Source organism: Sesamum indicum, linkage group LG1 (genome assembly GCF_026168435.1).
Source record: "Sesamum indicum cultivar Baizhima isolate 11 linkage group LG1, ASM2616843v1, whole genome shotgun sequence".
Lineage (NCBI taxonomy): Eukaryota > Viridiplantae > Streptophyta > Magnoliopsida > Lamiales > Pedaliaceae > Sesamum > Sesamum indicum.
Genome location: NC_142657.1, coordinates 673806 through 724325, shown reverse-complemented (window position 1 = coordinate 724325; position 50520 = coordinate 673806). Strand labels below are relative to the sequence as shown.

The window sequence follows — 50520 nt, the reverse complement described above, 5'->3', positions numbered from 1 at the left end:
TTTGAGATAAAAGGGTAATAATATTTGAATTACGAATATTTAAAAAAAATTAAATAATTGAGTATTATTCGACACTTTTATATCACCCTCATACACATGTTCGATATTTCAAAGACAAACTTGATTTTTTTTGTGAATAGATTGACTAAATCTGATTATTCATTCTCTAGCTTTGGAGGTGCGGTGTAATCCACTCGGCATTAATTAAAAGAAGGTAATTAAGACAATAAATTAGATTTAAATTTAAAAAAAAAAGTTGTAAATGGGTGGGAAAAAGGGGAACTAACTAGAATATGTTTTGGCCTATATTTAAAAAAAATAAATTAATATAGCTATTATATCATTAGATACATTTTAAAATGTTATGAAATTATTTAAATTTAAATTTGATATGAACTAAAAAGGTTATAATGGTATGCTAATTAGTAAAATAAAAAATAAAAAACAATAAAAATTGAGCCTCACAAAATATTTAGATATTTGTCGATTTAGTAATATTTTGATGTGACCATTGATACCACCTTTCTTGAGAAAAACTAAAAAGAATGAATAATTACACTGTTTTCTCATAGAGGTTGTTATAATGATATATAGATTTCATATGGTTTGAAAAATTATATCCAGTATTCTTATTTATTTTTGTCTAATAAAAAGATCCCTTTATTGACAAAATTCACCAAATTTATTAATATTAATTATCTATACCTTATTATTAAGGGAGATCACCTCTTTGGTGTCTCTCCATTTTCGATGTGCTCTTTTTTTTTTTAATAGTTACTTTATTTATTTTTATTCATCTTATACCTTTCCACTTCACCTATTATCTTTTGATATTTACTTTTCTTTTTATTTCTATGCATCTTTTATTGATACTATTTTTATTATAGATTTAATTTTAATTTATTATTTTCATATACTTTATTAAACATAAACATTTTAAAAATATTTTATTTTATATAATATTGTAAAATTTGAACATACAATGTATGTGCCACAAATACTAGTAGTAATAAAAAAAATTGAATGAAAATTCATATTTACCATCAAATTTGCTTATTACTTAAGTTAAATAAATATTTTTTGACCCAAAATAATCTTATAAGAATGAAGATATATCTCTTTTACATACATTATCGTGTGAAAATATATAAAGATAATTTGATCAAAAAAATATTTATTTAATATGCAATAAACGAGTAATAAGTTAATTGGAGGTAAATATAGATTTCACGTTCAATTTTTTTGTCATTATCAATAAATTCAGTTGATATTGAATGAATATTTTTATTAGACAGAAATAAATAAGGGTAATAAATATAATAAGAGTTTGCGTATAATTACAGCAACCTCGTAAAAAGGATAGACAAGTATCTAAAAAAAAAGTCAAAAGGGAATGGCAAGAGTGTAAATGTGCAAGGAAAAAGGGTTAATGTATAGGGTAGAGCCAACTTTTGCCTTTTACTCTTGATCTCAAACCTTCATTCTCCACTCCTTGACAGCCCCAACCAATAATCAATTCACATAATAAATACAAAAATGATAAGTGGGCCCAAAGCCCTTCTCCTCTTTAAAGAACTCCACTCCCTAAACTCCAAAATCCTCCTTTCCTTTTCCCATCAAATGACCAATCCCACCACAATTCTTCAACTTGCAACCACCACCACCACCTCCAAAAGGCTGAAGCGCCACCACCTCACGACGGAGGACGACCGCCATCAGTCTTTACTTCCCGGAATTCCTGACCATATAGCCCAACTCTGCCTTTCTCTCGTCCCCCCTTCCCTTCTCTACTCCGTTTGCCATTCTTGGCGCCGCCTCATTTATTCTCCTTCTTTCCCTCCTTTTCTCTCTCTCTACGCTCTCTTCTCACCTACTGATACTGAATCTCAACCCCATCTCTCAAACTCGGTTGAATTCTGCTCTTTTGATCCGATCTCGTGTAAATGGCAGCTTCTCCCTGCTCCGCCGGCTGACCCGCCGCTTCGGTTCCTCTTCCGGCACCCTTCCTTCATATCCCGGAAGCTACCTATCCAATCCGTCGCCGCTTCCGGCAACCTCGTCGTGCTCGCAGCCACCGACGATAACTTCCTGCCTGCCCTATCCCAACCCCTCGTTTTCAACTCGTTGTCTAAAAAATGGGCGCGCGGTCCCCCACTCCCCGCGCCGCGCCGGTGGTGCGCCGCCGGCACGACAAGGGGAGCTGTCTATGTCGCGAGCGGGATTGGGTCCCACTACAACACCGACGTCGCACGGTCGGTCGAGAAGTGGGACTTAACCAATCAGTGGCAACGCGGCTGGATTTGGGAGAAGATGGGAAAGCTTAAGGACGGGAAGTTCAGCCGTGATGCGATCGAGGCCGTTGGTTGGAGAGGGAAATTATGCATGGTGAACGTGAAAGGAGACGCGGCGAAGGAAGGGATAATCTACCACGTGGAAAAGGATTCGTGGGAGGAGATGCCGGAGGGGATGCTGGCGGGGTGGAGGGGTCCGGCGGCGGCGATGGAGGAGGAGACTATCTACGTGGTGGATGAGTCGAAAGGCTCGTTGAAAAAGTATGATCACGTGAAGGACGCGTGGGTGGAGATGGTGGAGAATGAGATGCTGAAAGGGGCGCAGCAGGTGGTGGCGGCCGGTGGGAGGGTGTGTGTTTTGTGTGCAGATGGTGCGAGAATCACGGTGGTGGATGTGGCGTCGCCGCCGCCGGCGAGACAGTGGGTGGTGCATGTTCCGTCCGGGTTCCAAGTTGTGGCGGTTCACATCTTGCCTAGATTAAGCCACTCCGATTTTCGGTCCAAGTAAACAGATTTTTCATCCATTTTTTTACTATAAACACAAATATATTATTATTCCATTAATTTGGATAAAATCCACATTTTGATTTTTTTCTTTTTGCTTTTTTATTTGATGTTGAAATACATAAATAATGAATGCTCATCTGAAAATTGTGTACGCGGAATGAATTTTTAATTTTGTTTTGGTTCATTTATTCAATTAAATAAATAAATCGATATATTTAGAAAGTGGGACGTATGTAAGGTGAAGAAATTCTGATGTTAGAGCTTGTTTCAATCCAATTAAAAGAATTAATGATAAATAGTGTATTTGTATTTACAATCATTTTTTTAATTTAATTTGTTATTTTTGTATTTTTAAAATTTATTTATTTTTATCTCTATTTTGTCGCTCAGTCAATTTCTCAATGAAAATATGGTGGAGACTTGGTTATACACATGGTTCAATCTTTAAGCACGACTGTTGTGAAACACAAACGTGTGTATTTTTTCAGACAAGTATGTTCAACATCCAAAATGAGAGTTACATGCTTAGATTGTGTTACAAAACACAACTGTATTTTTCAATGCGCAAATAGACAGGAAGCCAGGAACACGTTCTGGTTGTGTTTTCGTCTCAAAATCACAATCTTCCTACGAAGTTGCGGACCCTTTCACTTTAAAAATATGACTAATCTTATAAAGTAAAAAAAATACATCTAAATTCAGCCTCATTTTTCAGATTGAAACTAAAGTTTACGGATGTTAACATTAATAGATGAACTTAATGTATTAAAGTGATTTTCAAGGCAAATTCTAGGGAGCAACTATGTTACTTCTAAATGTAATTTACCTATAAAAAAGGGCGACCTTTTTTTTTTTTTTTTTCCCATGGATTTTGACGTCTAAAAATATCTCACATTTGTTTTTGTTTGATTCGATTTTTATTAATAAATTTTCAAGCTTAATTTTATTTATTTAATAATTTAAAATTATTTTGGTATTAACTTATTTACTTCCTAATACAAGTTAAGCGAAAATAGTTAATTGATATAATTATAACAATTAATATTTTCTTGCCGTATTTAACATAAGAAAGTATTTTTAATTTACTTTGCTATGATACCCAACAATTTAAAAGAAAACATAATTCGATTAATATTGAGGTTTCATGATTTAGTTCAAGGTCATGAGTTCGCGTCCTATCAAATGTGTAGGTGTTTGTCTTAAATTTATATTTATATAATTCTGAATTAAATTTTATTATTTAAAATTATATTATTATGTTTTATAAATTATACTTATTTTGTTGTACAATATATCAATAAACTGAACAGCAGCAACTCTGAACTATGTTTATTTGATTTAGATACTGTACAAAACTATTATTTCTACTAAAATAACTATTTCGTCAATTTATTTCAATAATACCATCTGCAAATTAATTACCAATAAACAAAAAATTAACCATTTCAATCTATTGTTAATAAAAAAATATTATCTTTAATTATCATAATAGTAATAAAAATTAAATATTTAACCATGGCATATGAAAAAACACTCTTATCCAAAGTCGTAAAGGGCTCCAATTTGAGCCAGAAAATTTATGGTTTGAACAAACTCTATAAAGTCAATTGGCTGATTCTACGAGAAAATTCGATAAATACCAAATCACAATATAAATTAAAATAATTAAATACAATAATCAATAATAGTTTCTAAAATATGTGGATGGTCTTTCTTTATTTATCGAAAAAATCTCGTATTTTTTTTTGTGGTGAATAAAAAATTTAAAAGAAAAAGCTGGAAATACATTAAAGATTAATTTAAAAATAGGGTATTATATGAAAAGAAGAAGGTGTCTGTATTGGTCATCTCTCTATGGAAGAAGAAAACAAAAGAAGTTGGAGAAATTAAGGTAAACGACAAAACAAAACTTTTTCTAAGTCAATTTAAACATTTCTCTCATTATCATCAAAAGTTATCTCACTAATGATACATAGTCATGATGTTGTTGTTGTACTTAAATAGTAAATAATATGAAAATTAACAGTATGGTTGCCGGCCTAAATATTTGTTTATGATTGGCTATGGGAACACACGCAATGATTTTGGTCATAATTCACTTTATTAATTGCTAAGGGGTACGATAAAAGAAGTCCAATCTCACAATCAATCCTTAATGAATACACAAAGTTTTTTCAGTGTTTGACTTATACTCCATTCACACATAAATTACTAGATTCGAAAGATTTATTAAATAATACATCAAATTTAATAAATTTTTATTTTTTTTTGAATTTACAAAAAATCGAAAAAAAGGAGTAACGCCTTGTAGTCCAGCACGGAAGGATGGTGCTTCAGAGTTGAGTCTGTGCAACACTCTTGGTTCTAGATAATAGATTCGTAGAGGCATTATGATACGGGTCTGTCAAGATTTGAGGTTTCAGCTTGTTGAAAGATAATTTTATCTTATGATGTATGTTCAGCTCACTAGACATCTCGTCACTTAATCGTTGAACCAAATGTTTGTAGTTGATCACATATTTTCGTTCGTTAAAAAACTCGGAATCAATGTGGACTCGGTTTAATTAATAAAATATGGTAAATTTTGTACCCAAAAAAAAAAATTCAAATTGTTTGAGGTCAATGAGTATTAACCTTGACTACAACGAGTATTGACCTCCAGCTTTCTTTGGCGATCAGACATTGAGGAAGACATTGAGGAAGGGGGGTTGCGACTCTTACTTTTACTTTTGCTCTGTCCTTGGTCGGCAACTTTTTCTTTGCCCCTGCCCCTTTTTCTTTTGTTGCTAGGCTCAACTGGGGCTTCGACGATCTCCACTTGAGTTTCCGGAGATTGATCGTTGATATGGATTTGTGAGGAAGTAGTATGAGTAGGAGACTCAGGAGCTGCTGGATTAATGGAAGAAGCAGCAGTAGCAGATCCAGAGGCGTCATGCGAGCTCTCTGGGGTGGTCGCTTGGGCTCGAGCTAGCTCGTGATGCACAGAAGGGGAAAAGGCACCCTTCTGAGCCCTCACTTTCTTACGAGCAAACATGATTTTAGAATCTGCAGGATAGAAAAACAGAGTTGGAATCCCATAAAATACTTATAACGAAGGGAAGGAAGAAAAATAATCACCTAAGGAACCCTTAGTAAGAATGGGTGCAGGGGAGAGGCCCGCGAGCTTCAGCACCTTCTCCTTCAACAGAGGCTTGGGAAGGTATCAAAATAAAGTTATGTAGTTAATGAGATCGCTCTCGAACCCCTCCCCGTATGTCTTTGGTTCAGGTTTAGACTCGCGCCAATTGAGGCAGAAATCCCATGATTGCCTAGGAGGAGATCGAATAAAAAAATACCTCTCGCGCTAAGGGCCAATATTAGACTTCAGGTCGTCTAAATATCGGCAATCCTTGCCAGTGGTTAGGTTGAACCAACCACTCTCCCCCAACCTCTTGGAGGTCGTGAAAGAATAGAGAGACCAGAAATTATCAAAAGAAGGATGAAGATCTAAGTGGTTCATAACTATCAAGAAGGGAAGAATAAGGCTGACAGAATTAGGAGAAAGCTGCATTGGACAAAGGTCTAACCTAACGAGAATGTTATTTACTTCGCGAGCTAAAGGAAAACGTAAACTTGCTTCTAAGTGCACTACATAGAAGGAGCAGAAACCCTCAGGAGGTTGATGCATCCTATCAGAAGAACGAGGAATAATAATCTCATAGTTATCAGGGATGTAATATTTTCAGTTTAGCTGTTGGATGGGCGTTTTAATAGTACTAGCGATCCCGACCCAGGGTTTTTTGCGCTTCATATCCAAATATTTTTGTTGGATAGGAATATCATCGAAACTAGTCGAATCTACCGTTTGCACGGCATCCGGGATGGGAAGATGGGGAAACATGCATAGGGGAATTGGGGTTGTGGGATGTTCCTACGACCTCCCAAAGGGAGGCTGCAGTTGACCCCGAAGCCGAGCTCGAGCCCGTATCAAACTCTGAACCAGCCCCTAAGCTAGAAGACATTGAAGAAAGCAGGAATAAAGGTAAAAATACCTGGAAGAAAAAGCCGAAGGAGAAGGAAACTCGCTGAGGAAGATCGAAAGCGACTAGACTAGAAAGTGCGGTCAAGAAGTTCAAATGCTGGACTATATATAGAGTGAGAAAGGAGACAACACGTCTTTTCATGAGCCATGAGATGATGACACGTCAGTAAAATCAACGGCAAGGATGAAGCGATCTGACAAGCACCTAATCGACTTCTCTTAGTATCATTAATGACATTAATAGAAGTAGGGGAATAATGATGAGTGTAATTACATCAACAAGGTCAAAAAGATCAAATTAACCTTATTTTTTAAAGAAATTTGCAGCAGAGGACAAGATCTGCGTATGAAAGCGCGGGTCGGGTCGGGACGAACCCGCTCGCTTTGATAGCCGTTAGATCACCTGACACCCGGACGCCCAAATGATGTCACGTGGCACGTTCATATGCGGTACCGTTGAACATATATGGCAAGTGTATTTATCACGGTTTTAATCTCACCAGCTCTCCTTAGATCGCATTTGCCCCACTTTTTCTAACTTAAGTATCAGAGGGCCTTAGTTGGGGGCCACCCAACAAGCCTAACGTGCGTTCTGTTTTCAGGATCCGCTTGTAGGAAGTTCGAAAAAAGGTTCAGTGACTCGATCTCAGGGTACCAAAGTTCGACGACCCAACTCGAATTGTGCGACCTACATCAAATATATTATATTTTAATCTTAGTCTTTAGATAATATTAAAATATGGTATTTTGATTTATATTATCTAAAAACAAGCTTAACCAATAATTTAATACGTTTAATGTCCACTACAACATTAAATAAATATACTAGTTATTTCTATATTTATTAAATAAATCAATCAATCAAGTAATTCATTTAAATTAAAATTAAAAATAGAAAAGAAAAAGTATGATTGAGTCAGGGATTACTTGAGAATGTATTGAGAACTCTTTCTCTACCTAACCCTCTCTCTCGCGCGCGAAGTGGAAGAAAAAATTGCAAAACTCTAGACCGTCGGCTTCACGTCCACGAATCCATTGGCACACGACATACCTTCGCTTCGACTCCACCATTAACAGGTAACTTTTCTTCTTTGTAATTTCTTTTTACAGTTTGTACAAAAAAAGTTCTTAGCAAGTTTTGCTTTTAAGTTGTTTGATGAAATGGCTGATTGAATTTTTGTTGACTTATTCGACGCTGATAGACTTTGTGTGAGATTAAGTTGATAGATTTGCTGGGGAATGATGCTTAACAACAAATAAGCTTCTCTGTAGAGCTATATGTGATATATAGTTGGCGACATCTTTTTTCTGTGCAACTGCTTCAATGTCATAGTTGAAGGAGCTCATCAGCTATCAGTTCTTTTTTAGTATCAAGTATATGCTGTAAAACTTTTACACTTGTACATCTTTATTATGCTTCAGTATATCTACTTTTGTTCTTTTAGAATTTCGTAGTGCGAACTTACTATCCGAAGCAGCTACAGTGCAGTGTGCTGTCTAATGTAAAAAAAGGTATAAGAAATCAGTTAATTGAGCTCAACCTCAACTCGTGTCAATCGAGATCAAACTCCAGCTCGAGCCTTTATTTCCTGAGCTCGCCAAACTCAGCTCGTTTGCACAACTTCATTGGCATGTTCATCACATTTGAAAACTCAACGGGGGATGGGTCTCAAGCTATGACCGTTACCACCCCTATCACATCTCATGATATGTCATCCGTATCTTGGAGATGGATGGAGTCTTATTTAGACAACATCATTCAACCCATTGGTTGGCTATACCCGGACGATAGAACTACATATAAATTAGAAAGGAAAATGCTACTGGCTTTGGAACCTCTCGATCAAGCAGCTTCTACTCTTTCCATTCAAGAAGGGGAGATAGCATCAATTCAATATGTTTTTACGAGAAAAAATACATTGAAAAGGATATAAAACAGTTCAAATTGAATCATAGATGATCAAAATTATCCAACTCACACTTGTGGGTAAAGTGAAGTGGATACCATTTTCCTTATATGGGCTTTGAATGAGGAGAGATAAGGTAGCCCAATAGCTTGGGCTGTACTTGGAGAATGACCCCACTTGAACAAAGACCCAGTACCCTAATACTCCAACTCTAAATTAAAACACTACTAATTAATTTATAGGTTCATTCTCCCTGAATTTATGTTTAATTACATAAATACTTGGTATTATTTGCGAAATTATAAGTATAATCTTTGAGGTAGTAGTTGGCCTTAGAGTTACAACCCTATTCAATGGTAATATTTTATAGAAACACTTGTTCAATACATTGCACTGACACTCGTTCAAGAGCATACCTTTTAAATTGATTTTATTATACATTTACTTAATTCTTCTCCATAGTCTCATTTTAGACATTCCCTAATATATATTGGTCAATGACTTACTAAACTTCAATGTAAATTTGGTCATATATTAAAATTGCCTAAAGTATGTAATTTTGGCAAATTGATTAATGTATTTTAATATTTTTATTTGTTCATGCATCGCGTGTGCGTTGACTGCTAAAGTTTATAATTAATTTTTTTTTGTATTTATTTAAGCTTACACTTAAAAAATATATATACTCGCGGGAACATAATGAAAATGCTAATCAAGCACACTCAGGTTGCATGTGTACAAAAAAAATAGTTGCATTAAGTTAGAGAACTTATGGGCATAAAATAAAGAATGTGTAATTTTATATCATTTTGATTAAATGGTACATTTTTATTTTATTTACAATTACAAAAAATATTGTGTCCTTTTTATTTACACTTAAAAATTTATACGTGCAGGGACCGCATGCGGCGGTTGCTAGGTACTATATATTTTCTTATATTTTAATCGACTTAAAATTTTGAAGAGTGTTGGTGGTTTATGGTGTATAATGTTGGTTTTTCTTAATTGCTACATTCAAACACTTGTGAATTCATTTTTTTTTTGTTAGTCTTAATATTTTATTTCTATTATAAGTATTAAGGCCGCCAAATCGTCCGAAACTGCACAAAATCGCACCTTTGATTTTGGTAAAGTGGCAATTTAAAAAATTATTTTATAAAACTGCTAATGGCAATTCGATTTTAAAATAACTTTAGAAAAAATCGAAACCGCACCCTTATTACGCAATCTACTCCTATGTTTTGACTGTCAAGAATAGTTTTTGTAATTATACAAAAAAATAGGATAGTTTATATAAATAAAACATATATCGAGGATGTAAATATAATTATCTCAAAGAAATATTATCCGAATTATATTTGACTGCAGGATTACCACACCTACTACATGTTTTATTATTCAGGTCAAATATAGTCAATTATCATATATATATATATATATATATTATTTAATTGAGAATGAGGATAGTCAATTCAAATTAGACCTACCCTTATATTATGTTCGCCTCCTTATACCTTAGATTAGGTGAATAATTTTCTTTTATAATTTCGTGCCATACAACATCCGTATGTATTATATACAGTCTAATTTTTAAATCTAAATATAATTTAATAATATATATAAAAAAATAATTGTCAATCATGCAAATAATATTAATATTTTACATTAAATTCTTATAAAAGACCAACATCACTTGGGAATGTTGCAAAGACTTGAAATAAATGATTATCAATTTATTTTAGAAAATAAGTTAAAAATAATTATTTTTTAATTGAATTGATTAAATTAAATTAATTTAAGTAAAAAAATTACAAGTAATTTTCCATCAACTTCTACAATTTGTTTATAAAATTATAATATTAAATTGTTTCTTCAAACACTGAAAAATTTAATTATTTTTACTTTTAACTTTTATATTCAAAGAGGTCCAATTTTTTACTTTTATCTAATTTATCTGTTAATCAAATTTTATCGAATTTGCTGATATTAACAAAAAAATACAAAAAAAAAAAATTCTATATTTACACCCGATTAACTTATTACTGACTTCTTGCATGTCAGATAAATCTTTTGAAAAGATCAAATTACCCTCATACGTTTTCACGTGTTAATCTATATGAACATGTATATTTTCACTGTTATAAAGATAGTTTAGTTCGAAAAAATTTCTTTTACCTATTATAAGTCAGTAACAAATTAATTTAGGATAAATATCAATTTTTATTTATTAATATCCGCGAATTCAGTGAATTTTGACAAATGGATAGATTTTTTAGTTGTTAGACAAAAACAAATTTCAGGGATACTAAATATAATTTTTTAAATCAAAAAATTTATGTGTCATTACACCAAATTTTAGGAAAGAAGGATATAACTATTCTTTTTTTTATAATTTATTTTATTATGAAAGTAAAAGTTATTGCGAGTATTAAATTAGATTTTTTTTTCACTAAATTAGATTGTTGTGATATCATGAGTTTTTAATTTTTTCTTGAACAAGACAAGAAGTGTATTTACTTTCCCCAAAACTGCTGACCTATAAAAGAGCCCTGTTCAGACTTCAGACAGTCAAAACCCCACAAAATATTCTTTCGTCTCCCCAACAATCAGAAAAGCAGAGAGCCTTCCATCATCATCAACCTGAAATTGACCCCAAATCCTGCAACCCCACCTTAAAAGAATGGAGTTTACTAGATTTCCAGAGCAGTACTGACCCTTAAAACCTTAAAGAATACCTCAAGAATCGCACCCCAAGAAAATGATGTACAATGATGCTGGAAATGTCAGCAGCAGCACCGCCACCCCGAGAAACCCCACCATTCCTTACCCCCTTCTCGGCCATCAGGTTCACCAACCCATCATGATCCCGATTCCTCCTCCGCCTTTTTCCGGTGTGGGTGGCGGCGGTGGTGATGATGATGATTTTCCGAGGAGAGATGAGAGGTTCCCTCAATGGAGCAACCAAGAAACAAGGGACTTGATTGAAATCAGGGCTCAGCTTGAGTGGGACTTTACAGCGGGCAGGAGGACCAAGAATCTGTGGGAAATGGTGTCTTGCAGAATGAGGGAGAAGGGGTACAGGAGGACCTCTGATCAGTGCAAATGCAAGTGGAAAAACCTTGTTAGTAGATATAAGGTATATGTTTTTGCATAAATTTGATGGAAGATACACTCTGCTTTTTAATGTGATTTGTGGTGGTATTCTTGATTCCTGTTTATCTTTTTGGTCCGTTTGATAGGTCGGTTTTTGAATGATAAAGTTGATGTGTTGCCTTCTTTTAATTAAGTGGTATACCTCCTTTTGCATTCCCGTTTATCTGATTTGATAAATTGGAATCCAGTGCTGTAATTGGAAACCGGAAATTCTTGATTGAGTTGCAGATTTATCTGTTTATATACGCATGTAATGTTATTTTTTCTTGGTCTCTTCAAGGTTGGTTTTTCTTCTTTGTCAGAGATTGATTTCCATTTATGGAATGTGGACTGGACTGCAAGTAATAAGTTTGATCAGTTTTCAACGGGATGGAATGTATTTTATGGTGTCTGTATGCATGGCTGGTGGACTTGTGCTTTTGCATGTTACAGCTAGTTTGATGGCAGTAAACGGATTTAAATCGTGTATTCTTTGGAAATTAAATTTGTATTAGTTCTTTCACGGTCCTTTTATGTGGAGAGGAGAGGAGGATTAGTCCAGATACTGTAATTAATTTAAGCTACTTCTACTTCTCATTTTTCTGGTTGTCGACTTCTTTAACAGTTACTTTTTTTCTGCCTTTTGTATTCTAATAGATTCTCAGAAGTCCCACATTGTCGGACCTCCTGTTTCTTGTGACATTTGTTCAAATGAATCACAGCTGTCCGAGGTGTGTGAGATAAATGGAGTGTGAATTAATTCGAGATTCTCTTCTTTGTAGAACGGTGTAACTGAATTTGATTGTGTTTGCACAATTCTTTTTGTCGTGGGGTGTTATATGGATTATGGTCAAACTTGTCGGTAGCTTGTCAAATTTGCTATCTGAGTTAGTGATACTCTGTTGCTTTTTGTGACTTTAAATGTTGTCATTGACATGTGATCATATTGTGCTTCCGTGCAAATTCATTCAGAAGTTTGTGTTTGTCGGTCAAACTATGTGAGATGTGTTAAAATATAGAATTTGCATGGTTGTCGTTTTTCTGAAAGAGAGTGGTTTTCCAACACGTGTGGATTTTACTCACTCTCTGTCTTCTCTCGGTGCTTTAACATCTTAATAGAAACTTGTAAACAGAGAACAAACCGTGCCGAAGAGGAATAGAATAACTAGTTGCTTGCATGTGGATGACAATAAGGGTTTCAAAGAAAGTTACTCTATTCTGGTTCTCTATGCCCTTATAGTAACATTTTAATTGTCGGCAAGTTGAGACAATCTGAAATGTTGCCTAAACTGGAATTTGAAATCTTGGACCAGCTTTAATCAAATTGGATATAATTCAAGGTAAACTAGTTTAGTTCCTTTATAAATTTTTTAGCTCCAGCCGAACTTTATAAACTTGGAGAATGCTAAAATACATCATATCATGGTTTCTTATTATAGAAAAATTTGGTGAAATGAAGTTCTAGCGATCCATGCTGAGCAGAGCTTCTCGTAACTTGATACTAATCTTTACTGTGAAAAGCAGCATTTGTTGTATTGAGTGATATTGATAGATGAAATAAATGTAGCTTGGTGAAGGAATATGCCGTCATTGATTGGTAGAAAGTGTTGAAATACATTTATTTACTCCTGCAATAATCCAATTAAAGAACCTGAGAGCCGGGGGAATCAACTTCTCTTGCAAAGCCTCATTGTGTCTCTCTGACATTGTTTGCTAAGTCTGTGGTGTTGATTGTCTTCATAAAGATGAGAACAGACAATGCTGTCAGCTTGCTCTTTAATGTATTTCTATAACGAAGTGGCGAATTCATAAATGTGGAATGTGTTCAAGTAAATTTAAACTAAAGCTATCCTTACATGGCAACGATTGATAAGAATATTACGTTTTTCTTTCTTTTTCTCTTTTCTATAGTTTTACCGCATTTGTCTTTTTCCTTTTTCATCATTATGCTTGTGAAAAGAAAATGACGTATTCAATACTAGTCTGCAAAAAGTTTAATGATAATCTATGCTTTTTCCAGTGGATTACAGAGTCTGATCTGTTAGGCACTTATAATGTTCTTTTACAATACAGGGGCAAGAAGCCTCTGATGTGAATAATAGTCGACAATGTCCGTTTTTCAATGAGCTGCATGCAGTGTTCACTGCAAGGGCCAACAAAATGCCGCAATCTCAGCTTGATACCAAGACTGGTACTGCTAAAGGAAGGAAGAGGCTTGAAAAAGTTTCTGAAGATCGATCCCATCAAGAATTCTCAGAAGAACTGGAGGATGAAGAAGAGATCGGAGTTGATCAGGCTGGGAAAGGAAGGGCTATTCAAAAAAGAAAAGCTGGTCAAGAGAAGCGCCAAAAACTAGGAGAAAATGAAAATTATTTGGTCCCTCCTCTTCCAAATGTAAACAAAAACAATAGCATTCTCAACAGTCTACAGGAGATGATGAGGAACTTCATCATGCAGCAACAGAGGATTGACGTGCAATGGAGGGAGTCAATGGAGAAACGTGCTGTCGAAAGGGAGCTGTTTGAACAGGAATGGCGGCAGAAGATGGAGAAACTCGAAAGGGAAAGGTTGATGATGGAGCAAGCTTGGAGAGAGAGGGAGGAAGAACGGAGACTGAGAGAAGAGAGCCGAGCGCAGAAAAGAGATGCCCTGTTAACGATGCTTCTTAACAAACTTATACGTAATGAAAGTCCTTAAGATGACCTAGAAGTAACCTACTATTTCCTTGGCAGCAACCAAAATTGTTGCACTAACTATCTTTTGGTAGGATCCTGATTTCAGCATAGGAAAATCGAACAGTACATCCTATTCTCAGAAAACATCTCTTAGAAAGACTAGAAATTCCTGTTTCCAGAACTATATGTTAGAGGCAGACAATATCGTGTGGTAATTTGTTTTTGTTCACAGCATTTGCATCTTTATTCTTGTAAATGTTTCTGCAGATCATTTACTTACACTTCGGTGGGAAGTGTTTCTTTTACTGTGTCCATGAGGGGCCAATTTCATTTTGCTGTATATTTTCTTACATTATTATGCTCCTTCACTGAACGTTCTCCTGTACTTTTATGCATTCATCTTTCAACTTGATGTCAGAATCCATAAATCAGGAGATCTGATTTCTGACATTTATGCTTTCATGCGCTTTGCAATTCAGTATGAATAAATTTGCACAAGTGCCGAATCTTTCCTTCCAGTGCTGGTACCGTTCTATCAACGAGATCTTTTTACTCTTTGTAATGGAGCAACACCCAAAATTCACTACTGAAGCTCGGGTTGATGTCAAACTTCAAATACTATCTGCAACTATGACAACATACACATAGAAATTGAATTTACCCCCTCAAGCAGCACACCTGAAGTAGATGCTCTGACTTGATCTTGGGCAATTTTGTTCTTGAAGGCACGGGTTACCATGTAACGTTAGAGCTGTTGCAATGAAACTATGTTGGTGGGTTTCTGCATAAATTGCAGAATGTCTAATGAAAAACTAAATATTCTGGAACTCTGTATCCATACTAAAATCATAATGCCAAGTCAACTTGCATCATTCCACCAAATATTGATACAAACCAAGGAAAGAGTAATTTTATTGATGTGTTTCTAACATGCTTCCTCTGGGTGGTCCAAAGAATATAGGAGACAAAACATAAAGTTACATTCTTATAAACACAGAACATTGGACTTTCTTTCGGTCCATCCATACGTTTGACAGTCAAATTACATTTTTCTGAAGGCACTAGTACAGAAAGAGCAGATACTACAGGAGTCAAAGCTGCTACCCTGAGTTGCTTGGAGGCTTTTCCTTTGGATGCTTTGAGCCATAATGATCAGCAAGCTGGTTCTGGTTTGCAAGCTGAGCCTGAAAACTCAAACCATAAAGTGAGAAAGATATCTGTGCCCATTATCTCTAAGATAAACAAGCACCGGCCCATGGTTAGCAATATTCATAAAAAACTCTTTCTAGGCCCTTTAACACCACCCATTCTATAATTGATAATTTTTTCCCTTGATTACACCAACTTCTATTGGCCTCCCTATCTAATATCATCTATATCAGAACAGAGAAAAAGATTAAGCGGTGGCCTCTCAAAAACATGCCATACTAAATTTAAAACACACACAATAGCAAAACTATTGCAAAATGCTTTTAACATGCTCAATGTTCCATTTTAACTGTTTCTCCATGTTTTTACATGAAATGCACTAGGTGAATAATTTGAAGCAAAAGGAACTGAAAGAGGGAATAAGGTACATGCTTATGTGTTTTAGAGCGTGATGGAATACTTAAAAAAGAATGCTTTGAAACATAAAAAAGCAAGTGAAAATAGGCATCAGGTCTTTAAAGTGAAAAGGACACTCCTACCATCATAAGACATAAGGATGCCTACGGCGTTCATTCCCTTCATCTTGACTGGGTTAGTTTTGTTCACATCTTTAGAGAGTAGTATATACTAAAAAAAAAGCACATGGCATTCTGCAATAGAAGTAGAACAAGAGACTAGAGAAAATTGGTTTTTGATGCAGGAAATCATCAACAAACCACAACTACCATGCCCTCCGATGGAATTGGGGTATGGTCCTGAGAGGTGATAGAATCTCTGTGTGAATATTCAAGATACAAGGATAAATGCTAGTTAAGTAGAAAGAAAGATGCTGAGTTTGTATCCTGTACTTTAAACAGCTGTGACAAGACAAAGCTAATGATTTGTTAGCTTTGCAAGCCTTCCATGGGATGCGATTTAGGTGTGCAAGATCAATTCAGTATGATCCAAGAATATTCATCAATTTAATCACAAATATGAATCCCGACAAAGGGAGTATCAAAAAACTAGGATCTGGTTCATACTCACAACACACTTTCGGTACTTTGGACTACAAGAAAAAATTCCCATCCAAAGCTACAACAGTTGGACACCACCAATGGCCTAAAAGCCCATATCTTTACCAGTTACCAACCCATAAATCCCACCCCATTCTGCAAAATCCCTTTGCCTATTTGGATCAGAAACATCTTTATCTATTGTAATCATCAGTTCCATAAATTGAAATCATCTACAAAGTCATCAAAACAAGAGAAAAAAATTACTTAACCAACATATGCAAAGCATAATTCAAATAATTCATATCTTCAGATAATACACATAAACTATTATCTGAAAGAGAAACCCATCAAAGAGGGACACCGCATTGAAACTAATATAAATCTACCCCAACAACTGAATGAATTTCCACATGATTGGTACATAAAAATATACAAGTCAGGCATATATATACACGCGCACACACACAAGAGCGTGTCTGTGAAAACGAAGTTACTTTACAAATGGGGCAGATGACTTTGAGGCCAACGGCACGGGCTTCGAGCTGCGACCCTTTGGCCTTCTGATTCTTCTCTGCGTTCTTTCTTTGAGCCTCGATCTTCTGCTTTCCCCTCGTCATCTCGCTTTCTCCACAATTTCCCTCTTTTGTATCAAACACTTTAACGTGTGTGGTGCGTGTGACAAGGGCCTTAAAAATTTCGATGCTTTGCGAGCCCATGTATGATCAAAGTTCTTCCTATCTTTTTGTTTTTTCCAAAAAAGAAAAAAAGGGTGATTCTTTTGGCTCTAATTTAGTTTCAGTAGTATCATTTTATAATTTGTTTAATTTAATTTATATATTAGAAATTATTGAATGAAATGAAATTCTACATTAATATAATTAATTAAACAAAATTTAGACTCATACCTGATAAATACTTTTTTAAACAAAATAATAATTAAATGATTACATTAGTTCAATCAATATATCAATATAAAAAATAAAATAAAACAAATTATACTAAACTCACATAAAATAAGACACATTTAGTAAAATTCGAACATATAACCTCAAATTTATTCACGAGAACTCAATTTGGTATGCAGTCGTGTTCCTATTTTTATCGTACCCATAAAATACCAAGAAGCAAGCTATATCCAAAAAAATCGAGCAGAGTCCGAATAAATTATAAGGATCACAATCCATAAGGTTCATATTCTGTAAGGCAGATCAAAAGCAGAAATTCTCGAGGAGAATGTATACATTAGTTGTATGTTGGGACCAAGTGAAACTACCTGAGGGTTGATGAACGTCATGCAAGTCAACAAGGAAAACTACTCTCATCTTTCATCATTTTCGTATTGGAGCCTTGTAAAGAGTTCACTCAGATCATCCAACCTTGAAATTAAAAATTACGAGCAAAAGGTGAACAGGAAAAAGAGATAAGGACAACAGAAAAAAGGGACGATTTTAGTTGAAGATAAAGCTCTTTGGCTCAACTAACTCGGTATTGACATTTTCTCTATAACGAGTTTCAAGATTTCCAGAATTTTATGCTGCTTTAGACTGCAATTTTGACCAAAAGGCTGGAAATGTGGAAGAGATGGAACGCGTTAATCTGTTCATGATACTCTGGTGGGGTTTGGGTTTCTGCAGACTTTGTATTAACCATTGGTAGTCAGATAATGCGTCTTCTGATAACGGCTCTAGAAGTTCACACCGCGACAAGATTTCACCGGGTGGTATGTTAGCAATGAGATTAGTGTCCAGTTTCGGTCTACCATTTCTACGCTCTTGAGGCCCTTCAACCATGGATTTGAGTGAAATTGGTGATGCTCCAGCAATGATCTCTTCCTTGAAAGGCAAAGCTCTTTCTGGTTGCAAACAGAACTCCAACCACTGCTCCACCAATGGTGATGGTCCTCTGACTCTTCCTCCGATTTGGTCTGTGACAAGTCTTGAGACACTTGGTACTGCCTGCAACAAATACAGAGGCGAAAAGGTTCACCGATAAAATGACTGCTTGCTTCAAGTAGAATCCAGGTAAAATGTAGCACAGAGATGGTTGGGTTGGGTCTACGTGATGGTCACATTTAACAAGACATAACATGAGAAGGTTGATATTATTGGAAGCCGAAGTCATTTCAGCATCAAATTATAAGGTAAAATTTTGAAATGATAACACAGATGATCCAAGACATACCCAAAAATCTGCCCATAAACTAGCACCAGACTTGGGAACTACTACTGAAACATTTGACATTGTTTTGGCAACAGGAAGAACATCACTGCTCCATCCAACAGCCACCCATACATCTCCGGCTCTGAAGGCTTTAAGATAGTGCTGACTATCAAACAGCCGAACCTGCATAAAGTTCATGTGGTGACTTCAGGAAAATCAAAATTATCCAAAAGGATTTAAATGGAAACCTGGATATCTTTCTGCAACATAAGAATAGTTTTTTTAATAGGAACTGGAATTTTATATGAAATAGCTAAGTTAATCCTATCAAGACTTAGCTTGTATACTAGATTATATGGACTTTCTAACCTAATCACAGAGAGTATTCTTTAAATGCAAAATTAGGAAAAGACTAAATTAAATGAACCTGAAAAAACTAAAGAGTAAATACTCAAAAGCTAAAGACTGATTTATACCAAATTATAGTTGAAGTAAATTGCACTGCTCTAGGAACTATTCCTTTACATTTGCTTTGCTTTTCTTCTGACTGCCTGCATCAATTTGTCTAAAATTAAGTGCTACGAATTCCACATCATGCTTGTCTTTTATCATAAAAGAAAATTTTTGAAACATCTGCAACCATCCGGATATCTTACCATAAGAACTTTCTCTATTATCTCTTACCTGCTGAACAAGCAATTCCAGCTGCTGCAGGACAGCATATTTCCCACCAACAACTTGAGAGTCAATATTAGTACTATTATATGATGCTCCCATACATTTCAACACTGCTCCAACAATCTCCCGCGGTGAATTGACCATTGAAATTTTTCCAGCAAGTTCAGGGCGCCATAAATCTGACCAGTCCTGTATGAGAATTTCCACCTTAGCTTCTAAAACAAGATTCAAGTGAGAGGCAGGGGATTTTGTACAAAATTGCAGTAAAATTACTGAAAAGAAATGTTGATCAGCAGATCATATCAGGTAAGCACAAACCAAGGTCAAAACTTCAGAAAGATACAGGCTTAACACTACAATTACCTGTACTGGGGCCAATTTATGCTTTTGAAATTCTTTTCTATTATAAGCTATCACCATGCTGCCCCAACGGTATGGCACAGCCCATATTCTGCCCTGAGAATCTAAATTCCCCTCAGAGCTCCTGCGTAAATATACCTGAGATTATTACAAAAGTAAAATAATTCTGATCTTCCATACATGTCAAAGGGCACCAGGAGAATAAAAAAAGTTTAGGTGCAGTAATCAGTGATTCAACATGAAACCAATGGCTAAAGGCCAATGGACCAGAGCCAGTATGATCATTTGCTTAGAGTAACCAGCATGCCTTCAAAGTCAGTAATGTATGATCTACCCTATGGTTGAATATATTACTGTCAGTCACCAATGATGGTTATAGATGTGTTCTGCATTTTCCCTTTCATCCTTTGAGTTATAATTTTGACTTTCATCTTTATTGACTCTGCCCCGTTTTCTTCTGTGTCTACTCTTTTTCTTTTACTTTATTTCTTCGACTTCTTTATTTTCTTTGAGAAGAAGATCACGTGAAAAAACTTATTAGCTTATAAGTGTTTTGTCTCAGTTAACTAAAGCGGTGTACGCAACAACATTCCCATGAACAATGAACACAGCAGTCTGACTTTAGGGTTGATTATTAGCCTGAGAGTCGGAAGTTCTCTCTTATTCATTCTAGGTACTGTAGAATTGTTATGATGCAGCATATGAAGGTGACCAGAAAACTCTTCAATCTTGAACAATAGACTCACAAAGCCAAATAATGAAAACGATAACTGGACTGCCTTCTCACCTTCCATTTGTCACTTAAATTTTGAAACCAATCTTGGTCTTCTGCTCCTTTCATGGGCTCAATTAACCCCTTGCCAATGGCAAAACTAAGCCAGGAATCACCAAGAGTAACAAGATCAGCTGCCACAACAGATTTACGATTGATTTTCCCTTTGTTAAATGGATTAGAAAGTTCATGAAATATGTCTCTAAGACTTCGACGGAACTCTGGACGGAACCTCACTCTCTTTCCCTGAGATTTCAAGAACTCCTGCAAATCGAGGAGTAAATATATATATGTACAGGGAGATTAGTAAAATTCTGAGTCATCATTTGAGGCACATTAAGAACACTGAAGAAACAGAACAAGTTTATGTGGTCAAATAATCTAAGGGCAGAGTATATTGCTATCTCAACATTTTCTATTCACCTGTTCAGTTCAAATTGTGTTATGCAACATTAGATGCCAGCTATCAAAATCCATTCATCTATATTAGCAAATAATCAAAAAGGTTGGATGCTGCAGAACAGATTAAATAATGCAAACAAACTTTTGAAATCACCATGCAATTGAGTACTTTCTCTAGGCTTTGTTTGCTCCTTTTTCTCCATATGCTCAGGCGTAAGCACCAAGCTATATTTGGATGTTGCACGCTTCATACAAGATTTTTTCAGATTCCATTGATTTCTCATGTTTATTAATCACAATTGATCAGTGATATAGGAATTCAGATTGTCAAATTTGCTTCTCCGAAAATTATCAGCCATATGTAAGAAGTTATATTTAATTATGTTGTTTTGTTTTTGCCTTACTGTAATATCAACACACACATCCTCCGAAAATGGAGTTTAGTCCCAACTAGTGATTGAAGAAGTATTCGCCCAGGTCACATCATAATTGTCAAAATTCCCAATGTCAACCAGAAAAATCCATGATCATGTAAGAAAGTTCTACAGATTGTTGACAAAAGATAAATAAAACTGTGCAATTCAGAGAAGTTTGTTTTACAGCCACAAATCATACTTCCAATTGAGATGTTTTTCTTTTAGTAAGAATGTTTACCCTATGTGGCCATTCAAAGGCCCAGTTAAAGCAAAGGAAATAGAAGAAAAGTGAAGTATCCTGGCGAAACTGAATAATAGACAATGCATGGCCAATTCAATAAATCTGAAATGGAAGTATGTAGAACGCACCCGAACCCATATGGGAGGCAGTGAACCTTCCAGAGCAACTATTCTTAAGGGAACTGTCAATGCATATGTTTTAGATTTCCAGCGTTCAAATGCTGCTTTCATATCCTCATCTCCCATATTCTCCAAATTTTCAGATTCCCCCCCATTATCAGTATCTGTAAACAGAAAAGTGGATCAGAAAACCACATACAAGAAAAAGAAAGCTCTCCTTAAACTTTTCAATCACATATTTGAATTAGTCACCGTCACAAACACCCCGTTCATAATCCTCCCATGTGACCGAAAGGGTCAAAACCTTATCACTCAGAGGAAGTGAGCAGTAAATTTTCACTTTTTTTTTTTTTGGAAAGTAAATTTTCACCTAGTATGACATTTCAATAGATGACCTCAATTCCATTAGTTTAGAATGTCAAAAACCATACGGGCTACAACAGTGTAAATTAGTGTACTTCAAGTACTTTATGCTGATGCACATAGTAAATTATATAAGTACTCTTACATAAGCAAGAGGCTAATACCTAAATTATATATGTAGGCACTATTGCAAGATTTGTGAAAGAGGAAAATTCACTGCAGAAACAATGATATGTGAATTCAACAGACGAGGCACGTATCAATCAATCCACTGGATAGAATCTCCGATTCTTCCTTATGCAAACAGTAAGCCGAAATTGATGTCCAAAAATGCTTAAACTCACCAAAGCAACTAAGGCACAAGCAATGCAGCATAAAGTACAACCATCCAACTAACTACAGAATTTCCACTCAAAACCAAACCCTTACGCAGGCTGCGACTAGCAAGCAAGAACAACATAATACTATGAAGCAAGTTAGGGGAAGCAAACAAACCGAGAGTTTCCTGCGCGTGTGCTAAGGATGAGGGAGACGCAGGACGAATGCGGGCCGAAGCTGGGGGAGGAAAGGCCCAAAGGCTGCTCAGGCCGAGACCTATAAGAACCACCGAGGAAACAGAGAGCTGCCGGAAAAAGTCTCCCGCCGACGAGCATCGGTTATTGTTGAATGTGGCGGTGAGTTGAATTGAGAGGCGTCGCGGTGGATAGCGAGGAGTCCGGATCCAGGTACGAGTCGGGTTCAGGTCGGAACATATGGGGCCGGGTAGCGAAGGGAGAGATAGTACCGGCATTTTGGTGGGTGGGGGAAGAGAGAAGGGCAAGCGGGTGAGTGTCTTGTATATATAATTTGTGTTAATTATATTTAAATTTCGTCTCTAAATATAAAATTATATTTTTAACAAAAATTAAATTATACTTACAACATTTTTATAAATTTGTCGTTTATACCTATTAGGATTTGGATGAAAAATAATAATGGTAGCACGTTCACACCTAAAGTTTTTATTTCATTTTTACTCCTAATTTAATATTATCATATAATAATTTTGTATTTATAAAAATAAAATAAAATAATACCAATCTATATATCTATACTGTGTTATTAAGTGAGAGCACTTCTTTGATGTCTCTCTCTTTTTTGGTATGTTATTTTAATATTTCAGCAGATTTTTTTCTTTTTTATCAACCTCTATTTTTTCATTTCTCTCAACTTCCATTTTTTTTCCTCCACTCTTCTCCCTTTTCAATATTTTTATTTATTTAACTAAAATATATAATAATTATATCTTAATATTTTAAATTAATTATAGATAAATTTTGGTCGTGTGTATATTATGTTTATAAACATATAAGTACGTGAATACACATAAAAATATTAAAGGGACACGATTAAAATTTTATATAATTCGTTTTGTAGATATTAATATTTTTCGTACAAAACACTAAGAAAAAAATCAGGTAAACAGATGAGTTTTAGAGTGTAATTTATAAAATTTTTTAGAAAAGAATATAATTTTATATTTTTTAAGAGGTCTAATTAATCCTATAATTTGTATAAGATATTTTGTATAACTCTTTAAATAATTAAAATATTGTTTTAAAGAAAATATGATAAAGAGATTAAATAACATAAAAATTAAATTATTGGACGAAATAATGAGGCCATCACTGTATACCATAAAAAAAATTCTTAAGAAATTTACAAGAAATTGAGCATTGAGAATTCAAAGAAAAATTAGAACCCAGATTCAAAGTTTATTAATATGAGAAAGGCTGTGGAGGGATCAGTGGGCCTTGGAGCAATCAGTAGGCAGGAAATTCACCTCCTGCTTCACAAGATCATACCCTATCTTATAGTTCATCTGGTGCAAATTCCCAAAGATTGCCAGATCTTGTGATGGCACCAGCGTCAAACACACAACCCCTTTCTCCACCTCCACGAATGTGCTCCCTTCTGTCAACACCAAATCCGCACCCGTGAAGTGGGCTACTATGGGTGGAGACTTCAACTCCCCATCACTCGGCAGTTCATAGCACAAGTTGAACACGCCTTGCGGGTCCGTCGCGCGTTTTCCCTCGATGCTTCTCTCCAGGGTTGATTCCAGTTCTTGGTAAAGATCTGATGGGAGGAACGTCAGCGTCGTGCCTGAGTCTATGATGATGTTGCCCTCATCCGCCACTGCTGCCTTGGAGTTGGATGTTTTGTACCGCAGCCTCTCCCTCCCGACGCTCACGCCCTCCAGTGTCAGGAAGTAGAAGGTGTCGGGTGATTTCTTGACCAGGGGTGTTGAGACGACTCCACGTCCCCCGACGATGGCGTTGCTGCCGAAGCTTATCGTGCTGGAAATATTGGAGTCGAGAAACGTCAGGCAGTAAGAGAATTTGCCGCCGATGGACGTGTCGAGTTGGTTGATTATGGAGAGAGAGCCACCGCCGAGGCCGATGATTCCCGAACCTGTTGCGCTGAAGGTCCCGTCGTTTTCGTGGCCACAGCCGAAGACGACTTTAGGGAATGAGACGTTTTCCCCGGAAGAAGAACCGAATGTGAAGGTTTCGACAGCTAGGTCGCCAATGCTGTAGGATCTGTCCCCATAGGCGACCTGGTACTGGCAGGCATTCCTACTATCACAAGAAGCGCTTCCAACAGCACTGCATTGGTCGGATTGGCATGAAACTCTTCTATAAGTCTTGGTTTTTCTCGGATTAAAGAGCGGGATGTTTTGCTTGTAGCACTGAGTACATGGCAGGCATTGCGTCCATGTCAAATCACTACCCGTATCAGCAATCCCGAATTGTTCCACCGGTGGAGTTCCAATTTGAACTTTCAACAGGTACTCCCCACCAATAGGAGTGAGTGTACCCTGAAAGGATTCTGGAGACTTTGAGGCTGAAGTCAGCCTAAGAGAAGACTTACGTGAAAAAGAACGATTGAACGCGCTTCTCAAACGCTCAAAATGCGAATGAGAATGGTTGTAGGCCGGCGACAGGGGGGAATCCCGATGGATCAGGTCGATGGTGATGCCACCGTTCTTGGTCGCTTGAATCAAGGGTATCAAGAAAACACTAGCAAAGCAAGAAAGGAGAAGAGGGAACAAGAAGAGAGACAAGGGTTTGTAATAGAAAGCCATGATGCGATATATATGTCCTCAATGCTTGCTAGTGTACTGGTGTTAGAGACGGGGAGACTTTGTGATGAAGAATTTGTAAGAATTCTTACAAGATTTATAGGCCAAGAATAGGGTTTGAGAAAATATGGAAAGTCGGAGGGATTAATGTTTTCTTTTCCCATTGTTTGAATTCAATTAATTGGTTCATTACATTTGAATTTTCCACAGCAAAAAGAAACGGAAATCTACATAAAACCCTTCAAATTTTTTAGTGCAAGAAATCATAGTATACGGATACAGTTGACTGATGATTGGTTAATCTCATTGACATAGGAAAAAATATGTCTTTGATTCATGCAATCTAAGATGATTTGATTGCATATTACGACAATGATTTCCTCAGCTTTGTCATATAGAAACATGCACTGAATTCTTAAACGTTACAGACACAACATACACAAACACGAAATTAATGATTGCTATATTAGATATTGATTCAGTGAATAGGACTATGGTAAGTATTTCTTACATTTGGTAATCTAGTTATATTAGTGAAACCATGGAAATTACCTGGAAGTTTTAAGGTTGTGGTCTGTAATAGTTATGATAATTGGTTTAAATATGTTAATAGTGTAAAATCAAAGATATGCATCAAATCCCTTTACTGGATTCTTCGAACTTTCTAATTAATAGTTAATTATCTACATAATTTTTTGGGGTATTTTCATCACAAGTTTTTCTTAAAAAAAAAAATTGAAAATTGTTAGGGTTTTGGTGATTTGAAATGAATTTGGTGGATCATAACAAGACCAATATCTATACTTTGAATAAAATGTAATTTCTTTTTTAGGTTTATTTTGTAAATTTTGAACATTAATTACACCCATAATTTTTTTATTTTTAACAATGAATCAGGTTTATCATATTAGATTTAGCGTTGACTGTTGGATAAACATATATAGAAGTCTCAAAATAGCATATTATGTTTTTCATAATTATAATGGCACATGCAATATTATGTAATTTCAATTTAAGGATTTAATAATATAAAAGAAAAATATTAAAATTGATGTTTTCAAAACCTGTTACTTTCGATTTAATATACTAGTCGCGTGTGAGCATATAAAAAAGAATCACAGTGTAACATACACGGAAAAAAAAATTATGAAAAGATACATATAGTGTGAGGTGAGGAGAAAGAAAAAAATCGACGAGAAGAAATAAATGTTGGGTAAGGTGGGACATAAAAAAAAATTGTAATTGTGGGTCTATTAAAATATAAAGTTTGGGAGGAAAAAAATATGGAAAATATAAGAGGGAAACATATATATAGCAGATTGAGAGAAAAAAAAAATTGTAAGGGATAATTATGCTCATCTCCCCTAAAATTTGATGTAATTACACATAGACCTCCTGTGAGTTGAAAAATTATATTTAGAAGCCTTGAAGCTTGCTTCTGTTTAACAAATAAGTCCCTAAATCAGTCAAATGTAATTAATTTGCTAAAAAAATTAGAAAAAATAATTATATTTACCTCCAATTGACTTACTACTGATTTATTGCAGGTCAATAAATCTTTTTATAATCAAACTACCTTATTATATCTTCACATGTTAATGCATAGGATGAGGTATATCTTCATAGTTATAAATATAGTTTAGTAAAAAAAAAATTATTTGACCTACAATAAGTCAATTGAAGGTAAATATCAATTATTTATTTAGTTTTTTTTGTTAATATCAATAAATTCAGTCAATTTTGAATATCGAACAGATTTAAATATTATACGAAAGCAAACCTCAGGGTCGTTAGATGTAAATTTTTAAATTATAGAAGATTTTGTGTAATTACATCAAACTTTAGGGGAGAAAGTGTAATTATCCAAAATTATAATTATAAAATTATTAAAAAATATTAAAATTACTATTATCAATATTTAAGAGAAAAAAATAAATCAAATAGTAAATTTGGATATTTAAAATTTGGTACAACAAAGAATGTTCTTTTAATAGTACTAGCATTTGTGGCACGTCGTTCGTGCATATAAATAATCTTTCATGCTTTAAGATGTACGATAAATAAGAGCAAATGTATAAATCTATACATTATATTAAGAAAAAAAGAAAGAAAGTAAACAAAACTATTTTATCTGTTGACGTAAAATTTTGAAAGTTGTAATCAGTTATTTTCTTAGTTGAAGGGCATTTTCAACTTCACAAAAAATTGGTACAATTGTGTTATTAACTATCATTTGTGAGTGTGAAGGACTTTTTTTTTTTATATTAGTATAGAAATATTTTATCCTTTAAAATATATTATAAATAAGAGTAAAATATATAAATCAATGCATTACATTTTAAAAAGAAAGAAATCAAAGAAAACTAATTTATTAGTTAATGTAAAAATTGAATAAGTTAGTTTTTATATCAGTTGAAGGATATTTTTTGATTCACATAAAATAGACGAGGTAACTGCAGTATGTAAATATAAAAAAGTATTTTCTTTTTATATTAGTATAAATATAAATACTTGGGTTGTTATAAACCCACAAGCTTGATGAATCACCTAGCCCAACCCACAACTCTTACTACCCAATCCAACTAATAAACGGGTTGGGCTGGGTTCGTCTTCTACTCAAGGCCATGAGCCCAACAACCATCTCTCTTGCTAACAAATCTTCTATCACATTTTAGTATTATATAAATATCACGTTAACACATGTATTGTATTGTATGCATTATCACTCATTAATTAACATATAAGTTACTTAATATTTTAATTTAAAAAATTGATACGTGTCAATCATATATTAGTCTGACATTAACGTACTAACACCTACAAAAATATTCAGATCCTTGTGTAAGTCTTAGTTTATGATATTTTGCTAAGTTCTCAGAAGCCATAGTGTCTCATGTTGTCACAGTATCTAATGTAGTTTCCTATCTAATCACACCCTACCATGTCTGTAAAGCAAACTCCAACATAAATCAACACTATCAAACCCCAAAGGCAACAATCAGAAAGAGGAAAGGGAAAACAGAAGGCCCATATGCAAAAACAGAAGCAATTAACATGATGCAGATCAGATTGGCAACTGGGCATTTCCAAGGTCCATCGTCAAGATGACATCTCTTACACTGCTGTAAAGAATTTTACCTTAAAGTTTCAGTACAAGTACTAATACGGAAGGCAAAGCCCTTTAGTACAAGGAAGTACTAAAATTCTCCTCCCAAGTTTCTCAGTCCATCATTGCGTTCACAAGATGAATTGCAAGTAATATAAGGAAGATGATTTGCAATACTGAATGAAACATAAAAGGACTTGTGAAGTAATTTAGCTTCTTTTGAATGTTTCGGCATGGAATAAAACCGGCTGAGTAAAGAACCAACAAGCAATCCAAACACTCGAGTAACAAACCAACAAGCAATCCAAACACTCTCAATGATCGTTTACTATGGTGCCGTCCTAATTAGGCCAGCCTTCCATCCTACATTCCTAGATACAACAGCAAACACCTTGATTTCAAAGTTCCCATAATGTCTAGCAAGGTAGATAGAAAAGCACAATTGAAGAGGGCCACCAACCAAGCAAGTATATCCTACAACATCCAACAATCCATAAGCATCAACAAATTCAATCAAATTCGAATCTCAGACTCATCTATTTTCCTCAAGAAGGCAGAAGAAAGGTATATTTCACTCATTTCTTTTCAAGTGTTTCACATGTAGACAACTCTTATACTATACTGTTCATATCTCCTGTATGTATAAATTATAACTGATCCCCTCAAATCAGACCAGAACACCATAGCAAAGAGATAAAACATCAGAGAAAATTTGAACTATATCATATATGGTAAGAAAGAAAACAGATTAGGGAAATTTAGCATTCTCATCATCACTTAGCTCATCTTCAATGCTTGAAACATCCATCCTTGCAGAAGCATGCTTAGCCCACTTCACAATTTTCTCAGCCTCCCTAGAGATTCTCTCCTCCTCCTCCATAGCCTTTTTTATCATCTTTCTCTGACTATGCACTGAAAAATTACTCAAGTCAGATAGAAGCTCATCATGCTTCCCCCAATCAAGCCCCAAATCCAAACCCCTGTTTTCTTTATTCTTCTTCCTTGACACCTTCTTGGGAGAACACAAGAAGCAACCAGTCTTCGCAGGTGGAGAAACAGACCTACTGGAAAATTCATCCCAAGGAGAGGAAGAATGTGATTTTCTTCCCTTCTTCTGCATTTTCTCTCGTGGGTTCTTCTTGGCAGGTGAAACACTCCCATCATCAGACGATTTAGAAGGTGACAAACAAACTTTCTCTACTGGGCTTTTCTTCAAACACGTAGAAGACACCTTTTCACTTCTTTCCCCATTCTTCTCTTCAACGGAATCAGAACTTTTCGCTTCGTTTACAGAGTCAATTTTCTTGAACTCTGTAGGATGTGAAAGACTGAAGCTTTTCGTAGACAGCGAAGTGGGCTTCGCCGTGGATGATGGGAACGACTTGAGCCTCTGGAAGCGAGTTTCAAGGTGAGAAGGCAGGCCAGAATCCGTGAAACCAGCGCAGTTAATGGCGGCCACCTGCTCAAGCACAGTCGACTCCATAGCCTGAGACAAGAGCTCTTCCACTGCCTTCTCACCATCGCTATCGGAGAAGAAATCATCCATTTTCAGACACAGTTCAATTTACAACAACTTCTCTTTGATGTTTTCAAGAATTTTTTTCAGTGATGATGCAGAAGTAGTCGCCTGAGCAGTCCCAACGGCTAACTCATGAATGTGGCATTAGTCATCACACTGTCAAATGTGTGGGCCCTTTGATTGCGCTCCAGCTCTTCCAATCTTGTGTTGCTATTTGGTCCCTGAAAATTGATTTAGTATCAATTTGACCCCTACTTTTCTTTTTTTGGCCTTCTCTTTTATGGTTCAATCGTTATAATTTTATATTTTTATTTTAATTACATATAAATAATTTTTGCATTTGATGTTCTTTAATGCCCATGTGATATTACTAGAATAAACATAATTTTTTATTATAAAATAATTGTCATGATTGAAATAAAAATTAGTATCGAATACTATAATTGCAAATATTGCCATGACTACAGTTTAAAAATTATAATAAATTAATATTATTCATCACAGTCCAAAAATATTAATAGAAAAAATTTTGATCAAGGTTAATAAATATTTTTCATGATTTTATCTATAGCTAAAATATTTGTTATGATTTTTAACTGTAGTTAATATTATGACCTCAATTACATAAACAACAGCTAATAATCATCGCATAATCATGATTAATTGGTGTTTGTCATGCTCTTTCACTTTTAACCATAGATTACCAATTACCGAAAGTAGTATTTCTTTTAGTGAATCACGGTTAAAAAAACACGACATTAGTCGTTGTTTTTACAAAACAATTAGTTATAATTCTTAATTATGAAAAATATTAATTAATCATAGTTAAATATTAAATTTTTCCGCATTGATTTTGTTTCGTCTTTAATACTATATTTGTGATAATATTAAAGCATAATAATTTATAACGTAAGAATAGTCCAACTTTTTATAGTGTGTAATTTTATTTTATTTTTTGATTTTGGGCCTAATTAAAGCCATTTATATCTGACTCTTGAAAAAGAAATGATGAGTGAAGGTATTTTTTTTTAAAAAATTACCAATAGTTACGTTTGTCCGACAACTAGTCTATCTCGTTAGTCTCGATTAGATTTTCATCCATTTTATGGTGAAATAATCAACATGCCTTTGTGGATTATGAAATAATGGGAAAAAAAAATTTTGGTCCATTAACTTTGTCCGCGATTAATTTTAGTACACTAACTTTCGTTGTTATCACATTTTGATCAATAATTTACAGAAATGGATCAATTAAGCACGGTGGCGAATGAAATTGGATTTTTTGCCGGAAAATAGCATGTGCACGGCACATGCTCTTTAATTTGGGAATTTTTAGTCCCATGTGGTACTATAGTGTTACATGACACTTGAGGTGGCAATTTTTTGAGGGAAAAATGTTAGTTTTCCCTCCCAAAGCCAATTACCAACTAATAAATAGGGAAAAATAATCTCCATTGAGGGATGGGTTTCTCATCATCACCATTTTAGTAGCAACAATTTTAGATTTCACACAATAATAGAGTGAATAGTAAAAGAGGGGAGAGATATTAAGGCTGAAGAATTTGGGGAGTTCTGCTTTTGAATAATTTGACAAGATGTACACGTCATTGTCTATGTGAAAATACATATGGCTATACTGGCTGCTTTTTTACCATGGCCTTGCCAAGTCAGCAATTTCTGGTGGAAATATTTAAATTAGCCGAAAAATTGGCAATAAAGTCCTAATTTGTATTTAATTGACCCATTTCTGTAAATTATTGGTTAAAATGTGATAACAATGAAAGTTAGTATACTAAAATTAATCGCGGACAAAGTTAATGGACCAAAATTTTTTTTTTCCTGAAATAATTTATACTTATTTTCTTAAAAATTTGCCTAGATTCTTTTATGGACTAGAAGGGCAAGAAAGAAATTTCGCCTCGTCAACTTTTTTTTTTATTAAAAAACAAAAACAGTAAGGATAAAATGGCCATTTTCACGTCCCGATTCAAGAATTACATCATTTCATCAAATATTACGAGTTATTGCGAGAAATATTTGTAAGAATATTAAGTTTGAGGACACGTTACTATCATTTCATAATGGAAAAAGCAAACAATAGCTCCAAAAAATAAGTAAAAAAAGCAATACACAAATGAACATGTAACAGTTTCTTTCTATCATACAAATGTTATTAATGAGGTGAAATCTAACAGAAACATACACATCATCTTTTCATTAAAGTCAGGACAACATCATATTTATTATCAAATCTATACCATACAATCTAAAAGGAACTATGTTTTATTTTCATCAGTTCTTTCTCCAGGAAAAAACAAATCAAAGCCCACAAAAAGGAGAAAATAACAAAAGAAATAATAAATTTGGTTTATTTTCTTGCATGGATGATGAGTCGCCGACTTCTCCACGACCAAGCTGTTATCCGTGGCGATGTTGTAAGAAGAAGGGATGCGACCAGAGTTGTAGAGAAAGTTGTAAGTTTTTGAGAAATAATGCCTACTATGGAGATTATGGAATGGAGGAAAATATTTATGGAGAAAAAGGGGGTTTTCTTGTAAAGGAGGATGATAAATTGATGAAGGAAAAAGGCATGAAAGAGCAAGAGAAAGGGAGTGGTAAGTTGATGAAGAAAAACGGTTTCAACTTTGCCTTCAAGGGAGGGAAGTGATGAGTATTATTGTAAATTTTGATTCAGATCGAGTTTGGTTCAATTTAAATTAATTATATGAGAAGTGTAATGTATATTTATGGAATTATTAATGAAATTTTAACTTTAACCACTAAATTAAAACATTATTAGTATATATCCTAATCTTTTCGGTACAACTTGTGATTTCCATAATTTCATCGCTCTTCGGTACTAGAAACAAATTAATCACGTAACAAATTTATAATTCTTATTTTTATTTAGAAAACTACTTTCATCCGATATTCACTTAATTTAAAAATCTTATATAAAATGTAATTCTAATTAAAATTAAATTAAACCCGTGTATGGCACGAGCCACACGACTCTTCTACGTATATATATATAGCATAACGAAGTTTGACCAATTTAGATCAATTATGACCGACTACTATTGTTCGATGTTTTTGAATTTTTTGATTATTAAGAAATATTTTCACTAATTAGAAAATCTCATTTATTTTAAATTAATAATTTAATTTGTATTTATCTACACAATATTTTAATTATCAAGAAAAAATCTTATTGGTTAGAAACATCATTTATTTTGAATATATTTAATATTTATTTTGTATTTATCCAAAATGTTATCTCATATATTATAACTCATTTTATTTGTATTATCTTAAAAAATTACCTAATAATAATTTAGATATATTGGTATTATATATTGGATGAGCAAATGCAAAATGCTGAAAACATGGCGAAAAAGGTGTTAGATTGGTCAAAATTGCACATTCAAAAGCGTGTGATTTGAGTTTGAGGAGTTGTGAAGTAAAGGTGGTGGAGGTGGAGCTGTACCGAATTAAATTCTATGAACAAAAAATGTGTATTAAGAAATATTAATTTGGTTAAGTGCAGCAGAGCCCATGACGTCTTTTTCACACTTACTCTCTCTCCCATTCATAAAAGTACACTTTTTAGGTATAAAATTAATACTGCAAACTCTTAATCTAAATTGCACTTCAATTTTGTAATTATTTTGGTGTTAGGAGTTGGACTACTCTAATTTCATCAATTCAGATTCATCAAACCCATCTTTTTTTTTTTTGGTTTGGTGTTTAATTATATAATCTAAATATAAGGGGCGAAAAAGAAAGAAATTTCATTTATTTGAGAGATTAGAAAATACTAATCCAAATCTCAGTTTGGTGAGAATCAATTTTATGAGTAAATTACAACGGGTTCTCTTGAGTTTCGTCATAATTATAACGATTTATTATTATTTGAAAAATCACATGTGTGTGTATATATATATAGAGAGAGAGAGAGAGAGAGAGAGGGAGAGAGAAGAGTTAGGCAAGTCAAAATGGTGTGAAGGCTTAAAAAAATCACATTTTAGTGGTGAGATGGGGCAAGAGAAATACATAGACTAAAAGGCATCCATGTTCCAGCCAGAAAGAAACTTGCACTTTCCTTCATTACATGCCTAACTTCCCCAACAAAAAGGCCTTTTTCCACTTTCCTTAAACTTTTCAACTCATTCATGAATAGAATTAGAACCAAAACCAACCACTTTTGTACCCCAAACATCAAGAGATGGCCTCCAACAACAAGCCCAAGAAACCACTACTCCATCTCCACTCCAATCTCTCCATCACCCTATTCTTCATTGTTGTCTTCACCATTCCCGCCTTACTTCTCCTCCACACTCCTTCTAACTACATCTGCACAAACCTCATCTCTTCCAATGACAAGTTCACATGGTCCGGCGATCTCCGCTACGCCGAGTTTTCCTGGAACAAGCTCAAATTCGATGGTGACAACCCTCCACCGACTTCTCTCAAGATCGCCGTCTTCTCAAGGAAATGGCCCACTAGCTCAACTCCCGGTGGTATGGAACGGCACGCGCATACGCTCCACATGGCTCTAGCACGTCGTGGCCATCGAGTACACGTCTTCACTTCTCCCCCTGCCAATGAGATCGTTCCAATCGCACAGCAGACTGAACAAAGTTCACCCTCGTATCCCGTAGTGCATTGGCACGAGGGTGAACCGGACAAATGGCGGTACAACAAGGCATGGGAACAGTTCCAGGAAGAGAACCGGGACGACCCCTTTGATGTGATCCACTCAGAGAGCGTGGCGCTGCCGTTTTGGCTGGCGAAGGGAGTTCCCAACCTAGCCGTTTCGTGGCATGGGATAGCACTTGAGAGCGTGCAGTCGAGCATCTACCAAGACTTGACTCGGAAGCCTAATGAACTGATGTCCCCTGCATTCAACAATAGTTTACAAGTTATGATCCCCAAAGTTCTGAATGAGATCAGATTCTTCTCACACTATGCACACCATGTAGCCATAAGTGACAGTTGCGGTGAAATGCTAAGAGATGTGTACCAAATCCCAACCAAGAGAGTTCATGTTATAGTTAATGGTGTCAATGAGGAGGACTTCGTCCAAGACTTGGGATTGGGGCAAGAGTTCAGATCCAAGATTGGTGTCCCGGAGAATGCTAGCCTAGTTCTCGGTGTTGCAGGGAGACTAGTGAAAGATAAAGGCCACCCGCTACTCTATGAGGCCTTCTCCAAGCTCATAACCAAGCACCCTCATGTCTACTTGATCGTGGCCGGCTCTGGGCCGTGGATGCATAGATACAAAGAGTTGGGGCCTCAAGTCATAGTCTTGGGATCGATGAATCCCCTAGAGTTACGGGCTTTTTATAACGCAATTGACATTTTTGTTAATCCAACTCTTAGGCCACAAGGGCTTGATCTCACTCTGATGGAGGCAATGATGACTGGGAAGCCTGTTATGGCATCAAGATTTCCTAGCATTAAGGGGACTATTGTGGTTGATGATGAATTCGGGTTCATGTTTTCACCTAACACCGAATCGTTGCACGAGGCGTTAGAGTTGGTGGTGGCAGAAGGGGCGAAGAGGCTGTCACAGAGAGGAAGGGCGTGCAGGGAATATGCAGCTTCTATGTTTACAGCCCGGAAAATGGCACTAGCTTATGAAAGATTGTTTCTTTGTATCAAGAATCAGTCATTTTGTATGTACCCTTAGACACATCAATTTCTTTTTTTTTTTCCCCTGTTGGGGGATTCAAACTTTTCTTACAGTAAGATTGTTATTAATTTAAGGATACAATACAAATAACTATTCCTACATCGACCAGAACTCCGAAATAATTTTCAAATATACTCTGTGGATTTGATTTTGTCTAAGCTGAGTGGTAGTGTAAGATGAATGATGTAGATTAGATCCTTCAATTATATCTTAGATTTTCTTGCAAGTTGAGTTCAGAAAGTCAAACCTTTTAAAATCTCAAACTTAATCCCTCCTGTTTTAGATTCTACTTATTATTTAGCTGCATTCTGTGGTCTCCGTTGGTTGTCCCAATGAACCTTCAAATAACACTATCTCAAGAAAGCTATTAGCTGGCGGCTTAATTTACGCTGCCTAATTATACATAAGTCGTGTATATGTAAAATAAAATATAAAATGAGCGCCAATTTGGAATCGAGGATGCAGAATGATCATATTTAACTTTGTTGGAAATGAATTAAGAGTGTTAAGTAGAGGCAAACTTTATATGATCACTTTTGATCTATCTGTAATGATATTCACTATTCACTAATACAACATTGTCGATGTTCGACTTTGTTCGAATCTGTGATAAGCAGGCCTAGTTCTTATGAACAACAGCACACTAGATGCTAGCCCCAGAAGAGAAATGCATCCCCACCACACAAATGTCCAGAAATAGCATTTCCTTCCCATGCACACCACTGAATTAGCCAGAAGGCCTACACCTGAAACCGCGTTGGAATCATAAACCAATGCAGCTAGGAATCCGTAAATGAGGGATCCAATGGGGATGTTTGTGATGAGAATGTTATGGTTTACACCAGCACTCTCAGGTCCGAAGAGCTCAGATGTTATTGAAACGGCAGCAGCAAATATGAACCCGGAGCTGAGTCCAATGAGTGCAGTTCCAGCTTGGATTGCTAATGGGTTACCTCCGAATGCCACAAGAACAAAGAAGGCGATTGGTGTAGGCAGGAGAGCAATCGTAAGCCATCCTGTCCTGGCAAAATAGACTTTTCTGCAAATATGTATACATCTCTCAGTAATAACAAACAGCATATATTAGTCACAAGTCATAACAACTCCAAATTTTGCTAATGTTGGAATCTTGTTATCTAGATTCAAGTTTTCCGTTTTTATGTCACAGAATTGGATATGTGTAATTAAACTTTAATGAGTTTTACTTACGCTCGAATGAAGTCTGGAGCAGCGGAAAGCAGGCGACCGAAGAAGGAGAAGGCAGAATATACAGTGATGAGCTTTGAGTTCATTAAACTATGTCCAAGTGATTGAGCTATCTGCCCTATATTATTACTGTACACAAGACCAATAGTGCCTCCAGAGAAATATGCAAGATAGTACAGCCAAAAGTCCAAACTGTGGCCGAGCATTTTTGCTGTATGCTCTTGCCCAAGCATCACTAGCCGGTCCTTTTCAATCACAGTTGCACAAGAACAACGTTTATCAGCACCATGAGGAGACCCTTCAATGTTAGAAGAGTTGGTTAATCCATTTGCCAGGCTATCACGACTAAGGAGCTCTTTATGTAGTTCCAGATCTTCAGCATCAACAAGAATAAATCCTGAACCATCAAGGCGGAAGCTTGAGTAAACCGTGCGCCTGAACCAGTTTCTAGCATAGACAACACCAGGGATTCCTAAAGGAAGAATGAGAAGGAAAACGGCACCAGCAAAGAGGAAACAAGCCATTAATGCATTTGATGGATGGAGGAAAAGAAGATATAGGCCTGTGATAACAGCCAACAAGTTTAACTTAAGGAATGTAAATTGGTCGCGCTTAACGACATCAGGGTCGGGACCATCCACGGGAGGTTGACGAACGATGGGCACTAGTGCTGCGATTGATGTGAAGAGTGGAACTAAAGCATTGAGGAGAAGATAGACGGCGGACGTTGAAAGGTTAAGTGAATTCGCAGCAAGGTTGTATAAGGCTGCACTTACACCATTGAAGCTCACTGTGAGAGAAAGAGCAAGTGGCCTATTAGATGGGAAATTCTTTATGCAGAGAACAAAGCAAACTGTATTGAACCAGCAGATGCTGCATCCAGCTAACAAGCAGAGTAAAAATACCTGCAACATAAAGTTGACATAGTGATGTCACCATAATCACTAATGTTATCATATTTGCATAAACAGCAAACTCAACAACATGATGCATGGTTTAATTTCTTGTTAATCCAACAGAGAGAAGCATTGCAGTTAGACCTGTGAGTCTTAATAAACAACCGGAGACATACTTTTTTCTTGATATCATATTTTACTTCATATGTGAAGAAAAAAACTAAAATAGATATCTGCTCAAACTGTCGGTTCAATTTGATATGAGCAATGTGTTTGATAGGAGCCTACCACAGATAATATATTTCTCAAAAAACCTACCATAATATAGTTTTCAAAATAACAAAGTAACAGTGAGCTATAATAAAGTGAAACATAATGCAACCAAAGTGTCCAGAAGAAGAAATGTGTGTGAACAATGTTCAAATTCATTCAATCTAAATTTGACCAACAGGCCAAACAAACAAAAAAAAAAAAAAGAGAAAGTGGCCGTCGAGCAATAAAGAAAAAGGGAAAATTGCACGTTTGGTACCACAAAATAAATTAGAAACATGCTTTTAATAATAAGGGTCGATTACACTCATACTCCGTTTCAAAATGCAAAATTACAATTTCTGCCAAAAAGCTCCCAAACTTATACTTACACCACCACCAAAAATTCACTGGTTACTCCTGACCTACTATTGTTAGGACTTGAATGAAAAATGTTGAAGTTAGCAAAAAATTTATATAAATTTCCATTTTTGCCTTTCATTTAACATTCCCATTCAATAATTTTATACTTATAAGGGGGAAAGTGTAATGATGTTACCCCTTTACAAGTATAAAAACATATGCGAGATCAGAATAGGGGTGAAATTGAAAATTCATGTAATTATTTTTGTTAACACCAATATTTTTCATTCAAACCCTAATGAAAGGGAGTCATGTGTAAATAGAGATTTTTTTTAGGGGGTGTAAGTATAACTTCAAAATTTTTTTGTTCGAAAGTATAATTCTCTATTTTTAAAAGGAGTGCAGTATAATTAACCTTAATAACAAAATGAAAAGTCTACATAGGTTTTGGATAGCGTTAAAATGGAAAAGGAGCAGTCAAATTAAGGAGGCCCAAACTGTCAAGACAATTAGATGAGGTATAGGTGAATAGTTGTTCCTGGGATGGGTAGACAGATCACTTGGAGGACATAGTCCCACATATTCTGCTTCAAGTACAAATATATTTTCACGGCTACAATTTCCTCACACTAAATGCACCTTTCCCTAGTCCCTATTCTTTGTAATTGTAAATTTGTAACAGTGTAGTAGGAATTTGGGTCCATTCGCAGCCCCAAAGTATCAGATAAGGTCACAGGATTTGTTGCATTATATCGTTGACTTAAAAGGGAAATACCATATTCTGTCCAAAAATAAGATTACAAAAATTTATTCAACCTATAGAATGCTAACTTGTATTTCAAACTATAGAATGCTGGCTTATATTCCGACAAGATCTAATTCAGTTAGCAAAGTTGAGACCTAAGATTATAAGTTCGAATTTCACTATATACATCAGATGTTGTTCTATTGTAATAGTAGGTGTATTTATCGATCAGGATATTATTATTCAAATTGTCATTGTTAAGTATTGATATTTAACAAAAAATAGTTATAATCGAGTTATTTTAATTAATAATACTTCCTCACTTCAAATCAAAACTAATCAAATATAAAGAAACTAAAATGCTATGCAAGAAATATTGTGAGGGATTTGAACCTAAAATCTCCAATTGGAATTGCACTTTATGATTCACTACGGCCAATAAAATTATAATAATGCTGGGGTCTCATGAACTTTAAAAACGTAAGTTTTAAAGATCAGTTTTAGGTTAAAACAATGTTACTAGAGATTTAAATTACACTCCTAGGAGTGCAATCTACATTATTTTCTTCGTCTTTTTGTATTATAATTAGAAGAGTTAAAGTGAAAAATATTAAAACTGAGAGTATCTGAAATAAATAGTGAGAATTACAAAGTTTAAAGTTGGAATATTGATTAAAAAATAAATAAAAAAATGGAAATACTGTGCTATAGTTTTTGTGTTGTTTACATACTACAGTGCTTAGACAAGTACCTTTCTATTTAGCTTTAAAAGGAAAACCTTTTTCTTTGAAGTTTGGTATGCGGAAGTTGCAAACACCCACTTGTAACTTTTATATAGCGACCTGATCAAAATTATTCTGAACAATGAATGTAAATGCAAACAAATTTCTGAAAACGAGACGTGCAATTTAACTACTTATGTGCATACGAAATCAAGTACTCAGAATTGGACGAAAACCAAAAGAGGAAGAACAAAAATTGAGCACGGCGTTTGCCTCGCATTTTGCAACGACCACCAAACGCACGTACCGAATTGACAGGGGAGAATAACTAACCACGAAATACGGCAAGGCAATCACGTTGCTAATCACGAGCCACTGCACGCCGTACCCAACCAATCCCATGACCGCTGCCGTGAACATCACCGCCCACAGCGGCAGCCACATGAGCGCCAGCCCCGACGACCATCCCACCGCCTTGCCGAGGTCCGACGCTGTGGCGAGGTAGTTAAGCTGCACCTGAGACACACCGAGGACCGCCTTCATCTCCGATGAGTATGCCGAGAAGTCGAAATTCGTCCCCGTGAACGCCTGAATCCAAATCGTCGCCACTAGAATCATCCACTTCCGTGACTGCCCCGCCATTAGGAACGCCGGAAAACGCCACAGCACGACGGCGGTCTTAGACGTTGAGGCTCTCCAATCTCCACTGGGTTTAGTGGTGGTGGATGAATTCTTACGTGGAAGCTTTTATATACGCTAACATAAATTCCCACTCTATTAATGACAAAAAAACAGTGAGTGATGCTCAAAATCTTGTCTTTCTTAATTTGCTTTGGGTTTAAAAAATACATACAAATAAATATTTATCCATTTATTACTCAAAATAGGTAAAAATACTGATTTTAATTTTTTTATTTTAAACTATTTAAATTACATTAAAATTAATTTAAGTCAAATATTATAAGCAACTTCACACCAATTTTTGCAGTTTACTACTAAGATTATAGTTATTAAACTATTTTCGAAAAATTCTAGTTCGGATTCGGTTCGGTCAAACCCGAATCGGCAAGTACAATACATTTATTGTGCAGTTGGTGTATAGTTAAGGAAAAATGATCAATCACATAAATACACTTGTTATATGATTGATTTGATTCGGTCAAAAATGATCCGAACAAAATTTTTTATATTCCCTCTAATTCCAACTTTTATATGCAAATACTTTTAATTTTTATGACTGTTTAACTTACAGCTTTGACAAGTGTAGAATTATTGCAAGCGACTCTTTAATTCTTCCAATTGTTAACTTTTTGCGATAATTATATAATTACAGTCATATTTTAGTAAATTGAATAATCGAGTAATATATTAATTCGACGATGTATTAATATAAATAATATTTTATATACTTAATGAAACTCGAATCCATAATCATAAGTTGGATGATCTAACTTTAGGATTGACTATTGGGGTAGGACGTAGAGCAATAACAGAGGGTTGGGAGTGGGCCCCGGCGGACAATGGGAGTGAAAGGGCGGAGGGAGCTAACTGAGAGCGAGGCTTGTGATTGGGTGCGGATACGGCCCCTGCGGCCTGTGGGAGATGGCGCGCGTCTGCTACCAGTCTTTGCTTCCCATTCCCAATGCACCTACCTACTTTCATTTTCTTTTTCTTTTTCTTTTTTCCAAAAAATTGTCGTAGTGTCATATTGTCCTAGGAGAAAAAAAGAATCAAATTAAATATCATTAAAATGGGATGATTGCATCACTCTTTTATAAATTAATCTGTAATTATACGTAATTTTTTTATAATTTAATATTCATGATATTTATCTAATAAATAGATCATCCCATTTAAGTCAATATTCACCGAATTAATTGATATTAACAAAAACTTGATTTAATACTAACTTATTAGGTGAACAAACATTTTCTAATCGAACTATCTTTATAAAGGTGAATTACATAAATTCTTACGTGCATTAATGTGTGAAGAAGTATAATGATAGTTTAGTCAAAAAAAATTATTTGATATTGGGGCAAGTGGAGCTATATTTTTTTTTTTTGCTAGTAAATGTTAAAAGTATTAAATATAATTTTTTTAAATTATAAATAATTTATGTGTAATTACATCAAATTTTCAATATAACTGTGTGCGTGAACCAAGCTAATTAAAATCACATGCGTTAAATTCGTTAATAAAAACAGTACGCTAAACTGCAACCCACAGAATTTGTAGGTGTGATTTAATGGGAATCGTGTGATTCGGCTTTCTAGAAGTTGTATTAGTAGCGAAGGCCGTGGACGCGAATCATGGGGTGCCATCCATATGAAATCAATGGACAGAAACTGACAGATTTTGCGGCTGCAGACTAACCAAGTAGCAGGCTGAAACCGTGCACTACGTTTGCTTTTATTTTTAATTTGTTTTGATGTGTTTTGTGAAAATACAGAAAGAAAAATAAGTATATATGTTTGGATTTGTTTTTATTGATAATATAAAATAAGTATGGTATATTTGATAGTGTTTAGTGAGAGACAAAAATTATTGTTCATTGTCAAATCATACTTATTTAATATATATTTATATATATGTATGAGTATGAATATAATTTTTTTAGTTGTAGGGTCTATAATTAGTGTACACTTAATAAATGAGGCACCGTTTCAAAACACCACCAAAACTTCAAAAACAAATCGAAGCAAATATTTACCATGTTTTGGCCAATCTCTGAGATGGGCAAAGAATGAAACCAAATACTATGGTGGCTTTCCTCTTTTTGTCTCCACCAATATATAGAAAATAATTATGATGTGAGATAAAAAAAAATAACAATAATGTGAGGATATGAGAAATAAATAAATTTGTGAAAAAAAAACATAGATAATATAAGAAAAAAAATAAATTATAATCGCGAATTTATTCTAAATATTAGAGTTTGTGAGAAAAAGAAATATAAAGAAGTCAAGATGAATATTAGGTTTGGTCGGGTTAATCCACTTCAGCATCGGATTGAATTAGTAAAAAAATTAGATAGTTCATCCTAAGCCCGGCCTGGCCCGATCAATACTTGCGACCAATCCAACCCAGTGGCACAGGATCACCTGGTCCTGGATTGGGCTTGGGTGGGTTTGTTGGGCCTTTATTTTTTAATAATACTTGACATATAATTCTTATTTTATTATTCTAAATTGACTATTTTAATACTTTTTTTTCTTTTTTGTACTTTTGAAACTTTGTAAACTTTTCTTTATTTTTTTACTTTAATTTATTAATACTCTTTTTATTTTCAAAATTATTTTAAGTTATTTTTTAATTTATTATCATCTAAGTTTATTATTGTAAGCTTGTTCATCAAATTATTATTTAAATTCATTATATATTCTTAACTGTCATTTTTTTATATATAAATTTTTTGTGTGATTTAATTTATTATTTATTTTATAAGACAATTATAAATTCAAGTAATTATTTATAAGAAGACCACAATACCATAAAATAATAATAATAATAAAACAAGCACATCCAACCCTGATCTGAGCCACAGTTGGGCTGGTGGGGGTTGGGTTTGGATTTAAAAATGAACCAAATTTGGGCCCACTTATTGGACCAAAATTTCCCCAAAACCAGCCATGAACAATAGTGAATTGATCTTGGGTCGGGCTTTTTGAGTTGGTCCATATCAGTCCTGAGTCAACCAGCCCATTATGCACCTTGATGAAGGAGTGATGTGAGAGGGAAACGTAGAGTAGTAGGTTGAGAGAAAAAAATTATAATTATAAAGATTATTAAAAAATAATTAAAACTACTATTCTGGCTAATTTATTTGAAGGAAAAAAAATAAAAATTAAGAGTAAATTTAGATATTTAGAAGTTGGTACGATAATTTCTTTTAATAGTATAGATAACATGTTGCATGGATGTCCAATAATTAATATAGTGACAGAGTTTATTTATTTTATAATATCCAATTCATTAAATGTATTAATAATTCAAACTAATAAATACATTTAAATAAAACAAAGAAACAACAAATTAAATACTATAAAAAACACACATAGACTCCATTCGTGACACTCAAACTTACAACTTACTTGAGTGCTCTTAAAATCAAACATAAAAATGACACTCCATGACGGTGTCGATGTATAACTCATAGGGTAATTAAGTTCGATTATGCAAATAATTATTGATATTTATAAAATTATAAGTACACCTTCTTAAGAGGTGTCGATGTAATTTTTTCAAAAGTTGTTTCTATATAAATTACAATTACAACTTTAATATATGTAATTATAATTTTTTAGAAAATGAAAAGTATTTGTGTAATTAAATATTATATAAAGGGTTGCAAATGTAATTTACTTTAATTTGTATTTATAGCAATTATTGTCCCATCAAAAAATTATACCATACATCATTTTCACCTCAATTTAAAGCACTAGTTACATTTTTCAATATACTTTTCAAAAATTTGTCATTCTTAAACCTTCTCATAATTTACCAAAAATCATCCAAAAAATAATAATATAAATAAAACGTTTTCTTGATGAACATCTTCAATTAATTATTTTTCTTTTTAAAGAGTGATCAATTACATTATTCATCGTACTAACATGTTCAAATGCGTGTAAAATAAATAATAATAATAATAATTATTAAAATATATAAGACATATTTATGAAACATCCAAAACCTATGCTTAAAAAGTAAATCTACACCATCCTAAGCCTACTTTCAAATTAAATTCCAAGTTTCATATATTCCTAATTAATCGATAAATTTGAAATATTAATTGCATAGGCCGAATAATTATTTTTTTAATTTGTGGCCTAGTCCCATATTATGATGCCCACATATTCTTAAAAATTAAATCGTAGAATTATATAAAGTTTTTTCAAAAATTAATTATCATTTAAAAGATAAATTAATTAGATAAATAAAATATTAAAAATGTAAAAGAAATTACGAGAAAACATTGAAAAAAAGAGAAAAGAAAAGGGAATATGAAAATTGTGAAGAGAGACAAATGAGAAGTTGGAAAAAATAAATATGGAGAATGTGAGAGAGAAAAAATTAATCGTACTACAGTTTATTAAAATTATGAAAGTTTGTGAGGGTAAAAAATATAAAGAACATGAGAGAAAAATGGAGTTGTGGGTCGAGAGAAAAAAATATAATTATAAAGTATTAAAATTATTATTATGGGCATTTTTTTTAAAAGTAAAATAAATAAAAGGGTAAAATGGGATGATAAAAAATTGATACGAGCAATGAGTTTTTTATTTTTATAATAGTATAAATGCATTATATGATGAGTTTTAATATCCGGTTCTGGACTCGGTTGATGCTTTGGAATTGTTAGCCTTTGTAACTTGACCCAATACGCGGCCCAGTTAGGATGAAAAAGCCCGGCCCAATTAGGAAGAAACTACCTCCTACTTTACCCCTGCTAAACCCTGATTCTTCCGTCTAAGCAGTTACAGAAAGGGTCTTTGGTTTTGGTTTTCGGACCTTAAAACCCAGACCCGTAGACCCGACAAGAAGTTCCTCTTTCTTTCTTCGTGGCCATTTCTGTTCCTCTCACCAAAAACTTCCCGAGTCTAATGGCCTCGCCGTCGCCACCACCCGCTCTTCCTTCTACACTTTCATCTCTCTAGAATTATCGCACATTAATATACTTGTGTACATCTAAGTATTGTTTATATGGACATGAGAAGATTACTAGTCCAGAAAACCGCCGCCGCGACCAACACCGCAGCAATACTCTTCCTTCCGATCAAACGCCCCTTAACCGTATCGCTCCATCCTTTGCAGAAACCCCAAAACCCGAAACCGGAACCGCAAGAAGTGGGTTCATCAAATCTTGAGGCGACGCCATCTGCAGCAGCATTTGATCGGAGTTTACATAATAAGGACAGTTCGTTTTCAATCTTGTCGAGCGCAAATTTAACTATAAATCAGTGCAAAGATTTACTAACCCATTTCACTCCTCATCAGTTTGATTCCATTTTCTGGGAAATCCACAAGTACGTTAACGCTTCGACTGCATTGAAGTTCTTTTACTTTGCTTGCGAGTCTTGCAGCTTTAGGTTCACTCTTAGATCATATTGCCTTTTGTTCCACTTGTTAGTTTCAAAGAATCTTGACTCAGGCGCGCGGCTGCTCTTGATAAGGTTGATTGATGGGAAGTTGCCCGTGACTTTGAGGGATGATGTTGGGGATTTGCACAGAGAGATTGCCAATGTTTTGGCAGATACTTATTTGGGTTCAGATAAATTTAGGAATGGTATTAAAGGGTTTGATATTTTGGTTCATGTTTATGCAACTGAGTTTCAGAATTTGGGTTTTGATGTTACAATGGATGTTTTTAGGTTTCTAGCTGGTCGAGGGTTGGTTCCGTCTTTCAAGACTTGCAATGTTTTGATGACCTTGCTTGTGAAGGCGAATGAACCCAAGAAGAGCTACGAGGTTTTTGTTATTGTTTCAAGGGATTCTTCACCGGATGTTTACTTATACAGTACTGCAATAAACGCATTGTGCAAAGGAGGCCAGGTTGATGAGGCATTGGCGTTGTTTAAGAAAATGGAGAATTCGGGTGTTGCTCCTAATGTTGTTACCTATAATAACCTTATGCATGGACTGTGCAAAAATGGGAGTATGGGAGATGCATTTCAGCTTAAGAGGAGAATGATAGATTGCGGGGTGAAACCCACTCTCGTTACTTATAGCGTGCTGATAAATGGTCTCATGAAACTCGAGAAATTTGATGAAGCTGATTGTGTTTTGAAAGAGATGTTGGGTAAGGGTTTTGTCCCCAATGAAGTTGTTTATAACACATTGATTGATGGGTACTGCAGAATAAGGAATGTAACTACTGCACTGAAGTTAAAGGATGAAATGTTATCACAAGGTGTTATTCCGAATTCAGTTACTTATAACACTCTTATAAGTGGACTCTGCAAGGAAAATCAAATTGATTTAGCTGAGCAGTTCTTAAATGAGATGGTAACAGGAGGTTTTAGTATAAAATTAGGTACTATAAATTCTGTCATTCATGGTCTATGTAAAAATGAACGCTTTGAGTCCGCAATAAAATTTATTGTCTTAATGATCTCTAAGAACTTAGGGCCTAACCAAGGGTTGCTGACAACATTGATGAGTGGACTTTGCTGGAAAAATATGCATTCCGATGCCCTGAGGCTATATTATATGCTGCAGGATAAAGGATTTGCTGCTAATACAGTGACCTCAAATGCTCTTATTTTTGGACTTTGTAAAGTGGGTAAGTTGCATGAGGCTAAATTGCTTCTCAAGAGTATGTTGGATAGGGGTGTTGGGTTGGATACATTTACTTATAATGCACTCATTTATGGATGTTGTAAAGAGGATCGGCTGGAGGCTGGGTTGAAGCTCAAGGAAGAAATGGCTGAAAAAGGAATTTCTCCAGACATTGTTACTTACAATTTGTTGATGCATGGATTTTGTAATAAAGGGAAAATGGACAATGCGCTGATGCTTTGGCATGAGATTCGAAGGAATGGTCTTGTTCCTAGTGTTAACTCATATGGGGTTATGATAGGTGGTTTTTGCAATGCCGGGAAAGTTGAAGGGGCTATAAATTTCTTCCATATGTTGCTCCAGCAGAAAATTGAACCAAATGCTGTTGTATACAATACACTTATCAGAGCATATTCTCAGATTGGAAACGTGCCAGAGGCCCTCAAACTTCTTGATGACATGAGAAGCAAAGAAATTACTCCTACTCTTGCCACATATTCTTCGCTAATACATGGAATGAGCAATGTTGGCCAAGTAAATGAGTCCAAAAATCTACTCAATGAAATGAGAAAGGAAGGTCTGCTGCCCAATGTTGTGTGCTACACTGCACTTATTGGTGGCTACAGTAAGCTAGGCCAGATGGACGAAGCAAGGAGCCTCTTGCAGGAAATGTCTTCATTTGGTGTACAGCCTAACAAGATAACTTATACAGTTATCATCAATGGGTACTGCAAGTTGGGTAGAACGAAGGAGGCTTCTGAGAATCTCAAAGAAATGTTAAGCAAGGGAATCACTCCTGATTTAGTAACTTACAATATATTGACACATGGGTTCTGCAAGGAAGGCGAAGTAGAAGAAGCATTTAACCTGTGGGATCACATGTCTGATAGAGGAATACATTTAGATGAAGTTGCACACACTTCATTGGTTCACTGCATGCCCCAACGAGCAAGGATTGAGAATGACTAACTCTGGCATGGTAGGCATTTTACTCAGTACTTTGTTTCTTCAAGCAAATTGATTCTTTTGAAATAAAACACATGTATCTCTATATTTATTTCTTATGTTGGTGGTCTTGTGTGCATTTGTTCTTACATTCCATTCAGTTGGTTAAACTTGTTTGCGGAGTTGGTCCTTTTTCTACTTTGCTTGTTTTATATTAGGATAGCTGGTTGTTCAGTGATAAGACAACTGCATTCATGGTGATGTTCTGGCCTGTTGTGTTCAGGTGAGCTAATAAGTAGTGGGATGCCGGCGACACTCACTTTTGAGGATATTTTTCAACACAGAACTGATAAGTTCTAGACATGTTCCACTACTTTAAGAAATGATTATCTTTATCCGTACTGTCTTCAGAAAACAAAAATAAGGATCAGAAAATCAATTCTAGAGAGCACTGAGTGTGTAAACAGATTTAGGAAAGTTCAGAACAGCAATCATTATGGAATAAGATAACAACTGAAGGGCTTGCATCTATCCTCCTAGATTTGCTGATGATGTTTGCCGTTTCCAACTTTCAGAATAATTTGCAGAATTACAGAAATTATGTAGGAAGACAGCAAAGGTGAAGATAGTGCTTCTTTATTAAATGGGGCGAAATTTTGAACAAGTATTTGGGCAAACTTGTCACCTTGAACAAGTATCCTGAATTGTGAAGCTTCTAATGCCTCCAAATTTATGAACACTCTTTTATGTTTAGAGATCATCCTAATTGCTAACTATCTAAGTTTCAATTTTCAACTGTTGTTTGAAACCAGTCTTGTGGTGTTTAAGTCTAAGGGTGTCTGGAGTGGTGCTCTCGAATGTGTGTATGTGATCACAATCTGCAACATGCTTATTTTATTTTAATTCTATGGTTCTCATATCTTGTCTATAATTCTACGTATGTACCATTTACTGTACTTATATCTATATCTATATCTATATATATGTTGCCATGAACATGAACTGTTTTATTGCTGCTAATGGGGCCAGCTTGATTCAAATGATAAAAGGATCTATTAGTGATTGTCTGCTAATATTTATGCTATGTGTATTTGTCTCATCTCTTGGTTACTGTATATTTAGATTTTCTTTGGGAGTGGGCTAATTTCATCTGAAATTGCATTTTGTGCAATTACATTTCTCAAATATCTTGATTGTAGTCACTTTATCGGAGCATCCTTTTTAAAGAGGATAAGTGTTTACCTTGTTAGAGCCTCTGCTTTCATCAATTAATTGGTGTTTTTGATTAGGCTGCGATATATATTGGTACCTACTGTGAAGCAAGCTCTTGTTAGACGTCCATGTAAGAGCAAGGTTTTAAAGTACGGGGCAATTCATGGATTTTAGCAGGTATTAAATTTCAATTTCATGGTGGGAAGAACTCTATTGTGAGAATTTAATCAAAGATGGTTATGGAATGAAGGAAAAAACAGTTGAAGCTTCCCTTAGATTTTCTTTTCTTGTTTAGGCATGAAATTTGTCATTCTAATAGTGAAATTACTGATTTTTTGGCTGATAAATGACAGCAGAACAGGAAGATTGGATCATCGAACAAACATAAGAATAAATTGGGTATCTCCTGACTTTTTCTGGACTCACCTTGAATGTCAGCCGATGATCAAGTCCCAGACAATATGGGCTTCAAGGTATTACTATCTGCTCCTGCTACATTGCGGTCCTTCGTCTGAGCTCCCTCTAAATATTCTCAGAACTTCTCTTAATCATTATTGAAATGCTGGATCTTTACTTCTGTGCTATTGTATGATCTTTGGCGCTCTGAGATTTTAGAGTATTGTTTCGAGTTTTGGATTTGACAACTCAATTTGCAATTTGAGAGAGCCCTTGGCACTCAGCACACAATAATGTTTCCATGATTTGAACTGAACCATGTTCTGAATCAGTAGTTGTGAAGAAGAATATTTAATTAGAGAGTATGGCCATGGTTCACAATTGTTTCAATTATTAGCTAATTGCCCTACCTTAAGAGTTAAGATCATTGTTTGAAGTACTAGTACAGCTCATAGGTCGTCTCTGTCTGACAATTACAATAGTCTTCACCTTCCTCTGCATATGGGCAATTATAACCGTGCTATAGATGGGTGATGGGGAGGAAGGCTAATCTTTTCCCCTGTTCATTGTTGACAGACCTAGTTTTATTTGCATGCTGTCCTTTCCTTGACCATGGCACTTCATGATAATGGTGGTTACTGACCAGTTGTAGCTTTTGACCCTATGGCACCTAAAAGATGAAAACTCCGAAGACTTGGTTTCAGTGGGGCTGGAGAAGTATCTGAAAGTGGTGTGCATACAGTTTTCATTGTTCCTCCGCTGGATATAGGCACATGCCATCATTTTCAAAAGCTCCAATTATATAGCTTTGATTTATCTAAATTTTATTTTTCTCATTTTCAGTTGCAGGGTCTGCCATTGGTAGCGTCT

General features: G+C 35.0%; 7 protein-coding genes, 1 long non-coding RNA gene and 1 pseudogene across 23 annotated transcripts in view; 5 read left to right on the top strand and 4 right to left on the bottom strand.

Annotated features, from left to right (window-relative positions):
• The first annotated feature begins 1514 nt into the window (after positions 1-1514).
• On the top strand, positions 1515-2949 carry KUF1 (KAR-UP F-box 1). The gene has a single exon (XM_011075956.3). It carries the CDS (start codon positions 1537-1539, stop codon positions 2797-2799), a length of 1263 nt encoding a protein of 420 aa, XP_011074258.2. The 5' UTR covers positions 1515-1536; the 3' UTR covers positions 2800-2949.
• A 4684-nt stretch (positions 2950-7633) lies between these two features.
• Positions 7634-8266, top strand: LOC148789301 (uncharacterized). Its single transcript, XR_016067479.1, has 2 exons — positions 7634-7896; positions 8022-8266. It is a non-coding gene; the product is annotated as an uncharacterized LOC148789301 (long non-coding RNA).
• Positions 8267-11272: 3006 nt separating this feature from the next.
• On the top strand, positions 11273-14838 carry LOC105158901 (trihelix transcription factor GT-3b). The gene is made up of 2 exons (XM_011075847.3): positions 11273-11862; positions 13932-14838. Exons 1-2 carry the CDS (start codon positions 11485-11487, stop codon positions 14553-14555), a joined length of 1002 nt encoding a protein of 333 aa, XP_011074149.1. The 5' UTR covers positions 11273-11484; the 3' UTR covers positions 14556-14838.
• A 579-nt stretch (positions 14839-15417) lies between these two features.
• On the bottom strand, positions 15418-23023 carry LOC110011254 (putrescine-binding periplasmic protein-like protein). Of its 3 annotated transcripts, none has more exons than XR_016065477.1 (9): positions 22687-23023; positions 21838-21992; positions 20666-20914; positions 19882-20016; positions 19525-19707; positions 18862-19023; positions 17954-18635; positions 17175-17418; positions 15418-15717 (listed from the first exon to the last, which is right to left on the bottom strand). XR_016065477.1 is itself a non-coding variant. In XM_088880487.1 (7 exons), the coding sequence occupies exons 1-7, from the start codon at positions 22979-22981 to the stop codon at positions 18210-18212; spliced, it is 1605 nt and encodes a 534-aa protein (XP_088736613.1). In that variant the 5' UTR covers positions 22982-23023; the 3' UTR covers positions 17813-18209. The 3 variants fall into 3 exon arrangements, 1 of the variants encoding a protein (XP_088736613.1); XR_016065478.1 differs by having other exon boundaries at positions 17180-17418; XM_088880487.1 differs by lacking the exons at positions 15418-15717; positions 17175-17418 and having other exon boundaries at positions 17813-18635.
• Positions 23024-23923: 900 nt separating this feature from the next.
• LOC105158743 (aspartic proteinase CDR1 pseudogene) lies at positions 23924-25385 on the bottom strand (annotated as a pseudogene).
• Positions 25386-28929: 3544 nt separating this feature from the next.
• Positions 28930-30261, bottom strand: LOC105158662 (vitellogenin-2 protein). Its single transcript, XM_011075523.3, has one exon. It carries the CDS (start codon positions 29965-29967, stop codon positions 29170-29172), a length of 798 nt encoding a protein of 265 aa, XP_011073825.1. The 5' UTR covers positions 29968-30261; the 3' UTR covers positions 28930-29169.
• Positions 30262-33996: 3735 nt separating this feature from the next.
• LOC105158577 (UDP-Glycosyltransferase superfamily protein) lies at positions 33997-35736 on the top strand. Its single transcript, XM_011075411.3, has one exon. The coding sequence runs from the start codon at positions 34166-34168 to the stop codon at positions 35630-35632; it is 1467 nt and encodes a 488-aa protein (XP_011073713.1). The 5' UTR covers positions 33997-34165; the 3' UTR covers positions 35633-35736.
• A 409-nt stretch (positions 35737-36145) lies between these two features.
• Positions 36146-40603, bottom strand: LOC105158488 (protein NUCLEAR FUSION DEFECTIVE 4-like). Its single transcript, XM_020692787.2, has 3 exons — positions 40150-40603; positions 36845-37746; positions 36146-36674 (listed from the first exon to the last, which is right to left on the bottom strand). The coding sequence occupies exons 1-3, from the start codon at positions 40456-40458 to the stop codon at positions 36203-36205; spliced, it is 1683 nt and encodes a 560-aa protein (XP_020548446.2). The 5' UTR covers positions 40459-40603; the 3' UTR covers positions 36146-36202.
• A 4693-nt stretch (positions 40604-45296) lies between these two features.
• LOC105158401 (Tetratricopeptide repeat (TPR)-like superfamily protein) overlaps positions 45297-50520 on the top strand; it is an 8149-nt gene continuing 2925 nt past the window's right edge. For 2 of the 14 annotated variants that reach the window (XM_088881408.1, XM_088881389.1), the window contains exons 1-5: positions 45297-48076; positions 49332-49431; positions 49608-49727; positions 50227-50380; positions 50494-50520. The exon at positions 50494-50520 is cut by the window's right edge and continues 26 nt beyond it. In XM_088881408.1, coding sequence (XP_088737534.1) covers positions 45523-48066 — 2544 coding nt within the window. In that variant the 5' untranslated portion in view covers positions 45297-45522 and the 3' untranslated portion in view covers positions 48067-48076; positions 49332-49431; positions 49608-49727; positions 50227-50380; positions 50494-50520. Of the gene's footprint in view, positions 48077-49331; positions 49432-49607; positions 49728-50226 lie in introns of all 14 variants that reach the window. The other 12 variants (XM_088881402.1, XM_088881374.1, XM_088881403.1 and 9 more) reach the window with 8 other exon arrangements.

Excerpts from the sequence above, each read along its gene's own strand:
- KUF1 (XM_011075956.3), top strand. The coding sequence starts at position 1,537 with ATGATAAGTGGGCCCAAAGCCCTTCTCCTCTTTAAAGAACTCCACTCC.
- LOC105158577 (XM_011075411.3), top strand. The coding sequence starts at position 34,166 with ATGGCCTCCAACAACAAGCCCAAGAAACCACTACTCCATCTCCACTCC.
- LOC105158901 (XM_011075847.3), top strand. The coding sequence starts at position 11,485 with ATGATGTACAATGATGCTGGAAATGTCAGCAGCAGCACCGCCACCCCG. Across the intron at positions 11,863-13,931 it reads ACCTTGTTAGTAGATATAAG|GGGCAAGAAGCCTCTGATGT; the intron begins GTATATGTTTTT and ends TTTACAATACAG.
- LOC105158662 (XM_011075523.3), bottom strand. The coding sequence starts at position 29,967 with ATGGATGATTTCTTCTCCGATAGCGATGGTGAGAAGGCAGTGGAAGAG.
- LOC105158488 (XM_020692787.2), bottom strand. The coding sequence starts at position 40,458 with ATGGCGGGGCAGTCACGGAAGTGGATGATTCTAGTGGCGACGATTTGG. Across the intron at positions 37,747-40,149 it reads TTGCCTTGCCGTATTTCGTG|GTATTTTTACTCTGCTTGTT; the intron begins GTTAGTTATTCT and ends TTTATGTTGCAG. Across the intron at positions 36,675-36,844 it reads GCTCCAGACTTCATTCGAGC|AAAAGTCTATTTTGCCAGGA; the intron begins GTAAGTAAAACT and ends ACATATTTGCAG.
- LOC110011254 (XM_088880487.1), bottom strand. The coding sequence starts at position 22,981 with ATGCCGGTACTATCTCTCCCTTCGCTACCCGGCCCCATATGTTCCGAC. Across the intron at positions 21,993-22,686 it reads ACACGCGCAGGAAACTCTCG|ATACTGATAATGGGGGGGAA; the intron begins GTTTGTTTGCTT and ends TTCTGTTTACAG. Across the intron at positions 19,024-19,524 it reads TGGAATTGCTTGTTCAGCAG|GTTCGGCTGTTTGATAGTCA; the intron begins GTAAGAGATAAT and ends AACTTTATGCAG.